General features: G+C 37.2%; 2 protein-coding genes and 3 pseudogenes across 2 annotated transcripts; 2 read left to right on the top strand and 3 right to left on the bottom strand.

Annotated features, from left to right (window-relative positions):
- Positions 1-19,419: 19,419 nt before the first annotated feature.
- On the bottom strand, positions 19,420-29,805 carry LOC113913662 (olfactory receptor 51A4-like). The gene is given in 4 exon segments (XM_035723128.1): positions 19,420-19,876; positions 19,878-20,351; positions 21,504-21,563; positions 29,750-29,805. Coding segments are annotated over 4 exon segments (1,047 nt in total).
- A 47-nt stretch (positions 29,806-29,852) lies between these two features.
- On the bottom strand, positions 29,853-30,745 carry LOC113913663 (annotated as a pseudogene).
- Positions 30,746-49,583: 18,838 nt separating this feature from the next.
- On the top strand, positions 49,584-50,540 carry LOC113913664 (olfactory receptor 52E1-like). Its single transcript, XM_027577911.1, is given in 1 exon segment — positions 49,584-50,540. A coding segment is annotated over 1 exon segment (951 nt). The 5' UTR covers positions 49,584-49,589.
- Positions 50,541-55,742: 5,202 nt separating this feature from the next.
- LOC113913665 lies at positions 55,743-56,737 on the bottom strand (annotated as a pseudogene).
- Positions 56,738-68,667: 11,930 nt separating this feature from the next.
- LOC113914921 lies at positions 68,668-69,601 on the top strand (annotated as a pseudogene).
- Positions 69,602-72,089: the final 2,488 nt, after the last annotated feature.

Below are 72,089 nucleotides of genomic sequence, written 5' to 3'. Positions count from 1 at the left end.
ATGTAAAAACCCTGACCCATGCCCAGCAGCCTCTCACAGACACCAAATCAGATAATAAGGGCTGGCCCTTTGGGATGCCTGGCCAGGACTAGAAACAGCCATTGTTTATGATTTACAGACAGCCCCAAGTATCAGCTGGGAAAGGGAAAACGAGGGTTGTCTAATGCCATTTCACACTTGTTCACTCACAGCATATCCAGTACTCTCAGAGCACCTATTAATCTTATCGGTGTTAATTTTACCACTGCTATGGAGCCAACACTTGCTTGGTTACTCCTCTGACCAGTTCAAGACACTGAAAATCTGGGTGGAAAGCCTCAGATGATTTTGGTACTAGAGAATTTATTTTTTGCAGCTCTATGGGACAGTCATGTCTCAATAGAGAAGAATCTACTTCTGCAGTGACCTGAAGGGTATGGAGAAAGATACTTAAGTAATATCTTCAAAATGCTGCAGAATGCATCAAACCACTCAGAATGAGGTAAAGGAATTTGCCCTGGAATGTATGGTTCATCAGTTGTAACCAAAAATAAAGCAGAGATAGGGGCATCTGGGTGGCTCAGTCAGTTAAGCCTCAGACGCTTGATTTCAGCTCAGGTCATGATCTCAGGGTCAAGAAATTGAGTGTCTTGTTGGGCTCTATGCTCAGCATGGAGTCTGCTTGAGATTCTCTCTCTCTCTCTGCCCCTGCCTCTTCCCCCACTCACACAGGCTCTCTCTCTCTCAATAAATAAATAAATAAAATTTTAAAAAATAAAGCAGAGATATCCATTTTTGCCCTTGTCATAGCTTCATTTTGTCATTTTTAAAATTTTTTTCAATATAGAAAACATATCAAGGTAAAAAAAAAAACAATCATTTGTGAGTTCAGTCCAATGAAGAAAGAACAAGGGCCACAAAGTGCACAGACTCTTAACTGTCTGTAAAAGTGTAAACACCTTGGCCAAGTAAGAAACCATTGCCTAGAAAGGTGATGGCCAAGGCCAAGGTGGAGAGTCCCTGTTGCTTATTGTGGAGAAACACTAGGAACCCATTCTCAACAGCAGCTCTCTATTGGCCTCATCCCTTCCTCCCAACATGGAAATTTATTTCATCCAATGCAACTGACAGGATGATATTAAAGGCATTGGATCTTCCTGAGACTTTTAAAGATAATCTCATTCCCACTTAAAGATATAATTTCGGATTCTTCCTACCTGGTGCAGTTGGCCTCTTGGTCCAGTTCTCAGGCTGCTCTGCCCATGTATCTCTGCATTTCCTGCCACACCTGTTCACCAGACACCAGCAGCTGATTCACCTTTTCCTTCCATAGGAATCAAGGCTTGCACACAGCATTGAGCAGCACAGCCCTTATACCCCTCTCTGAGGACTGCATGGAGAGTACCTTTATGTTAGACTTCTAGCACCTAAGGGATATTTCTAAGAAAACATCCCATTTTAATCCCAGCTTTACACTGAGCTCTGGGATTGAGTCCTTGGAGACTGCACACAAACCTCTAGATTCTATTTCCCAAATCAAAAATCCCAAGGAACATAGAAGCAAACTGAAGTGTATGTAAACAAAAGTTGAAGAGTGGGGATAAAGTACATAGATTTTGTCATCTCTACTTGACAGATGTGAAAATAGATATACTATATCTCCATGTGAATGTGACTCTGTGGTCCAAGTCTATGGCTTACTGACCTACATATAGAAGAAACTAGCTTATATATTTATTTATTTATTTGTCCATTTCTTCATTTATTTATTTGAACTAGCTAATTTAAATTCAAATATTTTAACTAGTATAGAAGGCTTTTTTCAATTTTACTATTTCTTTTCACTAAACTTTTTCCAAACCCTCTCATAAAGCAGCTTTGAGTTTCCCCAAATAGCACTAAGGACATAGATCCATGATCCTTTTTCCATTCTGTTTTCTGTACATGAATTCCCTACCATGACCACGATTTCGCCTGTACAAATTTCAAAAGTCCTATTGATAAGTGCCTAAATTTCAATCCTGGTGCCTGAGTGCTGGTGTTCAAGTTCTGGCTCTGATATACATTAGCTGTGTCACTTTGGGTGACTTAGGTATCATTTCTGTGCCTGTTCCCTTACCTATAAAATGGGAATCAAAATAGTGCCTTCCTCATTGGGTACATTTGAGATACAAATTAAATGTCTCTGAGGCATTTAGAACAGTGTCCTGGGCGCCTGGGTGGCTCAGTTGGTTAAGCGACTGCCTTCGGCTCAGGTCATGATCCTGGAGTCCCGGGATCGAGTCCTGCATCGGGCTCCCCGCTCAGCGGGGAGTCTGCTTCTCCCTCTGACCCTCTTCCCTCTCGTGCTCTCTATCTCTCATTCTCTCTCAAATAAATAAATAAAATCTTTAAAAAAAAAAAAGAACAGTGTCCTATACATAGTAAGTGGTCAATCATAACTTGTTTTTCTTTTTCTTTTTATCATTATTATTATTATTTATTATTATTATAGATTTCAACTCACAAGAATAGCTGCATAGATATTATTCATGCAGAGCAAGTTTAGGAATCACTAATCACTACTAATTCTGTAGCCATTTTTCTTCTGAAATCTCTAATAACATTAAATATTTTCTTTGCAGGAGCACCTGGGTGGCTCAGTCAGTTAAGCATCTGCTTTAGGCTCAGGTCATGATCCTAGAGTCCTGGGATCAAGCAGTCATACACCTTGCTTCTCCCTCTCCTTTGGCTGCTTCCCCCGACCTGCTCATGCTCTCTCTCTCTCTCTCTCTCTCTCAAATAAATAAATAAAGTCTTTAAAAAAATATTTATCTGGGGCGCCTGGGTGGCTCAGTAAGTTAAGCAGCTGCCTTCAGCTGAGGTCATGATCCCAGGATCTTGAGATCAAGCCCCTCACTGGGCTCCCTGCTCAGAGGGGAAGTCGGCTTCTCCCTCTCCCTCTGCCCCTCTCCCCTGCTCATGCTCTCTCCACTGCTCTGTCTCTCAAATAAAATCTTTTAAGAAATAAAAATTAAAAAAAATTTTTTTTCAAATTTTAGAGTCAATCAAGCATATATCATGTAGATTCTGTTAGAATGTGATTTTTTGGATTGAAAAAATTATATCCCTTTACCACACAACTGAAGTTTCTGGGAACCTCCCTAAAACAGCATTTAGGCTTATGAAATAAAACACTGACTACAAAGTATGAGAAGTAATATCTTTCACTTGTCCATGCCAATCTTTTCTATCATTCTCCTCAAACATTCAAGCTATTTCCTGCAAATTTACAGTTTTTGATCACCTGTACATATACAATGAAATATTCTCTTGGGTCCAATAAGGTCTTTATACATGATCAAAATCAATTTTAAGATATTAGCTAAAAGGCACATTTCTTCTTCTCTGAGTGTGAAGTAGGACACATCAATTCTTGGGAGCGGCTAAAAGATATCTTGGATCCATAAAGGCAGTTAACTTTAGGATCAAGATGAGACACAGAATCTCAACAGCAAATATTAAAACAAACTTGGTCCCCAGTGACACAGTTTACTTATTCAAATAGCTGTTATATAAAACCAGACCAACATCTTTATTGTTGTAAAAGCCAATAAATTATTTTTAATGACTAAGACAGTTTGGATTATCTTTTCAGAAACTTATAATGTAAAATATCTCAACAGATACAGATTTAATTAATTATTATTATTAGTATTATTTTTCTGAAAAAGCTCCCTCCCAGTGGCCTCAATTCTGTAGCTCCATGCTGAACTGGTCCTTGTCATGTGCCTAGCTGGGAATGCCCTATTCTACTCTTTTATTTGGTATCCACTTTTTTTCATACCTCATGTTCTTCCCATTTCACAAACAGCTCCCTACTTTTTCTGGAACACATCCTTATATTAAGTTCCAAAGACAGAATGAATGGCAGGTAGAGTTTCAACATCTCTGTATGACTGAAATATCATTTTGCCCTCAACTACGATTGACATTTTGGGTTTAGTCATTATTGGTTGAACTGTGTCCCTCCCTGCCATAAATTTATATGTTAAAGTCCTAATACCCAGTACCTTAGAATGTGACCATATTTGGGAATAGGGTCATTACAGATGCAATAATTTAAGTCAAATTTAGGTCATACTAGAGTAGGGTGGGCTCCTAATTCAATCTGACTGGTATTCTTATTTAAAAAAAAAAAGCTCTGTGAGGAAACACATGTGCATGGGGAAGGCACCATGTAATCTAGGCGGGAGGCAAGGAACAGACACTTTCTCACAGTTCTGAGAAGGAAGCAGCACAGCAGACTTCCAGACTCTGGAACTGTGAGATAAGACATTTCTGTTGTTTAAGCCACCCAATCTGTGGTACTTTGTTACCACAACCCTAGATAACTAATACAGTTCAGACTGGTGAGCAAATTCTACCATATTCATGTAAAATCAATCTTTAGTGTTCTTCAAATGACTTACACAAATACAAGTAGGAAGAAAGACATCCCAGGCAGCTGAATCATCAGTTCAGGAACAGTTTATTAAATAAGCAATCTGGTCACAACTGTATACAGGGACGTGTGTGATCTTTGCTAGGATGGTATCCGGTGTACATCACAGCCTTGAAAAATTTAATGTACATGCAAAATAGAGAAAGATGAACCTTTAGATAAATTGTGTACATTAATACAACAAAATCTAAGTGAAAATAAGGAAGCCGCATTGATCTCCTTCAAATTAGCCTGTGCATCATTTTTCAATCTTATTTTCATTCTTCAAGGGTACACTTATATTTTTAATCACATTGTTTTAATATATTTTTCTGTTTTTCTAAAAATTAACATACACATTCTATGAAAATGCAACACGATGAGAAAGGAAAAAGTCATTATGTATAATTTTAACATTTTTGATACCTTTTAGCTTTTCAAAATTCTGCAAAGTATGGAAGCTCTAGTTGCAGCAGAAGCCGTGACTGACTGATTTGTTAAGTCATCAAGAGGAAAGAAAATTAGGGGAATGGTCACAAATGAACCTTTGAAGTCTCTTTAAACATATGTTTGCATTCGTTAAAACCTAACGGTAAAGGACAAAATATTAGTGGCATATTTATCTACCAATAAGAATAATGATATATAACACTTTTATTTCTTTACCATTCTTTACTTCATAATGCTTTTCAGTTTAAAAAAAGTTGTTCATATATATGAACACATGTCTCAGTTAAATCAAATGATTTAATTGATCAGTTCTTTTATCTACATATCAAATGATCTCTAATTTCTAATTCATTTATTTATTTTTACAGGAACTTGAGTAGCCCTGAATATGTGGTTCCAAAGCACACAACAATAGACCTTCTTATACACTTGTCTTTTATTTAATATTAATAATTGTGGGATTAAATTTTAAGTCAAAACTTTTGCCTCTCAATTTTATTTATCTTTCTCAATATTTGGTGATGAAAATTTGTTACACTTTTCTGTTTGTTGTCCAACTGACTTAGACAAATATATGCCAATCCCCAAATGAATTTTTTATTACTCTCAGATAAATTTGAATTGTGTATACAAAATATAAATTATTTGATATTCCAAGACTTTACCCAATTGAAATGGATAATCAGGATATGCTGCTTTACGTTCATTATTTTGACTTCTATATTATTTACCAATGTATGTTTATTTGTCTATGTAGTTGTTGAACTCATTGTACAAATATTATTGTATTCTTTTTTCATTTTATATAATGTAGTATCTCTATATTCTTTACTAATTTTCCAGGCCACTATTTTCGCACCGAGCATTATGTGAATATCTTCATGTAAATCAATTTTTTATCATATCTTAAGGTTTTCCTCAGCATGGATTTTCAGAAAGAGGTTCATTGAATCAAATAACATAACATTTAATATATACTGATATATAACACATACTGATATATATTGCTCAATACAAATTTAAAAATATTTAAAGTTATTACTATCATTTCTTGAATAATATGGCACTGGTCCCTCTGTTAAGTATATATACCTTATCTTATGTAGTTACTGTAGTAACCATATAAAAATATAGTAACTAAAATACAGGGGTGTCTAGTTATTTGTCCAAGGTCATACAACTGATAAGTAGAATAGCCAGAAATTCATGAGTCTTTCTACTATCAGCTCATGTCTAAATTATGTATGAAATTGTCTCTGGCTTCTACTAAATGTTATTTTTAGCCCCTTTCCCTCAAAAAAAAAAAAAACTATTCTCATTTGTTTACCAGTTAGATCATTCTTTCACATAAATGATTATTTATTTGCATTCTTTTGTGAATTGTCTTCTTAGGTTTTGTATATGTCAGTTATATTTGTTTACTAAATTATAAAAATTTAGTGATTTATTCAAAACAATTAATCCACTTTGATAGTCTCTTAGAATTTTCTTACTCTGTGGTCATTTTGCTTTAGAATTCAATTTTAGGCAGTAAATTAAACAAACCTTTTCTTTTTTAAAATTGTTTTTTTAGATTATTTATTTGTCAGAGAGAGAGAGAGAAAGCACAAGCAGGGGGAGCAGCAGACAGTGGGAGAAGCAGGCTCCCCGCTGAACAAGAAGTCCAATGCGGGACTCGATCCCAGGACCCTGGGATCATGACCCGAGCCGAAGGCAGGACTTCAACCAACTGAACCACTCAGGCATCCCTAAACAAAACTTTTCTTTTGCTTATCTGTTCCTTCCAAACATGGAAAAGCATTCTGTTTTCCAGCAATAAAAAGTATTAAATAATATCTTCTTTGATGCTTTTTTTGGTTTGATCTATAAACTTTTTCTTTTCATCTGTCAAGATGTATGTGTATGCAAGGAAGAATATAGTATAAAGAACAATATTATTAGGTGTTTATAATTACTAAATTCTAACATTACTTATCATTTCTCAAATTATCTCTTCTTCAAAGATCTGCAGAAAATACCAAGATCTTACCCTTCTCCTTCTCAACAATGCCTAAATCTCCAGCCTCTTAAAATCTATCCTTGGTGTTTGACCAGACCAGGATGAGAACTTCCCTGCAAAGATTTTGACTTTTCTTTTAAGTTTTCAGCTGCCTGCACTGATGTGTGTGGATCTCTTTCCTGGTACAGAAACCTGAGTATTTAATTCAGGGTTTGGAACCTGAGGATTCAAGTTTAACATCCTTCTGTTACAAAGTGTGCCTTTTCTCACGTAATAACTGAGAGGTTCAGAAGGAACATGGAACCCAGGCCTCCAGGAAAAAGTATAAATACATTTCTCTAGTTCCGAAGTCCAGCAATTCCTGATCCATATGTTCTCATCCTGTTCCCTAAGGGACTGACATGTAGTTAGTTGACTCTTCTGGATCTTCTACTCACCAGTCTAATCTGAAATCTTTTCCTGGGACCCCGTGTCACAGAGAAAGCTGCTCATCTGTTAACGTCCTATGTTCTATCCTGACCGAGCATAAACAACCCCCAACCCCCACCCAGGGGGGTTTCTGTCATAATTGCCAAATAATTCTCTATTTCTTGGGGTCTGCTGATATCAACTTTCAACCTTCTTTTCTCCTTCTTCACCAGGAAAACCTAGTCCTATCTACATTGCCCTACTGCTTCATCGATGCACCTCTGTCGTGCATCACAGAAAATCTAAGGTTACTCTGTGTCCTACAGAGAAAGAGCAGTTATTGCTACTCACTATGAGGAGTCTCTTTATGACTTTTTGTGTCACTTTTTGACCTCATGTTTCACTCACTCCTGGACGACATAAGTTCCATTAAGTAGTCTGTCTTCTCCCATGCTCGATTCTAGGAATACCTACCAGTGTTCTAGGAATACCTGCCTACCTCAGTAGGAATACCTACCAGAAGTCCCTACCTCTAGCACCATCCTTTCTCACTACTCTCGGGCCACGTCCGTCAGTCCCCATCATGTTCTCTTTCTCAAACTCTCTGTCCTTGTCTCTCTGATTGTGTTTCTGTGACTCTTCTAAGTGACTGAGTCTGTGTCTCTTTATGTCTCCCTGTCTCTATGGTGTCTCTCAACTGATTTCCGGTTCCATCTCTCACTGATACTCACTTTCTCAATCTTGGGGATTCTGTGCAATGTAATAAGCAATTATATACCACCCATGACCTGAAACAGAACCTTACCAGATTTTTTAGTAAAAACATCGAAAGATGACCTTTAAATTTCTCCCTCCATCTGTAAACCGAATCTTGTGATTTTCAACACATTGGAGGAGTATGCAGAGCTGAGCTAATGTTTTCAATATTGTTGCAAGGTATAATGCACTCCAGTTTCCTTCCTCATGATCAAAAACAACCCTTCCTTTTTTTTTTTCCTTCTGAAGCTTACAAAGAACTTGTTATATTCTGGGTGCTGCTTTGTCACCTTGCAAATACTTATTTGTCAACCATATAAGGAAGTACTGTTATTATACTCATTTAACATATAAGGAAATTGATTCATAGAGCAATACAGCGTTTTGCCCGAAGTCATAGAAATAGGATGTAGTGAAGCAGGGTTTCAGGACTTGATAATAGGACTCCAGACTCTGGGCTCTTAATCACTATGATATGCTGTCTCTCCAGTGTGGACAGACGAGGGTAGTCAGATATGCCTTGCCAGCAGATGAGAGTAAAGAAAGTAAAGTCAGTGTTCCTGTTAAATATAAGGTTTTACAAAAGCGGTTTCTCTCCAAGGGTGTGAAAGTCATTCTGCCCTTTTCTTTCTACCTCCCTTTCTGCTTATTTTCATCTCCCTTTTCCATATCCATATCTCCTTTGTATCTCTGTGTATAAAACCCCTTTGTATATGTGTATGTGTTGACTACTTTGATTCCCCGACTCCCATTTCACGGTCTTTATCCTTTATTGCTCTCCTGTTGAGCCCTCACTATATTTTCACTTCCTTTATCCATTTGTTTTACTCCTGTCTGCTTCCATGTCTTTGCAGGCCTTACCCCTTTCCCCGCCGATTTCACTGTCTTGGGTATGTCCATTGCTTTCCCATGACTTTCTCTCTTTGCTTTGTCCCTTAATCATGCTCTTTTCTACCTTTCTTCTGTTTTACTGTCTTTCTTTTTGTCTCTTGGTTTGCTTCTGTATATTTCTCTACCTCGAGGGAGAGATATCTCTATATATTTCTTCATATATTTCCCTGTATATCTCTATATATTTCTCTGTCTCAAGGGAGAGATCAATACTCTACTCACAACAGATGCTGCCACTGAGTTTTCTTCCAGAAGCCTAGCTTTTGAGAAATGTTGGATCTTTAAGTGGATTAAACACTCAAAAAAATGAATAATCCAAGTAGTAATCTTAATGTAATCTTAATGTAATCCTGGCCAGAGAGGGAAGTTAATTGTCCACCTTCTCTCTCTTCGTGGCCAGCTAACCTCTTTCTGTTCTGGCCATTTTCTTTTTTAATTTTCAGATTATAATGTTGTTTCAAATCTCTTGCCTTTGCAAATGCTACAGATGCTCTGTAGTATACATTTTTTTTCATGTCTGTCTTTGCTTATATCCTAAGTTAGGCATCATTTTGAGAAAAACTTCTCTAGAACTCTCCTCTGCCTTCCACTGCAAGATGACAGATGGTTTGGTCTATAACCTCTTCGGTAACTTTGCATGTTTATCTTACTAATTATGGTTCATTTGTTTGGCATCTGTTCCTCCAACTTCACCTCTTTCTTTGAAAACAGTGCACATTTTATATTTATCTCATTGTCACTTGATCCTGTGATACATTTGATTCTCATTAAACATTCGTTGGACAATCTATCTTTGTCACAAAGAGGCTAAAGAAATATAGAACAGAAATAAAACAAATAAGAATAATCACTGGCACAAATTCTGTGCTCCAAACATTGGCTTTCTATCAGGTTTGTATTCTTGAAGGAATAATCAATATCCAGACAATCGATGTCAGTTTACAAGTGGAAAACATGAGGAACATATTTAGAGATGTATATTTTATCATAACCAGTGTCCGGCTATTGTTTTCTTCTGACAACAAAAAAGCAATTATATTGAAGAAAATTATTCACATTATTTAAACAAATCATCTATATTCCAAATTGTTAAAGGATAAATATAAAATTAAAATATGTTTTGCATTCACAACAATACACAATCATTAGAGAATTGATATTCTTACACCAAGAGGCATTTAGTTAGCAATGTCACATTATGCTGCCTTGTTCTTTTTTCTTGCCTTCTCTTTCCTTCATACATGTTGCAAGAGGCTTAGAGATGCTTTTCATATATAATCAGTGCCAAGCTTTTCTATTGTTGCCACTCTTTCCCAAACATAGACTCTCAACAATCCCTTTCTCCATTTTTCTCTTCCTTGCACCTAACTTTTTGTCTGTACATTTCCCTCTCTTGTATATTTTCTCTTACTTATAGACTCACAATTGACAAACTGCAATGTAATCATGGTGTGTTTCTGAGCTGCTACTTCTGTGATCACATTTCTTGAGCTCCTGAGTTGCTTTCCTTGAGTTGAAGTTCTTGCTCAGTTTGGTGTGTCTCTTTAGATTGCTTATAGCAGTTTAATGATAATTGAATACACAGCAACAAAGCTTTGAAATAAAACAGGGAATAACAGGATGCTTAGCAGAGGATACAGGGGAATTTCTGGATGCAATTAACAATGAGGAAAAAATTTAAAAACCTATAAGTTGATTGAATAGTTATTACAAGAAACTTGGAAGGCACTCACCACTAATGTCAAACTGATGAGTAGAAAAGAAGATGTGATATATATACATATATATATATATTAGCCATAAAAAAGAATGAAATCTTGCCACTTGCAACAATGTGGATGGAGCTAGAGAGTATTATGCTAAGTGAAATAAGTCAGTCAGAAAAAGACAAATACCGAATGATTTCACTTACTTGTGGAATTTAAGAAAACAAAGAAGCATAGGGGGGCAAAAAGAGAGAGAGGCAAACCAGAAAACAGACTCTTAGTATAGAGAACAATCTGATGGCTACCAGAGGGGAGATGAGTGGAGGGATGGGTGAAACAGGTGATGGGGTCTAAGGAGGGCACTTGCTGTGATGAGCACCAGGGATTGTATAGAATTGCCAAATCACTAAATTTTACAGCTGAAACTAATATTACACTGTATGTTAACTAGATTTTAAATAACAACTTTCAAAAGGGGGGACCATATGTGTACACAATTGTTAGAAAATGCTTTTGTGCCAGGTGTCAGAGTTGCCTTCCTCTATCATTAATTTGATCAGTCCATCTTCCCTTAAGAAAACTCAGAAGTGCACTCCAGTGTCCAATTCCTTGCCTGATCTTGCCCTCTCCCTAGTCAGGCTACACATATTTCCAGCCTCTTTCCCACCTTACTCCCCTACTTACGTCCTCTGTTCTACCAGGTGGGGCTTATTAGCCTCTAACTGTGTCATGTGTTTAGAGCGCCATGCTTCATACTATTCGTTCACAAGATGATCTGAAATGCAGGATTGTAGTGATCAATGGGCATCAGTCACTTGTTTAAAGGATACATATTTCCCAATGAGAGTGCAGATTCTCTTCTTTGAGTTAGGTGAACTTAGGACAGGATTTGACAATTTTAGTATTATAAAATTGGAGCAACATCTCTAATTCCTACAGTCTGGAATGACATTTTGTGGTTTGGTTTTGTTTTAATCCTTCCTACCTAGGAAACACAAATTAATCCTCATATTCTTGGTCAAGGATTAACAGTACCTCAGGGCACAGTGGGCTCCCACTGAGGAGAGGGCTACCTGGCCTCCTCTCCCTAGCTGCATAGGATCCCATGTCAGCAGATAACATTTTGATATGTACTGACAAGCACTGAATGAATGAAAAATTATAACCAGCAGAGTCCAGCTTAGCAGGATGTACTCAGGAGAAAAAAGAAAATTCCCCATAGGTGAACCCTCAGAGGGGACGGGAGACCAGGAGAGCGTAAGAATTAGCCATTTGTGGAGAACACTCTGCAGTCCCCTCTGCTCCCTCTGGGTACAATTATGCTCACCCTACCCATGATCCCAGAGCACCATGTGACTAACAGAGCAGTTTCAGATTGTGTAACTATGCCTTTCTGTGTCTGCCTCCTCCACTAGATTTACTTCCTGAAAGTTACAGGGTTTTTCTTCTACAAGTCGAGAGGGTTTTGAAATTTTAATTTTCATTGAGCATCTTCAAGGTCAAGGGTTTTTAAATGGAGATACAGATAGACTTAACCATGGAGTCTTATAAAAATACAGATGTCTAGGTCCTATTCTAGACTCATTGAATCTCTTTACTTGATATTCTTGGTGTAGTCTTGATTTTTGCTTGTTATATTGTATATACTGTTTCTCATGACTAATGTGAGTCAAGGTACTTTCCTCAGAAAAATTTCTACTTAATTTTTATACACAAATGCAACATCCACTGTCCTTGAAAATAAACTTTATCATTATTCTTGAGATGGTTATCAAGAACTTCATTTCTTGTAATGACTTCATTATCTTGTTTTGCATATCAGAGAATCAAACAGATTTTCTCTTCAGTTGCATTATTCTTGTTATCAACTCTCCTTGGAATTTTGACAGATGAAAATTATTATCAGAAAGAAATTAATTATAGCCATTTTAAGATAATTTTTAAAATTTTTATTTACCTTTTTAAATTTTATTTTATTATGTTATGTTAATCACCATACATTACATCATTAGTTTTTGATGTAGTGTTCCGTGATTCATTGTTTGTGTATAGCACCCAGTGTTCCATTCAATACATGCCCTCTTTAATACCTATCACCAGGCTAACCCATCCATTTTAAGATAATTTTAACTATCTTAACTATCTTAAAACTGTAGGGTTTTTTTATTTTTTTATTTTTTTTAAAGATTTTATTTATTTGACAGAGAGAGACTCAGCGAGAGAGGGAACACAAGCAGGGGGGAATGGGAGAGGGAGAAACAGGCTTCCCACAGAGCAGGGAGCCTGATGCGGGGCTCTATCCCGGGAGCCTAGGATCATGACCTAAGCCAAAGGCAGACGCTTAATGACTGAGCCACCCAGGCGCCCCTATTTTTTTTTTATTCTGATGCTTATCTGAAAACTCTGCAATCTTCAGCAGGCCAGGGTTTTGGGTCTTCAACAAGGACGGATGGTCTCAGAGCCCAGGGAAAACAACCATAGTCGTACTCCACATTTCAAAAGTAGATTCTTAGGTAACTATCAGTCCGTTCCAGCAGAGTGAGTCATGATAGCCAGGACTGTTCATAGTTGAGAGATGGATAGCTTCTGGAAACTACTAATCCCGGATCTAGAAGAGGAATTAAACAACTCTGATTGCACTGATGAGGTACATTATATTGTGTTTGTTTTGAATATTGTTTGATTTTTTTTTTAATGTTCTATTTTGGAACATATAAAGCCTTCTTAAGCTATCTGGAACCCATAATAATCTAGCAGACTCTGGTTTTGTAAGCTGAAGTGAAACATTTTGAAATGTTACCTATGTTTTTTCTAAGATTTATTTTATTTATTGGGGGGGTGGCTGGGGCAGAAGGAGAGCGAAAGGGAGAAGCAGACTACCTGCTGAGCAGGAAGCCTGAAACAGGGCTTGACCCCAGGACCCTGAGATCATGACCTGAGCCGAAAGCAGACACTTAACCAATTGAGCCATCTAGGTGCCCCAAAATAGTACCTATTTCTTTTTTTTTCAGCAGTGATGACATGTGGTTATTTTTTTTTATTATGTTCAATTAGCCAACATATAGTACATCACTAGTTTTTGATGTAGTGTTCAACGATCTATTAGTTGCACATAACACCCAGTGCTCATCACATGTGCCTTCCTTAATACCCATCGCCCGGTTACGTGATCCCCCATCTCCCTCCCCTCTGCAACCTTCAGTTTGGTTCCCAGAGTCTAGAGTCTCTCATGGTTTGTCTCCCTCTCTGATCTCTTCCCATTCAGTTTTCCCTCCCTTTCCCTGTGGTCCTCTGAGCTATTTCTTATGTTCCACATATGAGTGAAACCATGTGGTAATTGTCTTTCTCTGCTTGACTCACTTCACTTAGCATAATCCCCTACTGGAGGATTTCTACAGGTGCAATAAAAGCTTGTTCACATTTTTAGCAAGAAATAATTGGAAAAATTGATTATGCAACCAGGGCATGGCCTGGGATGGCATACGTGAGAACACTGTTCATGTAATCCAGTATTACCAACCACTGTTAAGGAAGTAAAGTTGACCTTATAGAGCCAGTGCTGACAAAGCCCTTTGAGAAAAACTGGCCTGGCAATTGGTTATACAGTTCAAACTTCAAAGAATTAAGAGAGGTCACTTCCGTGGAAGGCCAGGAGCCTAGATATATTCTGATGACTTCAAGAAGAGAAGAATTTGTTCAAAGTGTACAGGAACTGTAGGGGAAATCTGATGGAGAAAATTTCTTGGACTAGCTTCCTAGTCTCAGTATAGCAAATATCAGTGGCTTTTCAACCTGAGACTTTTTTTAAAGATTTTATTTATTTATTTGAGAGAGAGAGAGAATGAGCACAAGCAGGCAGAGGGGCAAAAGGAGAGGGAGAAACAGAGTCCCTGCTGAGCAGGGAGTCTGACCCAGGGCTGGATCCCAGAACTCTGACATCATGACCTGAGCAGAAGGCAGATGCTTAACTGATACCACCCAGGTGCCCCTCAACCTGAGATTTCTTATGAAAATCTCTAGCATTGCAAATTTAAGAAGACCTTTATGGTAATTTAATATCCTTCCTGACTTTATATAAATATTCAGGCCAAAGCTAATGAATTAGCCTCATTTTGCACTCAAGGATAATTATTCTTTAAGATTATATTTTACGTAAATGGGGGAGAATATAGGGGGAAATGTGTGCTTCAGTGGAAAATTATGCATTGTTTAGAGCATGGCCTTCTGAGTTATCTGATTCTAATTATGTGGGGGCTTTGTGCCTTTCTATGTCTTTGCACTATTTTACAGTTCTGTAAATTATAGATACTAATTAGTAAAAACAATTCATGTTTGGTAAACATACAAATATATATATATATACACATATACATATATATATGTATATATTTAAGATTTTATTTATTTGCGAGAGACAGAGCACCATCGGGGGAGGGGCAGAGGGAGAAGCAAACTCCCCATTGAGCAGGCAGTCTCACACAGTGTTTGGTCCCAGGACCCTAAGATCATGACCCGAGCCAAAGTCAGACACTTAACAGACTGAACAACCCAGGTGCCCTAATGTAGACATGCAAATATATTTTGTCTGATTAGAGTTCAATTGACTTCCCTTCCCACTGTGGATGAATCCATCTTTGTACTCGTTTGCAAATTCATGTCAACATTTCTGTCTATAAACATATCTTTTCTGTGGATTCTACTTTGAACAGATTGTTACATTAGCCTATTTCCCTCATTAAAAAATAAGTTAAATGATATCTTTAATGGCTGTTCATTATTTATATATGTGTTGGCGTAATGATTTTACCTTATTGGAAAATGATACATTAACATGGCTTAAATTATTGAATGGAAGAGAGACAAATTATGGAATAACGAAATATGGCATTAAATAGAACTTCCATAGAAAGTGAAAGGCTAGGAAGTTGACTTATCCTGTAGAGATCAGTAGATGGTATTCAAATATTCCAATAGGAAACATAGAAAGAAATGAATGGATGAAATTCTTCTAAATTTTATATTTGTTGTTTGTTTTTTAGTGATTACATGTAAGGATCATTCCCTCATCTCAAATTTAGTATCTGAGAGCAGAAGTATATTTCATACAGATCACAATTATGTGTTGAAGACAGATATTTTAAATGAAGAGGCCATTTTGAGTCCCTTCTGATCACCATTAAACCAAACCATTTGTCAGATAATATTTTAATTGTCAAATGAACACAACAAATAGTTCTTTAATAATGGAGAACATGGAAAGCATATTGTTATGGGCTTAATTGTGTCATCCCCGCCCCCTCAAATTCATATATTGAAGTCCTGACTTTCAGCACCTCAGCGAGTGACTATATTTGGAAATAGGGCCTTTAGAGAGGTAATTAAGATAAAACAAGGTCTTGGGCTCTAATCCAGTATGACTGATGTCCTTATAAGAAGAAATTTGACACAGAGACACATAAAGGGAAAACAACGTATCAAGAGACACTGAGATATCCCAACAGAGGGAGGACTTTCTCCTTGACCAAACACTAGCAGGACTTCTATCAGTTCAAGGCCATGTCCCTGGATAATGACCTCTATTCTTCAAACGCCTGCCTGAGAAAGATGAGCCCTGCCAAAAGAATTTACTGGTTGTTCCAACTAAAACCTGAGATAGACCCCTCATCTGCCTTTTCTTAGAACATTTACTTTAGAAAATTTGCAATTGTAAATTCTTTCTCATCTCTTTGAGCAGTATCTTCTATAATCAAGAATGTCTTTCTCAAGGACATAGGAACCATCCCTTTGAAATTAAATCATCAAGAAAGATAGGACCCCTATCTCCTAGTCCCTGTGAGAGTTTAGAAGCCTAATTTGAATAAACACCATTAATCAAACACAAGTGGCCTAATTACAGTGGCCAAACTCTCCCTCCCCACATCCTTCAATACTTTTCCTTTAGCACACTTCAGCATTTCAAAAGCCTCCCACCTTTTGTTTCAGAGGAGATGAACTCAGCTCTATACTGAAGTCTCTGTCCCTATGATAGCAGTCTGAATAAAATCTGTGATGACCTTGCAAATTGTATGGGAAGCCAAAAAGGTTTTACAGCATTATACACCAGCAGAAATGTTGGCAATTTACACTGACGGGGACATAAATGAAATGAAATGAAGGAAAAGCATCAGACTTTTGAGAGGCTACAGGACTGGCCGATACAGCTTTTAAGCTACACACATGCATTAACCTTCAAGAAAAGGGAGGAATGACCCCAAAGGTGGTTCAGAGGTTAACAGGGCTGCCAAGACTACCATGGGCCCAGAGAGCCAAAGGCTTGGGGGACACAGCTGTTTCCTCTTTGGTTTCAAAGGACAGGGCCACTGCTTTGATTCCAGTGGAACAGACTGCCAATACCCAGGGTTGAAGGGACAAGGCCAATACTCAGATGGTCTACAAAGGCAAGGATGCCATCCTGGCAGACCTGGGGGACAGAACATAAAGCAAAAGAGAATTATTCTCAAAACTTTTAAGTGTAATGGGATTTGCCCTGCTACATTCTGGACTTGCTTGAGATCTGTGATCCCTTACTTTTTTTTTTTTTTTCTAATTTAAATTCAATTAGCCAACACATACTACATCATTAGTTTCAGATGTAGTGTTCAATAATTTATCAGTTCTATATAACACCCACAGCTTATCACATCACATGCCCTCCTTAATGCCCATCACCCAATTACTTTTCAATTTATCTTACTTGGAATAGGGCTGTCTATCCTATAGCTGCCCCACTATTGTATTTTTGAAGCAGATAACATATTGGCTGCTTTCATAGATGCACTGTGAAACTTTTGGGTGGATTAAGACACCCAAGAAATGGAAAAACTTCTTGCTCTGATCTGATGTTCGGATTTCCTATTCTAGGACACATTGTGGAAACAGGTGCAATCCTGAATGTACATGAAAGCTAATATGTAGCCAAGATAGTGCTATCCTGGCATATAAATGATAAGGTTTGAATTAAAGCTTTTAATTTCCTGTCTATGTGAATTTCATGAAATCAATTTCTCAGAGCCTCGGTATCTTCTTTATGTAAGGCAAAAGTTATGTCTTTAAAATGGAAATTAGGTAATGTGATGATGACTCTTAAATATGAAGTTTCTTATTTCTTTGAGAATAGAATTAAAGCAATGACTGGATCTTTTTGTCAACAAGACAGAGCCCTACATACATTGACTGGGTCTTCTTTACTTTTCCAACATCATCAGACAGTCATTAAACTCCAACCCTTTTGGCTTTCTGCATATTTGTAGAATTTACAGAGCTCTCTGCTTCTTGTGAGTTATCACATCTGACCCTCAATGTGAGAATGTTCTTGATCCCAATTTCATATAATTCATTTCTACTCACTTTTTTGTTATATTTTGACTTAATTTCACTCTAGAATACTTCCCTAAACCCTCAGTCCAAAACATGATCCTCTTTCTGAAATTTCTTTTGTAGCTAGTTTATCCTCTATTCTGTTTATTATTATTTGCAATCACAGATATAATTTCTTTCTTTTCTTTTTACTTTCTGAATGAAGCATGCTTTCAAAGAAAGGCAAATCATATCCATTTTATTTGTTTCTGTGTACCTAATGTGTAGCATATTTTTTGATGTGGAATAAATCTCCAATAAATAATTGTTGAATGAATGTGTAAGTGAGACCATATTTGGAGAAAGGGGAATTACTTGTTGAAGAGTTCAGTAACACTCCACACAGATGTGATATAATTGTCTTCAGTTGTGTATTACAAAGGCAGGCATATCACAGATGCTCAAAAATGTTAAAGAAAAAAATAATATAGGGTTAAAGAGGAATTTACTGTTTTGGTTGTGATAAGTGACAAACAGTCCAACTTACCTTCCTAACATAACTCAAAACTCAGATCATAGAACAGAGTTTTCATCTTTTCTCATGCCCACTCATTAACTCAAGTCTTATCCACAAATCACAATTCTTGTCTCCTACATTTTTATCCTCAAGTGAATCAAGAAACAAACTCCATAAGTGTCAAATGCTTAATGAATAATAATGAACCCATACTTGGAAGTTACCTCAGAAATAATGAAAATTTTTCACAGCCATAAACATTGTTTTTGAACCTCTAATATGTGCACATGTGCTTTCAGGCATTTTCAGGCATATATTTTATTTGATTCTCATAATACCCTGGCTTTATATAAAACAATCCTGCCTATTTTTTCAGTTGAAGAATCAATTAGAAAGAAGCAAGAGTAGATGTTTAGAAACTTGTGAGGTTATTGCAATATTTCATTAAAGAGATACTGGTGATTTATCATGGGATGACGAAAATGAAAATAGTGAGAGGAATACAGACTAAGTTATAATTTGAGTCTAGACCCAGAAGAAATTAATACGGATAGATTGCATTTGAAGGATGAGGAATCCACTTCTGTATATCCCTTTGAAGGATATACATGATCATTTTTCTCTATTAGCATTTTTTGGTTTTATCATAGATGACATCATAAGACATCTATTTTCATCGTGATAATAGATTTCCCAATATCCCTTAAGGGAGGGACCTCAAGATATGTACTTTCTGTTACCAATTCTATTTATATCCATGTCCAGTATCACTTATGAATGAAATAAATCTTACATGATAACAAAAAGTGATACTGATGCATCTTCGTGCCAGATACTAGGTTCTCTGAAACTTATCTTGGAAATCTTTCCCAAAACAACTGGCTGCTATGTTTCCTATTACACATCACTGTTGTATCTACTTCTGACATAATTTTCCTAGAACTCTCACTCTAATTTGCCTGGTTTTCACACAGTACACGATGGGATTCATCATTGGAGGCACAAGTAAAAGAACATTTGCCTTGAAAACATTGAAGAGAGGTGAGACATGTCTGACAAAGTGATAGACAGTGGCATGGTTGATGATGGGCAGATAGAAGATGATCACTGCGCAGATGTGTGAAACACAAGTATTGAGGGCCTTGAGCTGCCCTTTTGGGATGCAATTACCAGCAGTCTTGAGGATCAGAATGTAAGACACAGCAATGAGCATAAAGTCTACCAAAATGCAAAGCGCTCCAAAAAAGCCATAGATGACATCAATTCGGTTGTCAGAGAAGGCCAATTTCATGACATCCTGGTGAAGACGGTAGGAATGGGATAATTGGCTTTTATTACAATATTTCAAACTTCTCAAAGTGAAGAGGAAGGGAACTCCTGAAAAAGAATGCCATTCCTATTTTGGCAACTCAGACAGGAGTCAGAAAGGAGTTGTATCGCAGAGGGCTGTGGATGGCTAGAGAGCAGTCAAATGACATGATCAGGAGCACTGAGGACTCAAATACTGTGAATCCATGGATGAAGAATTCCTGGGCAAAGCAGGCATTGGCAGAAATTTCAGGGGCATCAAATAAGAAGATCCTCCCCACGGTGGGTAGAGAAGAGAAGGACAAGCCCATGTCAGACACGGCCAACATGGAAAGGAAGTAGTACATGGGCTCATGCAAGGAGGGCTCTGTCTTGATGACAAAAACGATGGTGCAGTTTCCCAGAATAGCAAAAAGATACATGCTGCAGATGGGGATAGAGATCCAGATGTGTGCATATTCCAGCCCTGGCATCCCAACCAAAAAAGTGGTGATTTCAACATTTGATTTATTAATAATAGACTTGATCCATTTAAAGGCTCTATAATGAGAGAGAGAGAGAGATGCTGAGTTAGTAAAATATGAATATCTGGAAATATCACAGAAAAATAGCAGTTTTTGAAGAGCTTTCTTTCAGCTCTCTTGACAGAACAAAGCATTTATGTGGCTGTCATATAGTAACAAATACATGCCACTTTGAACTAGAATCTTCAGATATCCTAGCTTGGAAAAATTACTGCTGGCCATATTTTCCCTATAGAGAAATTGGGTCTTTATTTTGCATTCAGATACAGGTCTGAATTCATTTTTTTTCTGTAAAGTTTTAGTAACTAGCTGTCAATTCCCTCCCCTTTTTTATAATGTGTCAAATTTTTATTTAAATTCTAGTTAGTTACCATATAGTGTGATACTAGGTTCAGCGGCAAAATTGAGTGATTCATTGCTTAGATAAAACACCTGGCACTCATCACAACCAGTGCCCTCGAGTAGTCTGCTGTTTTGCTTTCATGTCCTAGATCTAATATTGGGTAGAATACCCACAATGACACTTAGTAAAGGCAAAGGAATTTCAGACTCTTTTTCTTCCTAACCCTTGGAAATCCCACAAATGTATGGTCTTCTCAAAATTAAATTGTCCTTAATTCTATTTCTTGCCATCTGAAAATTGGTTATTTAAACATTGTTTAAAAATTACTCCTATCTCAAATCATGTATATATTTGTCAGAGCAGTCCCTGCAGAGATTACCGACAAATTATACCTCATTTCTTTTGGCCTGGAATTTGTGAAGTGTTGCCAAGAGAATAATAAATTGACATGGTCAGTATTGCAATTTAGGAGAATTTGAGTACTATTGAAGGCTGATCCTCCAAAAGGTATACAGTTTTTTTATCTAGTCTCTGAAAGGAACATTTTTCCTAGAGGTATGACTTTTGGAGGCTTCTTCCTGCTCTTTATGAAGTTCTATGTGGTTGATTGCCAAAAAATTAAAAATTAAATAAAAATTTTAAAAAATTAAAAAGTAAATGAAAGCTAAATAGAGGTATATCTGGGTACTCACCAAAGGGTGGATATTTTGGAGAACACTTTTGAGAGTAGCTGAAGGCTTCTAGTATAAAATCCCAGCAGTCATCGAATTTGACTGCCACAAAGTCTCCTCCTTCATATATGAGGGCTTGCTTCTTTTTATTTACCCAGTCACCTGCTCAAGAGTCACTGAATTCTCTGCGGATTGCAGCCAGGCTGCCTCTGTTCTGAGAATAAGCATATAAACACATACAGATACAGGAAATCCAGAGAGAGTTAATACCAAGGACATGAGATAAGTATCTAGACCATGAATTAGGAACTGTTTTCATTAGAAAGAGGTGCTTAGTAACCAGGCATGGGAGAAACATGGTAGAGGTAAATGCTGAGCAAAATCTCTAACACTTCTGTTGGGTATTTGGCTCAGATATTCCTCTGCCACAGAGTCAAAGCAGAGATGTTGGGAGTTGAGTTTGTGTAAAGAAGTGATGCAAGACAAACACCCTATGACATCTATTTTTAGCCTAGACTTTACTCCTCAAGTTGGATTCATCCTTCCGGATACTCCTGGACATCACTAACTAAATATCTCTGTAAACCAACATATCCAAATTAGACTTCATTTTCTCCTTTCTTAAATCTGCCTCTTCTTAGGGACTCATCATAAGAATGCACTTTTATGCTCAATATTCTACAGGCCAAAAATCTGAGCCCTTTAATCTCTCCTTTCCCATACTTCGTACATAGTAGTAACTAACATTAGTAAGCATTCAAATTGTTCCACATATTGAGATTCACTTATTACTAGATGATGATTGTGAATCCTTTAATATCTTGAATAATAGTTAAGTGCACTTATCATCTTCATTTAGCTGATGAAGAAAATCTTTCTCAAGGAGGTCATGTGGTCTGTCCAAGATCAGACAGGGGTTGTATGGTAGAGGTAAGGTAGGAACTCAGGTCTGTCAGATTCCTGATAACTAAACATGTAGCGTGCAATCAGGAATGTCAATCAATATTTGGGGAGTTACAGACGGAATGGTTGGCTGGAATTCTGTATTATTTTCAACACTCTAAATTGTCTACTAGTTTATTCGCAGAGATTAACAGGGTTAATCTTACCTTTGGAACAAAGAGAATTATTCTAGTATAAGAATACTAAAGAAAGGTTTCTGAAGGAGAAAACAAGTATATACTCACCCCCATTAATGTATAATCTCTGTAAGGGAGCTAATATTAAGTAGACGAAGGAGAGGAAGCATAACAAAATCTTACTATAACCCCCAACATAAAATCTTTTAAACTTCATTATGATTATTTTTCAATTACTAATTGGCTGTTGTGTGTCATCCCCCTTGCTTATATAATCAATAATTCTTTCCCTTCCACTCTTACTTTGTCTCTGGCCTTTCTATAGGTTCTTCTCATTAAAAAAGAAAAAAAAAAGCAGGATGCACCTTGGTTCATTTCAGTGTTTATTGCTATAGTGGTGTTATGCGTCCTGTGGCTCAATGGCCAACTTTGGGGACTGAGTTAACTTGTTCCATAGTGATATAAAGTAAGCAAAGTAAGCTACAATAGGGCAGGTAGAACATCTGTTTTTGTAATCTTGATATGTTCAGTCACTAGCACAGTAAATGGTATATGGCAGCTTAGTAAATGCTTTTTAAATGAAAAAATGAATTGCATTTTTAAAACTGGCATATAAAATGTGTGCTATTTTTACATTCATCATTCCAACTTAGCTATCTTTGCTAGAATAAAAGGCCAGATTTTGGTAACTGTAAGATCCATTCATATATGTTTTTACATATTAAAATAGCATTGTATCTATTTTTGTGTAAGTTACATAATACTGTATTTTGAAAATTTATTTGTATATAGATAATGCATAAAAGTTTTATTTGTATATAGAGAATATTTAAAACAGAATCATATACATATTGCGATAAAGATGAATTATGCATAAATATAATAATTCTTAATATTTAGTCACATTTGAAGTTTTTTTCCTATGAAAGAAAAAATTGTAAAGGTCTGCTGATGTTTCCCTTGGCTCCCATAACCTGAATGACGACGGAAACAATGGCATATAAAATGAATGGGATAGAGCTAGAACAGTGCCGCTACAGACAATTTAAGTTCATTTATTAGGAAAAAAAGAATAGGTGAAAATCTAAAGATATAATTTCTATTTCAGGATGATAACAAAGAACAAATTAAGCCCAAAGTACAAAGGGAGGAATAATAATGGCACAATCAGAAATCAATAAAACATATATCTGACATAAATAAAATCAAAACAGAAGTCTGGTTCTGTGAAAAGTTTAAGAACATCCATAGAAACCTTAGCAACTCTAAACAAGAATGAAGGAGAAAACACAGAATGTGTATTAATAATAAAAACAATAAATATCACCATATGTTTTACTAATATAAAAAATATTAAGTGGGTACAATGAATATGATTTAAAAAACACTTTTTTTACAGTAAAGTAGATAACTTAGATGAAATGGACAAATTCTTTGAAAAACACTAGTCTCCAGAATTTAAACAAGAAAACAAAAAGGTGGATAGTTCTTTATCTGTTAACAGCAGTTAGTTCATAATTTTTTGGAGCACTGGGTGTTATACACAAACAATGGATCATGGAACACTACATCGACAACTAATGATGTAATGTATGGTGACTAACATAACATCATAAAATAAAAGCCCTCAAGTAAACTCCAGGCCAAGAGGCCACACTTATTATTTATATTAGGCATTTAACAAAAAAATAATACCAATATTATACATACTGTGTTAGAGAATAAAACACTTCTCCATTAGTTTCATGTGTGATACCTAGCTAGACAATTACAGGATGAGAAACAGTAATTGATGGCTAATATATTTTGTGAATGTAGATATCTACAAACATGTTAAAAATAGCAAGTATAGTGATATATAAAAAAATAATAATACATCGTGACCAAGTGGAGTTGATCACAAAAATACACACTTTTCAATAATCATGAATAAATTTCACACCAACATAGAGGAAAAACTGCATTCCACTTCAATAGATAAAATCCTAATATATTTTCATCACAAAACCTCTGAGCAAACCAGAAATAAAGGGTACTACCTTGAATTGATAGACATATAAAAATCCTATAGCTAACATTACAATCATGATATGATGTTGGACATTTTCTCTCAATGACATGTAAAGTTCAGGATGTCCCTATCGGTATTCTGTTCAAAATTCTACTGGATGTCCAGGGCTGTGTAACATGGAAAGAAGAAAGAAAAGAATAAAAATTTGAAAGGATAAAGTAAAAATGTCTGTACTCACAAATGATATGATTATTTAGAAATCTATAAATATTAAGAATAAGTTAATTTTAATTTTTTAATTTTATAACTTTATTACCTTTTTAAGTTTTTATTTATTTAGTTAACATACAGTGTAATATTAGTTTCAGGTGGACAATATAGTGACTGAACACTTCCACACATTACCCGGTGCTCATCTCAGCAAGTGCCCTCCTTAATCCCCATCACCTCTTTCACCCATGCCCCCACCCACCTCCCCTCTGGTAACCATTAGATTGTTCTCTATAGTTAGGAGTCTATTTCTTGGTTTGTCTTTCTCTTTTTTCCCCTTTACTTGTTTGTTTTGTTTCTTAATTTCCACATATAAGTGAAATCATATGGTATTTGTCTTTCTCTGACTTATTTTGCTTAGCATTATACTCTCTAGATCCACTCATGTCATTGCAAATGGCAAGATTTCATTCCTTTTTATGGCTGAGTAATATTCCATTGTATGAATATATCACATCTTCCTTATTCACTCACCAATGAACAAGAATAAGTTAGTTTTATTTTTTTAAAGAATTTTTTTTTGAGAGCGAGAGAGAAAGAGAGCACAAGCTGGTGGGGAGGGGGCAGAAGGAGAAGCAGTTTCCAGGCTGAGCAGGGAGCCTGATATCCCAGGACCCTGGGATCATGACCTGAGCCAAAGGCAGACCCTTAACCGACTGAGCTGCCCAGGCACCCAAGAATAAGTTAGTTTTTTTTTTTACTTTAAATTTTTTATTGTTATGTTAATCACCATACATTACATCATTAGTTTTTGATGTAGTGTTCCATGATTCATTGTTTGTGCATAACACTCAGTGCTCCACGCAGAATGTGCCCTCTTTAATACCCATCACCAGGCTAACCCATCCCCCCACCCCGCCTCCCCTCTAGAACCCTCAGTTTGTTTTTCAGAGTCCATCGTCTCTCATGGTTCGTCTCCATCTCCAATTTACTCCCCTTCATTCTTCCCCTCCTGCTATCTTCTTCTTCTTTTTTTTTTCTTAACATATATTGCATTATTTGTTTCAGAGGTACAGATCTGTGCTTCAACAGTCTTGCACAATTGACAGCGCTCACCATAGCACATACCCTCCCCAATGTCTATCACCCAGCCACCCCGTCCCTCCCACCCCCCCCACCACTCCAGCAACCCTCAGTTTGTTTCCTGAGATTAAGAAGGAATAAGTTAGTTTTAAAAAGCCAACCAGCAATATACAAAACTGAGTTCCGACACACTTGAAAAAACAATTTGTATAAATATAAAATACCATTTATGTCAGTTAAGCTGTTTAATCAGTAAAATCAAATATGTAAAAATAAATATAATAAATACTTTTAAGATACCTACACCGATAAATTCAAAACATTGCAGAAAATTTCAAGGAGATCTATACAAGTAGAGATATCAAGCTTATTAATTAGAAAACTGTGTTGCTAACAATTCTTCACAAAGTAACATTGACTCAGCACAATTCTAATCAAATCCTAGTAGGTTTTATTGTGGAAATTAACAAGCTGATTGTAAACTTTATGTGGAAATGCAAAAGAAAAGACCTAGAATAGGCAAAACAAGAAAAACATTGAATGAACTGCACCATTAGAACTCATGACTAACTCTAAAGTTACATTTATTCAGCAGTGTGGTATTGACAAAATGTTGGAGGAATTCATCAAGAAGATGTGACTGTCAACTGACCCATGAGCTGGACCTGGATAATTGGAGCCTCCTCACCCCCAACCCGATCCTCAGAATGTACATTCTGTGCACCAATCTCACAGTGGGAGCCCTGAAATATTCAAGGACATAACCTTGAGAAAGCAGTGTGTTATTGAGGCCATCTGGATGGTATACATGACTGAACCCCGTTAAAGCCTTTATATAAAATTTTAAGATTCTGGCAAGCAGGTGTGGAGATTTACTCGTCTTATGACTACCCAAGACAAGCCTCATATAGGTTTCCATGCTTATTAAACCTGCCACCTACCAATGTGGAGAGGTCTGCCTCTTTCTTTGTTCTCTGCTTGCCCTCCACGTATGGAGGCCAGTTTCGATTTTACCTGGTAAATTCCTGAGGTTGCAAACCAACACACAAGAAGAGACAAAATGACAGTGACAAAATTCAATAGGGAAAGATCTTTTCAATAAATTGGAGCAATTTATATACAAAAATAAATGAATAAATATTGAGCTTTATCATAAATTAATTTCAGCTAGATCAAAGACCTAAGCGTTAAACATAAAAAGAAAAGAAACATGTAGAGGAAAAATTATAAAAAAATATTCATGACCTTGGGATAATCAAGGATGTAAAAACATTAGCCCTGAGGGAATAATAATCACTTATAATTAACAAAAGGGAAGAACGTGTCTGTTCACTGAATGACACTTTTAAGAAGAGCAAAAGACAAACAATCCACAAGGAATAAATATCTTTACTACACATATCTGACAAAGGATAAAGAACTCCTAGAAATTAGTAAGTAATGTAAAAAAGTATACTTGAACTCTCACAGGTCAATTTGCATTTAAGAAAATAAAAATTAATATCATAATCAAATACCATAACATAAATACTACAGCTGTCACAATCAAACACTTCTCTAAGATTATCTATAGGTATTTTATTTATAACAGTCAAAATTTGGAAACAACTCCAATATCCATCAATAGGATAATAGGTTAAAAATTTTGTATTCTGATTTAATTGGCCTGTGATGTTACATTACTATCCAGACTTTAAAAAGCTCCCAAGCGATTCTAATGCCTTTGCCAAGATTGAAAGGAGGGCTTCCACTGGCTCTTATATAGGTGCTATCAGCTAAGATGATATATGTCAGTGTACTTATCTGTCTTCCTAAATGTAGCATTCTAAAGATGACTTACCATTTCCGTGGTGAATTGCATTCTCTAAGTACACTAATTCCTAATTATTGGTGTAAAAGTATAATGGATGTCAAACTCCCAAAAAAATTCCTTTATAAAGGCCACTATTTCAGTTCATTTCTTATGTACCCTTAAATAATTTTTTCTTAAATCATGTTTTTTAAATTTTTTCTCAGTAATGTCATTCTGCTCTTTGGTAGGTCTAGTAGACCTAGCTACTGGTTTTATTTGGTTTTCCCTTACTTTATTTAATTTGTTTTGTTCTATTTTTTCCAAATACCATTTCTTCAACCCTCCTAGGAAAAGAAACACCTTCCTTCAGGTATAGTGCCATGACCCAGTTTTGCCAATCACATTGAGTTCATATCCAAGGGTATTATGACCAGTTCTGGTTTAAGAATATCAAGTACTTCGTATTTTTCAGCCCTTTCCTTAAGTCTCTAAGTGAAGCTCATAGTGAAAGTCCACTCTCTTCTCTGTTAGTGGAGATGTAAGAAGTGTCCCCACTACTTATCCCTCCAGCTTGTGACCATTCACTCATCATGTAAGAGGCTTCATTCAGAACAGTGACTGAAGCAAAGGAGAAAGGTGAAGAGAGCAAGAGCTGGTGATGCTAACAATGACTTCTAGAATTTAAGGATGATGAAGCTCCCCAGGTTCCTGCAACTTCTATTTCCTATCTGTGAACCATTGCAATGTCTCACCTAAGAATGTTGTGTTGCTTAAGATACTGCAATTTAGTACTGTCTCTAGCATGGAGTGTTTATCTTACTAATACAGACCTTCTAATTTTCAGGACTTATGTGGATTAAATAGTAGTGCTTATTAGAAGTGAGACTAAATTCAGTTAGATAACTTTTAGTGAGGACCCAACTAGATCTTATCTACATTCATGAGGTTACGCCACTTATTTTAAGATTGCTAAATATATTTGTGCTTGCTTTTATTTTCTTTTCTTTTTAAGATTTTTTATTTATGTATTTGACAGAGAGAGACACAGCGAGAGAGGGAACACAAGCAGGGGGAGTGGGAGAGGGAGAGGCAGGCTTCCCGCGCAGCAGGGAGCCCGATGCGGGGCTCGATCCCAGGACCCCGGGATCATGACCTGAGCGGAAGGCAGACGCTTAACGACTGAGCGTCCCAGGTGCCCCATCTTTTATTTTAATTTCTATCCAAGTAATTAATTTGTAGAAGTGAACTTTATATTAACAGGGATTTTCAGACATACTCTAATGGATTCTTTGGCTTTCTTATCATGCATTATATTCGTGTCTTCAAAATGTGCTAGGATTGCTAGGCTCTTAACAAACAATAAACAATTCATATGTTCCAGGTACTTAGCTAGACACTGATGAAGATAGAAATTAAAATATTCTACTTCAATCACATACACACACATTGATGTAGGATGTAAACAGTTAAGAAATAATACTGCTGCTTAGGTATGTGACTGACAAAAAGAGAGTACTATAGAAACTTGTAAGGAGCAGCTCACCCAATATGCATACTAAAGAAGGAGGTTTATTAAATATATTGCAGAGAACTTAAAATATAAATTGATGACATATTTGCTCATCTACTATGGTATTTACATTAATACATGTTTCACGGTACTTACAGATAGGAGCATTTTTATGATTTATTTGAATTGCTGATGAAACATACACACAAACATACATATATCATCCCCAACACACAAACTATACACACACGCACACAAAATAGATGTTTAGGGGATGCTGATGTTTGTGTGTGCATGTGCGTGTGCGTGTGTGTGTGTGTGCATGTGCGTGTGTGTGTGTGTGTGTGTGTGTGTGAGATTAATCTTTCAGTTCACTTTAGACAGAGCTGATTATGGCTGAGTTAGAGTTATGTTGTTTTTTCCCATATGAACATACTAATTTTTTAGAATAATAAATTTAAAAAATTATTTAATCAAATAAAGATGGTACTTCTGTGTCTGTTGTTGAAATAGTCATATAGCTGGTTGTGTGAGGAGGTAAAAGAGAAAAAGGAGGTAGAAAATGTAGTGGTCAACATATTGTAACCCCAAGCCATGTAGGATGTTGTTGCTGCTAAATGAAATCCATAATGTGAAATTTGATGAGCCTGCTGAGATTATGAAATATATATTTTTGTCAACCTCTATTACTTCCCTGTCCTTCTTGGACCCCTACATTTGTTCAAACATTGCCAAGCGAGGTGGGCACTCATCGCAGCTGAAGTTTCCCATCAACCTTTTCTCTCACATAATTTCATGAGAATCAGATTTCTAATCTGCTAACTCTTCACAGAGTACATAAAAGGATTCATCAGAGGGGGAACCAGAAGGAAGGTATCAGCTATGATGACCCTAACAACTGGAGAAACATTTTCTCAAAGCGGTGAATAATAGCCAAGGTGACGATTGGCGCATAGAAGATCAGCACAGCACAGATATGGGAGATGCAAGTGTTGAGGACCTTGAGGCGGCCCTTGTGTGAGGCAATGCACAGAACAATTTTCAGGATCCGCACGTAAGACACAGAAATACACACCAAGTACAATACAGATGTAAGAGCCACAAACAGTCCACAGATGACTTTGACCCTATTGTCAGAACAGGCCAGCTTCATGACATCCTGGTAGAGGCAGTAGGAGTGGGATAGAAGGTTTTTCTTACAGAATTTCAGCCTCTGTAGAATAAAAGGGACAGGGAAGACCAATAAGATACTTTTTATAGCAGATACAAGGCCAATCTTAATGACTCTGGCACTGGTCAGGATGGAGGTGTATCTGAGAGGACTGTAGATGGCTATCAAGCGATCGATGGACATGCTGAAAAGTACCGATGACTCCATAGCTGAGAATCCATGCACGAAGAACTCTTGGGCAAAACAGGCATCAGGGGAAATTCCAGTGGCATTGAACAAGAAGATTCTCAGCATGGTTGGAAGGGAAGAGATGGACAGTCCCAGGTCAGAAAAGGGCAGCATGGAGAGGAAATAATACATAGGCTCATGCAGAGAGGTCTCTGTTTTTATGAAAAAGAGGATGGTGCAGTTCCCCAAGATGGCAAGGAGGTACCTGAGGCAGATGGGGAGGGAGACCCAAATGTGAGCATGCTCCATCCCTGGGATCCCAATGAGGAAGAAGGTAGAGGTTTCCACTTCTGAGGTGTTACAGACTGACATTGTAGGAAAGTGAGATCAGCATGTGGGTCTCAGAAGAGCCTTCCTGCAATGACAAAAACGAGTTCGCTTAAATGTGTACTTGTATTGCCATTTGTCCAGTCAATTGGGTCAGTGGAAATCCTGTGATTCCACCTATTCTGCAATAATTCTTAGGATGAAAATAAAACATTTTGTGAAGTATGGACAGGAAAAATATCATAATATATGTAAGTAGGATACAGGAACGTGAAAATATACCCATTCCTCATATACTCGTCAGTAGATGGATATAAATATTCAAAATGTTTTTCCTAGACTCAGCACATAAGAAGGAAGCAGAAAATTTATCAACCTCTATCTCCTACAGCATATTTTGTTAGGATAGTGCCACTCTATGAATTTGGAAATTATATGCATTAACATAGGTTCAAATCAAGAACATCACACTCAGATACATGTGCAGTTATTTAATATTTAACCTTTAAGAAATTGTATTGTTTTCAAAAATGATGGTAGGACAATTGCATATTGACATGCAAAAGAATGAATTTAGATCCCTACCTCATACTGTATACAAATTATTTCAAAATATCAGACTTATATACAAGAGCTATAACAGTAAAACCATTTGAAGAAAACAAAGGAGTAAATCTTTGTGAACTTGGGTTAGAAACGTTTTTGTATGGCACAAAAAGTATAAACAAAAAAATACATAAATTGGACTTAATCAAACTTTTTTTAAAGTTTGTGATTCAAAGTACACCATCAAGAAAGTCAACAAACAACCCACAGAATAAGAGAATATATTAGTTAATCCTATATCTGGACATGCATCCAGAATTTAGGAAGAATCTTTATAACTCAATAATGCAGATGTAAATGATCTTCCACATCATTCATTATTGGGAAAATGCAGGTCAAAACCACAACAAGATATCATTTCACACCTACAGGCTGACTAAAATTTAAAAACTAATGTGCGTTGGCGAAGATTTGGAGAAATTTTACCTTTGTACATTGCTGATGGGATTGTAAAATTGTATGCCAACTTTATAAAAGGGATTGGAAAGTTATAGTAAAACCACAGTTAATATTTTAGATCTGTTGATTATTTTTACCATCCAGGAGCTGAACGTAATGCTTTCCATAATAATACTTAATGAGGCCACAAATTGGAAGTTTAAAATCTACACTGATTACAAAATTCACCCTGTGATATGATAAGGGTGTAAGAGTTTTAGATCAAGAGAAATGTTGCTAGGAAAGTAATGTATTTTTTTTTCTATGTAGCGAATAAAAAAGAGAAAATGTAGGACTAAACATTTCTAATAGTGATCACAGTATAATCCTGGCTAGAGAGGGATGTTAATTACTAGTCTCCTAACTTTCTATGACTAACTCTTCTCCTTGTGTCCCAGTCAACTTCTTTCAATTTCCAGCATACTGTGCCGTTTCAAGTATTTTGCTTTTATGTATCATAAAAACACTCTTCTTTTCCTTGCCTGCCTTCGTCCCAATCCTAAATTAGGTATCATGTCCTTTAGAATCCTTTCCTGGAACATTTCTTCACCTTACATCCAAGATAGAATGTGTTTTTCTTTATGACCTTTCGCAAGTTTATCATATGAGCATTTATTTGACATTTATATTTCACATCTGTTCCACTTAACTGATCTCTTTGTGGTAAGGGTATATTTCATGTTTATCTTGATGCTCCTTGATGCTTTCACCCATTTGAATCTCAATAAATATTTGTTGGATAAATATAAATGACCATTCTTAACTAGAGGCTAAAGGAATGAAGGACTGAAACGGAATATGTGAGGATAACTGCTACCCACGGGTGACTGCCTTATGCTGGCACTGATCCCATACTACAAACCTCCGCGGGCTATCTCATCTGTATGCCTGAGGGAATCCTGGAGAGTCACTGTCAGTTACAAGTGGAAAAACATGAGGACTAAAAGGAAACATTTAAGTAAGAGAGATATATTTTAATATAACGGGTGCCTGGCTACCACTTTGTGCTGGCATGAAAGCAATATTATTGAAGGTAACTTGTTGACATTATTTAAAGAAGCTGTAAATATTGAAAGTGTTAAAAGGTACAATGCAAATAAACATAAATTTAACACATAGGATTTGCTTTTATACTAATTCCTGATCCCTAGGGAACTGATGCTAGCCCATAAAGTGGTACATAGGTCAATTGTTTATTATGCTGCCTTGTTCTTTTCTTGCCCTCTCCTGTTCTCACATATGTTGCCAGAGTCTTGTAGATTTCTTTTGTATATAATCAGTGTCAACGTTTGAAATGTTGCCTCTCTTTTCTACACATGCTTGTTCCCTCACTCTTGCTTTTATCTTTTCTCCATTCCTCTTTTTCTTTTTTTAAAAGGGTCTTATTTATTTCTTTGAGAGAGAGTGTGTGAGCAGGGGTAGGAGCAGAGGGGAGGGGAGGAAGAATCTCAAGCAGCGCAGAGCCCCACACAGGGCTCAATCCCAGGACCCTGAAATCATGATCTGAGCCGAACCGAACCAAGAGACAGATGCTCAACAACTGAGCCACCCTGGCGCCCATGCCTTCCTCTTTCTCTTGAACATATTGTTTTGTGTGTGTGTATGTCCTCATCTATCTCCTGTACCCTTTCCTTACCTCCACCTCACAATCCATAATGCCTGTTGTGTTTCTGAACTGCTACTTCTGTGACCACTTTTGTTGAGCTCTTGAGTTCTTTTTTCTCTGGGTTTAATTCCATCTTTTTATATTGAATTCCTTGCTTAGTTTAACTTCTGTCACTATGACACCTATTAGCAATTTAATGATAAATGTATCCACAGAAAAATATAGTTTTGAAGTAAATGCATGTGGAATCATACGCTAAATAGTGGAGAAGACAGAGGAAGTTCTAAATGCAATTAGCACACAAAAATAAAATAAAAACCTTATAAGCAATTGACTGAGTGGTCAGCACATTCACGTTTGGAAGGTACTCACCACCAGTACCACTTAGGTCATGTGTGTGCCCAGGTCGGCTGCCAGATTTGTCTTTCTATAATGTCAGTCATTCTGTTTCTCTTGAGAAAATCTGAATAACCCCCACTTCCCCAAGTCAAATACCCTGACTGGAAAGCAAAGCCCTGTCTGTCTTCTCCCCTATTAGGTATATACACTTCCACCCTTTTGGACTGCCCTACACCCCCACTCCAGCCCTCTGTTGCTGTGGGTGGGTTGGTTAGCCCCAAACACACACATCATAATGCACCCTGCTTCCGAGTTACTGCTGCAGAAGATGATCTGAAGGGAAAGAGTGCCGTGATCTGTGCAAAGCAGTCATTTCTTTAAAGGATACATATTTTCATATAATAGTATAACATTTTTTTTTTTTACATAGAGGAACCTAGGGCAGAACTTGACGTTTTCAATATTACAAAACTTGAGCAACACTTGTTTTTCTCCTGCTTGGAATACTAGTCCTTGTTTTGTTGCTGTTTGTTTTAACCCTGCCTACCTTGTGAACACAAATTAATCCAAACTTCAGGGCAAGGGCTAACTCAGTAATGAGAGAAATGGTAACTCAGAGCATGGTGTGCTCTTGCTGATAAGATTTCTGTTTCTCCTCCTTCCTCTAGCTTACGGTATCCCATATAATCATATTTCATTTCCCATGACATCCAATGAATGAATGAAAAATCATATCCTCAACTTGGAGGCCATATCTATGTTAAAATGAAGTGATTAAATGGAATTTGTACAAAACCTAGCCATATGTAATTTATTAAAATCTGTGAACTCATAGATAAAGCAGTTTGCCCTTCCCAGTATGGGATGGCATGATCCAATCAGTTTAGGGCCTGAATAGAGCAAAAGCGGGGGGAGAGAAGAATTCAGTCCTTCCTGCCTGATTGCTTGACTTAGAACATCAATCCATCTTTTCCTCTCTTAGCACCCTGGTGCTCAGGTCTTCAGACTCAGAGCGCAGAATTACACCACTAACTTTCTAGGACCTCCAGTTTCTAAGTGGCAGACTGTGGGACTTCTCAACCTCCACATATAATATTTAGTGTCCAAGACATATCCTATTGCTTCTGTTTCTCTGGAGAACTCTAACTAATACAGTGGTATTGCCAAGGTCTTAAGTATATCCTGAGATTTAAGCTGGTATTAAACAGTAAAATACTAACAGTTCATCAAGGACACAATTTGTCCCTCTTAATGTTCTTGATTGATGATATCTAATTGGAACATTAGGGTTTTCAGGTACTTACCGAGGTGTGGGCCATTAGGTCTACACTTCAGGCTCAGATATATGAACAAGAATGAAGCCACTCCAATCCCAGCCTCAGGTACACAGGATTATCATGACTTCCTGATATTAGTCCTTCCTCCATGATGTTTTGTTAGTGGCCTTTTGGGATGATAATGCTACCCGCAGAGGGAATGAAAAGCCCCACTGGATACTTTAATGAATCCTTAACTGGATTCTAGGAGAGTCAGGTGAATTCCCCTAATGCAAATGATTTAGCCAAAAAGAGAATATGAGAGTGTCCCAGTCCCATTATGTAGAATTAATTACTCCCTTGCCTGCAGTTTCAGAACATTCTGTTCCTGGCTTTTTCCCAGCAGTTGTCACTTTGTATTATTTGTGATTATGTTAGTGATACTACAGTTGGGTTATTGGGTTTTTTAATTCTTTTTTTTAAGATTTTATTTATTTATTTGAGAAAGAGAGCATGAGTGGGGGGAGGGGCACAGGGAGAGGAAGAAGCAGACTCCCCATTGAGCAGGGAGCCCCACGTGGGGCTAGATCCTGAGACTCCAGGATCATGACCTGAGCTGAAGACAGAAGACAGACACTCAACCAACTGAGCCACCCAGTTGCCCCTGGGTGTTTTAATTCTTACAGGAACAAATTATTACTTTTAAAAGATAAGAGAATAGTATTTACTTTTAAAATGCTGCCTGATATTGAAAATAAATAATACTGGCATGTTTAATACAAAGGTGAATGTTGACCTCTCTCTTCTCCCCACACCCATAATCAAGGATAATCTCCACTGACCATTTGAAATGATTGAGTCCATGAATCTCTCCCTCAACATACACACACACTCACCACATACACCACACACACACATTTTGTTTGAATTTTTTTTTTAGAATTGAAATAATTCTACATGCACTGTTACTCAACTATCTCTTTCAATAAATCATATATAAGAAATATATCACTACATATGCAACCACATTATTCCCTTCGGTTCCATGACATATACCCCGCTAACAGATTTTGCTTTTAATTTAAATAGTCCCCTATACTGAGGCTTAGGTGATGCACCTAGTGATGACTTTGTGTAGAAAAGGAAGTACCGGGGCACCTGGGTGGCTCAGATGGTTAAGCGTCTGCCTTCGGCTCAGGTCATGATCCCAGGGTCCTGGGATCAAGTCCCGCATCGGGCTCCCTGCTCCTTGGGAGCCTGCTTCTCCCTCTGCCTCTCTCTCTCTCTCTCTGTCTCTGTCTCTCATGAATAAATAAATAAAATCTTAAAAAAAAAAAAGAAAAGGAAGTACCATGAGGCTGGAACATATACAGAATCATTGGCAGTGGTGAATTAGGGCTAGTCAGGAGAATGACAGGAAAAGACTGAAAGACCAGTCAGGAGGTCTGGAGAAGCAGAATGATATGGGCATATGTTGTGAAGATCTTTGTACCACATGTTACTGCTACCAGAGACTATCCACCATGGAAGATGCTGCCAAGCTGAAGGAAGAGCATAATCAGTTATCAATCATCCTGTTTTCAGCCACCATGGTGCTTGCACAAGGGCACATGAACTTGGAGGCCATAGAGGGTGTGATATAGCTGCCCAAGGGTTGAACACTTTGGAATCCCACATAATTAAGACTGATCTAACTACTGCCACCGCTGAATGTCAGACCTTCTAGCAACAGAGACTAATGTCGAGAATTCCATATGGTACCATTCCTTATGGTTACCAACTAACCACTTCATGACAAATTGACTACATTTGTTATTTTAATCCTGCCACAGGGGGCAGCTTGATCTCACAGAATTAGACATGCATTCTAGGTATGGGATTGTCTTTCTGTCCTCAGAGCCTCAGCAGCACTACTCTCTGGAAGCTTATGGAGTGTTTTATCCACTGCACAGGATTTCACTAAACATTGTATCAGATCAGGGGACACAGGTTATAACCAAAGAAGTGAGAGAGTGGGCTCATGACTATTCAAACCATTGGTTATATCATATGCTGCAAGTTATCTGCTTAACAGAGCATTCACACAGCTTGCAAAAGGCATGTCTGAAGTGTCAGCTCAAGCAGTATTCTATGGGATGGCATCCTTTTGGAGTCAATGTACACACTGAATCAAAGACCTTCATATGTGCTGGGACCACAATGGAAAGAATGCATGGGTCATGGGAGATATTGTGCCTTCTGTCCTAACAATGACTCTGTGCTTATAGGTCCTCGGGGTGTAAAGAGTGTGTACTTTTTCCAGCAAGATTTACATTTAAGGGGCGCCTGGGTGGCTCAGTTGGTTAAGCGTCTGCTCTCGGATCAGGTCATGATCACAAGGTCCTGGGATGGAGCCCCAAGTTAGGCTCCCTGCTCAGCAGGGAACCTGCTTCCCCCTCTTCCTCTGCCCCTCCCCCTGCTTGTGTTCTCTCCCTCTCTCTCTCTCTCTTTCTCTCTAATAAATAAATAAATAAATCTTAAAAAAAGAGATTTACATTTAATTATAAGCTATGAGTGCCATCTGGGGACTTTGGGCTCTTGGGCACAAGAACCAGGAGGCAAGAAGAAGGCATACCATAATAGCAGGTATAATTAACCCTAATCCTCAGGAAAAGTTAGGGCTGCAGTTACACAAATAAAAATGCCAGTTCATTGAGGTCTATCTGAAGATCGCTATTAATAGACAATACTCACTCCAGAGCTCTCTCCAGTGTTGGACACAGGTTTTCAGGGCTATATTGCAATTCTATCTCTCTCTGTCCAACCCTACTGCCTTTCCTTTCCTTTCACTAGCATTAAAGCTCTCATAAATACGTTATGCCCCAAACGCTGTCTCAGGGTCTATTTGTAGAGAATGCATATTGCCAAATCTGTTTCCTAACTGTTGTACTATTTTATACACTCAGCAATGTATGAAACTTCAGAAAATCACATCCACATCCTTGCTTATTGTTTCAGCCTCTTTAATTTTAGCCTGCCTGAGTAGCCTTATATATTTCTTTGTGATTTTAATTTGCATTCTTCTAATTTGAAAGACATTTTTGTATGTTTATTGGCTATTCATAGATCTTTGGTGAAATGGCTGTTCAAGTTTGTCCATTTTATATAAGGATGTTTGTCTTTTAATTTTTAAGTTGTAGGAAAACTTCATTCTACAAAAATCATTTGTCATGTGTTTTACAGTTATTTTCTCCCAGCTCTTGCTTTGTTCATTTTTTTAAAAAGATTTATTTATTTATTTGAGAGAGAGAGAGATCGAGCATAACAGGAGGGGGAGAGAGAAGAGGGAGAATATCAAGCAAACTCGATGCTGAGCACGGAGCCCGACTCGGGGCTTGGTCCCAGGACCCTGAGTTCATGACCTGAGCTGGAATTAAGAGTCTGTCACTCAACCGATTGCACCACCCAGGTATTCCTGGCTTATCTATTTTCCAACACTATGTTTGATGCACAGAATATTTTAATTTCATTAAGTCTAACTTAACAATTGCTTCTTAGACAATGGTTAAGATTGTAGTCAAATGCAGGCTAAAAGTAAATGCTCTAAGACTTTACTTTGAATCTACACACACACACACACACACACACACACACACACACACAACCACACACAATTAAAGGTAATTTTATAATTATAAGAGACAGTTTAAATGTATATTTTATCTCCTTTCTTCACTTAGCTGCCTTAAAAAGCAGTTTTATAAATGGTATGTATGCAATATAATGCTGGACCTATAACATGTAGAAATATAATGTATGTACAATATATTTAACAATACGGCACAGAGGAGGTAGGCAGGTGCGATGCTATATTCTTAGAAAAGTCTACAGATGGTAAACTAATAATTAAAACAATATATTTTGGGGTTGTGACATTAATAGATGTATTATACATGTAGCAATACCACCAATAAAGGAAAAGAGCTATATAGGAGTAACAATTTAAATGTTCCTATATATCACTGAAATTAACCTAGTATACATCAGAAACTGATTTTGCTAAGATGATTGTGGTAAGCTGTATTATAGTCACTAAGGAAAACCATCAAACATATCTGTGAAAAAGTCAGTAAAGAAATTAAAATGCTACATAAGACAATATTAATTTAAAACAAAAGAAAGTTGCAAAGAAAGAACTGAGAAATTTAAAAATAAAACGAGATATAAAAAACAAAAAATCAAACGGCAGATGTAAATCCAACTTATCATCAATATTACCATTGAGGGTAATGGACTGAACAATCCAATCAAAAAGCAGAGTTTGTCAGACTAGATAATAAAACATGGCCCAACTATCGTGCTTTCTGCAGGTGACATATACAAACGGACTGAAAGTAAAAGAATGGAAAACAAAAATAGAAAACAAAAAGCAACTATGAAAAAACCGGCTATACTACCTCAGAAAAAAAATAGACTTTGAAACCAAAACCAACAGGGTGCCAGGGTGGCTCAGTCAGTTAAGTGTGTGCCTTCGGCTCAGGTCATGATCCCAGGGTCCTGGGATCGAGCCCCGCATTGGGCTCCCTGCTCAGCAGGAAGCCTGCTTCTCCCTCTCCCACCTCCTGCTTGTGTTGCCTCTCTCTCTGTGTCTCTCTCTGTCAAATAAATAAATAAAAATCTTAAAAAAAAAAAGAAACCAAACCTAAAAGGATACTATACATTAAGAGGCCCATTTTATAATGATAAAAGGGATCAATCTATCAGGAAATTACGCCAATGATAGGCATAAGCTCACATAATAACAGAGCAGCAGAATGTATGAAGCAAAAACTGACAGTAATGAAGGGAGGAATAAACAGTTCAAAAATAAAAGCTAAAGACTTTAATACCTCAATTTCTCACTATCAATAGTGGATAGAACAACTGGACAGAAGATCAACAAGGAGATGGGAAACTTAAATAATACTATGAACCACTCCACTCAACAATAGGATATACATTTTTCTCAAGTGCTCATGGAACATTCTCCAGTATAGTCTATATGCTAGATCACAAATAAACATATATATTTATATTATATATGTTTATATTATATATAAATTTATATATATATTTAAAATAATAGAAATAACATAAACAGTGTCTCTGACCCCACAAAAATATGTATAAGAATATACATATTGGCATTATTCATAATAGACAGAAGGTGGCAACAAACCAAATGTTCATCAATCGTCTGAATGAGAAACAAAATATAGGCTACACATTCTAGTGAGTTTGAGGATTGATCTGGGGAGTGACTAAGGAAAAGGCTTGGCCTGAGATGGCAGTAGCACAGTGAGGTAGGAGAAGTGGGGGAAGTCCCACACAGTAGGAGACCTTCCACCAGTGGTGGTAAGGGCCACCACCCCGAGGGGAAAAGGGCGAAGGAACTCCAGAGATAGAGGGCTATTGGAGAGAGGGCATGTTTCTTGACAATATCTTTCAGAAGCATGGAAGGTAGTGTCTGAGTCAGAGAGCCCTGAAGGGGAGCAGTGGTTTGGAGTCTTTTTTATAGCCCTAGAGTTTGTCTTATCTATAGCTAGCAGAAGTTGAATATAGTTTTGTGAAATATGCAAATTGGGGAGTCTCTGTACGGTTATAGTTGTATTTGGGATTTACTTAAAGTATTTGGATGTGTAAGTATTTCAATCTGATGCTAGTGGGCTTGAGCTCAAAGTCCTACCTGCAGTGAAGAAATAAACAATATACAGGTCAACACACAGCCACTATCCTGAACCTATTTATATAACACCATAAAACGAAGTATCATTCTGCCATAAAAATGACTAAAGTACTGATATATGCTACATCACTATGCTAAGTGAAAGAAATCAGCCACAAAATACCATATATTGTATTATTACATTTATAGGACAGTGAAGAATAGGGAAATCTATTGAGCCAGAAAGTAGATTAGTGGTTCCTCCATGCTTAGGTGGAGGGTATGGGATGGAAGTGATAGCTAGAGAGTATGAAATTATTTTTGAGATGATAAAAAATGACTGCTTTGATGATTGCACATATCTGTAAATATATATCTATTTTTATTTAAATTCAGTTTTAACATATAGTGGATTATTAATTTCAGAGGGAGAGTTCAGTGATTCATCAGTTGTATGTAACACCCAGTGCTCATTACATCACATGCCCTCCTTAATGTCCATAACCCAGTTACTCCATTCCCCACTTCCCTCCCCTCCATGAACCCTCAGTTTCTTTCCTATGATTAAGAGTCTCGTCTGGGGGCGCCTGGGTGGCTCAGTCGTTAAGCGTCTGCCTTCAGCCCAGGTCATGATCCCAGGGTCCTGGGATCGAGCCCCTCATCGGACTCCCTGCTCTCCCTGGAGGCAGGAGAAGCAGGAAGCCTGCTTCTCCCTCTCCCACTCCCCCTGCTTGTGTTCCTGCTCTCGCTGTGTCTCTGTCAAATAAATAAACAAAATCTTAAAAAAGAGTCTCTTCTGGTTTGTCTCCCTCTCTGATTTCATTTTATTTTTTCCTCCCTTCCCTTATGATCCTCCATTTTGTTTCTTAAATTCCACATATGAGTGAGATCATATAATTGTCTTAACTTATTTCACTTAGCATAATACCCTCTAGTTCCATCATTGTCATTGCAAATAGCAAAATTTCATTTTTGTGATGGCTGAGTAGTATTCCATTGTGTGTGTGTGTGTGTATGTGTGTGTATATATATATATATATATATATATATATATATATATATATATATATCACATCTTCTTTATTCATTTACCTGTCAATGGATATCTGGGATCATTCCATAGTTTGTCTACTGTGGACATTGTTACTATAAACATTGGGGTGCAGGTGTCCCTTTGAATGAATACATTTATATCTTTGGGGTAAATATCCAGTAGTGCAATTGCTGGATTGAAGAATAGCTCTATTTTCAAATTTTTGAGGAACCTCCATAGTCTTTTCCAGAGTGGCTGTACCAGCTTGCATTCCCACCAACAATGTAGGAGGGTCTCCCTTTCTCTGCATCCTCACCAACATCTGAAGTTTCCTGACTTGTTCATTTTAGCCATTCTGACTGGTGTGAGGTGGTGTCTCATTGTGGTTTTGATTTCTATTTCCCTGATGCCTAGTGATGTTGAACATTTTCTCATGTGTCTATTGACCATCTGTACATCTTCTTGGGAGAAATGTCTGTTCATGTCTTCTATCCATTTCTTGATTGGATTATTCTTTGGGTGTTGAGTTTGATATATTTATAGATTTTGGATACTAGCCCTTTATCTGATATGTCATTTGCAAATATCTTTTCCCATTCTGTCAGTTGTCTATTGATTTTGTTGACAATTTCCTTTGCATGCAAAAGCTTTTTATCTTTTTTAAAGATTTTATTTATTTATTTGTCAGAGAGAGAGAGCTTGCGCAAGCAGGGGGAGCAGCAGACAGAGGGAGAAGCAGGCTCCCCGCTGAGCTAGGAGCCCAATGCGGGACTCGATCCTAGGACCCTGGGATCATGACCTGATGATGCTTAGATGATTATCTCAAGCATCCCAAAAGGTTTTTATCCTGATGAAGTCCCAATAGTTCATTTTTGCCTTTATTTCCCTTGCCTCTGGAGACATACCTAGCCGGAAGTTGCTGCAGCCCAAGTCAAAGAGGTTGATGCCTGTGTTCTCTTCCAGGATTTCGAAGGATTCCTGTCTCACATTTAGGTCTTTCACCCATTTTGAGTTTATTTTTGTGTATGGTGTAAGAAAATGGTCCAGTTTCATTCTTCTGCAACAGGCTGTCCAATTTTCCCAACACCATTTGTTGAAGAGACTTTTTTCCATTCAATACTATTTCCTGCTCTGTCAAAGACTAGTTGACCATAGAGTTGAGGGTCCATTTCTGGTTTCTCTATTCTGTTCCCTTGATCTATGTGTCTGTTTTTGTGCCAGTACCATACCGTCTTCATGATTACAGCTTTGTAATAGAGCTTGAAGTCAGGCATTGTGATGCCGCCAGCTTTAGTTTTCTTTTTCAACATTCTTTTGGCTACTAGGGGTCTTTTGTTTTTCCATACAACTTTTAAGATTATTTGTTCCAGTTCTGTGAAAAAAGTTGATGGTATTTTCATGCGGATTTCATTGAATGTGTGGATTGCTCTGGGAAGCATTTTAACAATATTTTTCTTCCAATCCATGCACATGGAACGTTTTTCCATTTCTTTGTGTCTTCCTCAATTTCTTTCATGAGTGTTCTATAGTTTTCTGAGTACAGATCCTTTGCCTTTTTGATTCGGTTTATTCCTATGTATCTTATGGTTTTTGATGCAATTGTAAATGGGATTGATTCCATAATTTCTCTTTCTTCTGTCTAATTGTTAGTGTATAGAAATGCAACTGAGGGGCACCTGGGTGGCTCAGTCAGTTAAGCATCTGCCCTTGACTCAGGTCATGATCCCTGGGTACTGGGATCAAGCCCCACATCTGCCTCCCTGCTCATTGGGGAGCCTGCTTCTCCCTCTCCTTCTGCCATTCCCCCTGCTTGTGCTCTCTCTCTCTCAAATAAATAAATAAAATATTCAAAAAAAAAAAAGAAATGCAACTGATTTCTAGCAATTTTGGGGTGGACTCTTTTGGGTTTTCCAAATAAAGTATCATTTCACCTCACAAAGAGTGAGAGTTTGACCTCTTCTTTGCTGACTCGGATGCATTTTAGTTCTTTTTGTTGTCTGATTGCTGAAACTGGGACTTCTACTACTATGTTGAACAACCATGGTGAGAGTGGACATCCCTGTTGTGTTACTGACCTTAGGGAAAAAAACTCTAGTTTTTCCTCATTGAGAATGATATTCACTGTGGGCTTTTCATAGATAGCTTTTATGATATCAAGGTATGTTCCCTCTCTCCCTATACTTTGAAGAGTTTTAATCAAGAAAGGATGCTGTATTTGTCAAATGCTTTTTCTACATCTATTGAGAGAATCATATGGTTCTTTTCCTTTCTTTTATTTATGTAGTGTATCACATTGATTGATTGGCAGATGTTGAAGCACGCTTGCAGCCCAGGAATAAATCCACTTGGTTATGGTGACTAATCCTTTTAATGTTCTGTTGGATTCTATTGGCTAGTATTTTGGTGAGAATTTTTGCATCCATGTTCATCACAGATATTGGTCTGTAATTCTCCTTTTTGGTGGGGTCTTTGGTAATGCTGGCCTCATAGAAAGAGTTTGGAAGTTTTCCTTCCATTTCTATTTTTTGAAACAGCTTCAGAAGAATAGATATTAATTGTTTTTAAATGTTTGGTAGAATTCCCCTGGGAATCCACCTGGCCCTGGGTTCTTGTTTGTTGGGAGATTTGTGATGACTACTACTTCAATTTCCTTGCTGGTTATGGGTCTGTTCAGTCTTTCTATTTCTTCCTGGTTCAGTTTTAGTAGTTTATATGTTTCTAGGAATGCATCCATTTCTTCCAGATTGCTTAATTTGTTGGCATATTTTTGCCCATACTATACTCTTATAATTGTTTGTATTTCTTTGGTGTTGATTGTGATCTCTCTTCTTTCATTCATGATTTTGTTAATTTGGGTCCTTTCTCTTTTTGATAAGTCTGGCCAGGGTTTATCAATCTTATTAAATCTTTCAAAGAACCAGCTTCTAGTTTCATTTATCTGTTCTACTGTTCTTCTGGTTTCCATTTCATTGATTTCTGCTCTAATCTTTATTATTTCTCTTCTCCTGTTGGGTTTAGGCTTTATTTGATGTTCTTTCTCCAGATTCTTTAGATGTAAGCTCAGGTTGTGTATTTGAGGCCTTTCTTGTTTATTGAGAAAACTTGTATTGTTATATACTTCCCTCTTGGGACTGCCTTTACTGCATCCCAAAGATTTTGAACAGTCGTGTTTTCATTTTCATTTGTTTCCATGAATTTTTTTTAATTCTTCTTTAATTTCCTGGTCGACGCATTCATTCTTTAGTAAGATGCTCTTTAGCTTCCATGTATTTGAGTTCTTTCCAACTTTCTCCTTGTGATTGAGTTCCAGTTTCAAGGCACTGTGGTCTGAAAATATGCAGGGAATAATTCCAATCTTTTGGTACCGGTTGAGACCTGATTTGTGACCCAGGATGTGACCTATTCTGGAGAATGTTTCATGTGTACTAGAGAAGAATATGTATTCTCTTGACTTAGGATGGAATGTTCTGAATTTATCTGTGAAGTCCGTCTGCTCCAGTGTGTCATGTAAAGCCCTTGTTTCCTTGTTGATCTTCTGCTTAAATGATCTGTCCATTGCAGAAAGTGTGATGTTAAAGTCCCCTACTATTATTGTATTATTATCAATCTGTTTCTTTAATTTTGTTATTATTTGGCTTATATAATTTGGCTGCTCCCATGTTAAGGGCATAAATATTTACAATTGTTAGATTTTCTTGTGGGATTGACCCTTTAATTCTAATATAGTGTCATTCCTTATCTCTTATTACAGTCGTTGATTTAAAATCTAATTTGGCTTATAAGAGGATTGTCACCTGAGCTTTCTTTTGATGTCCATTGACATGATAAATGTTTTTCTACCCTCTCACTTTCAATATGGAGGTGTCTTTGGGTCTAAAATGAGTCTCTTGCAGACAGTATATCTCATCTATGTAATTCTTTATTCTGTTTCTTGTCTTCTTTTACTGACTGTCCTGTTTACTACTATACAGGCAGTGCCTAAAATGGTGCCTGACACGTAGTTGATCATCAGTGCATAGTTGTTTGAATTCATCAGTGAATGAATGATGAAACTGATGTATCCATCTGAATGTCCAAGATCAGTTCCCATTACTCATGGAAGGCCCTCTAGAATGGAAGCTTGAATACTCAGCTCTACCTCTCCCTGTGAACTTCTTTTGCCTTCTCTGTGTCTGTCTCTTCATCCATAAAACAGGATGATATCCTCATATGATGTTAGGACTATAGGACACTGAAACGCCTTTGACAAATGTCCTCATTTTACAGGTTTCAAAATTGAGATTTAGAGGATTAGGCAATTCCTATATGGCTTTAAATAAATAGTCGGTAGGGGAGTGATAAAATGACTAGCCTCTGACTTCCAGATTTTTATCTCTGCTTTCCACTACTGATGGGAAACCCCACTGGAATGATATGATAGGTTTCAGTATGATGCAAAACTGTATGCCTTCCTTCACTTCAGGATCAGGCGATTATGCTAAATATTGAGTCATGATGCAATTTTAGTGTACTTGTTTGCTTTTTAGCACTTCAATTATAATAAATATTGAGTCAATGTGGTAGTTGCACAGTACTAAGAAGATATACCCTGATTTAATGCAATCTTTAGCTTATATATATTTGGGGCGTGGACAAGCCACCCCCTCCCTTTGAGGAATTCAGAATTAATAGCCTAAAACCAATTCCAGGAACCCTGTTAGAAAAAAAGTGTTAAACAATTGTATAAGACCAAAATAATAATAATAATTATCCCCCTGGAAATACGCTAATCCTAGATTTGGGAGTCAGGGTCCAGAATCAGGACATGGTCTATCAGTGTCTGGTGTATTCTATTCCAATAGGAAAGGGTTCATCCAGATCTCAAAGCTTTCTAGCCCCCATTATCCCCAGGGAGTCCCAAGAGAGACAAAGTTCTCACTCTAGAGGCTGTGGTCACAGTATAAAAAATGTTCCCACCAAAGCAAAAGGAGCTCAGAAGGATGCTGGGGGAGAATGGCTAACTTATTTAGGAGTCCTTGTTGGTAAGCAATGCTTTTAGAAGTATGGATTCTTATCTGTGGCCAGCTGAGCACAAGGAAAAGAGTGGTGGATGATAGGATAGGGGGCAGTAGGAAAACGCTGACTGAAGGGAGAGGGTAAGGGAACTGACTGTAAGAATGTGTTGGCATAATCTCTCATGTGCACATGAGCAACTGCTGCTTTTATTTCTCATACATCCTTATACCATCTCTGTGTGCAGCTCTTATATCTTTTGACACCTCTGCCATTTTTTCTGTGCAGAGCTCTTCACTGACCTGGAGCCTATCTAATTACTGATCTATCAAGGTTCTTTATTTTCCTGTGTTCAGTCTCTTGCTTACTGTTACCTCTCCTTCAATCCCTTCTAATCTAATTTAAAGGTCGGATGATGTCTCCATCCTGAGTGCATTTTTGACACAGAGGGAGAACAATAATTGAACTTACCTTAAGCTATTCAGCAAATATCTCTCACCAATACAAACCACTTGCTCACCAAACCACTTGCTACTTTCTTCCAACTAAAGGTAGTACTAATCATTTTGGAATGGCTTGGTCTCTGAGTTCATAATGCTACTGTCTGAAAATGTCTAAGGATAGGTTTAATCAGATATACTCTATTATAAATGTTAGAAACCCTATAAAATATTTATATGCAAGTAAAGTGAGAATCAGGATTTAGTCTGCTGACCCCTAATGTAAGGATTATCTGAAGACCTGAGATAAATTGGAACCACTTCCATTATAGCTCTCTACTTTATCCTGTTCTTATCAGTAGGTTTTTACCAGGAATTGTAACTATACTTTTTGATGACCCATCTTGACTCATGCAAACCTTGCAAGAATTCTGCTATGTAGGCATTTTAGCCTCATTTCATAGGTGAAGAATCATAAACCCCCAAAAATGGAAATAATTTAACCAAATTCATGTGGCAGGAAGACTCTGGCTTCAATTTCTAGTGTCTGTATCAAACATTATGCCATTTCTCATATGCTAAACTCTAAATTACCTCAACCACAATCACAGAAAAAGAAATCTGATTATAGTATTCTACTTCATCTCCTTCCCAAATCACCTGGGTTTAAATGCCTTACCTTGCATATATAGTCAGCACTGTTCAAATTAGGGACTGTTTTCTATATACTTCTTATTTCTTTCTTGAAATCCTTCTTCTATTTTCTCTATCTAGTAATTTGCTTGACTTGAGTAATTATCTTAACTGTCTCCTTCCTATACCTGTGACCAAACTCTTCTTTCCAGGATTTCTTAAGCAATTTGCCCAAAACCCACACAGCAATGCATCCTTTCAACACACAGACTCACACACACAGACTCACACACACACACACACACACACACACACACACACACACACACACACACACACACACACACACACATGCTTCCATCCCCAGACACACTGTTCTAATACAGTTCATCTGGCTAATGTAGTTTGTAGCTTGTTCCTGCTTTGCACCAGACTTAGAAGTCTCACAGAATATTGAGCAGAGAAACAATGGAAAGGCCTAATTCCATCTATAAGGGCATGGAATACATTGAAGTTGAACTATAACAATAAAACATCTTACCTCAGCCCTCCATGTTCTTTCAAACTTCTCATGTCAATAAGGAGACAACCTCCTACTGGTATGAATTAGATCTACTTTCCTGCTGGTGGTAATTTTCTTAAAATTGGTAATTCTTATTTCTACTGAGTACTTTTAAGTGCCAGACATTCTCTCTGTGTGTGCATCTATCTATCTATCTATCTATCTATCTATCTATCTATCTATCTATCTATCTATATCATCTATCTATCTATCTATATCAAGAGTATATAAAAGAGGAAGCAAGAGCTCTTGATCACAATGTGCTTAGAGTTATTAAGGTATATATATTGTAATAAATTATATAGTCAGAGAAATGATGAATTTAGTTTCCAGGATTGGTGTATATAAATTAATTCACCTTACCTAACAATTTTGTGATATTTTATAAACCTGAACATTGTTTCTGTGTCCAAACGTAAATCTGTGTTTCTTTCTGGACAGACATCAACAGGAGGGCACTTAAAGGGCAAGGCGCTCTTTACTTATCACCAGAACAGAAATGAAGAGGAATATGTATGTTCCTTTCTAAGCAGACCCAGATTAAGAGGATTATCCTGAAATGAAGTTTGATGTGGCTTCACTAATAAAACCTCAAGGCAGATTTATTCTCTGATACTGGCAACAGCAAGAAAGGAGAGATCAGAAGATGACTATGGCATGAGAAATGTTTTTGGGACTTAACAGGGAGAAGCCTACATAGATACAAAATTATCTTAGAAAGTTCTGGTTTGTTGCACTTGCAGTTCCTATGGAGACTGCATTATATATGTTCAGCTCAGAATGTGGTACACAGAGAATCATAATGTCTGTCATTATGTTTATGTTTATGTTCCTATCTTGTATATAATGTATATAGTCATAAATCAAATAATTTTTCTATAAAATATTAAATGATTTTCAGGAAAATATTTTGTATACCTAAGTATCAAGGGAATAACTTGATCTTAACCATTATTTTATTAATTTAAATGGTTGATTTCCGTAACTGTTTCAACCACTAAAACTTTAAGTTCCATCAAAAAAGGAACCTTCTCTAGCTCAGATACTTGCCAATTTTTGTTGAATAAAAATATTCAATTTAAATGAATGGATATGATGAAGTACACTGAAATCAAGTGGCTTCATTTTGTCATTCAATTCTTCACATTTTCAGGTCTCTATGGTGCAGTGATACGGGTAGATACAATAAATGTTTCACTAATTCCTTCATTTTCTCTGTGCATTAAGCAAGGATGAGGCTTATTCAGTGAATGAGAGGTACTTGATCTATAATATATTTTACTGTAAAAATATCCCTGAAGATGGCCTCACTTAATACCACCCTATTTCATCCCTACTCTTTCTTCCTTCTGGGGATCCCTGGGCTGGAACGTATACATATCTGGATTGGTTTCCCTTTCTTTGCTGTGTACCTGACAGCTGTTCTTGGGAACATCAGCATCCTCTCCGTGATTGAGACTGAGAGCAGCCTCCAGCAGCCCATGTTCTACTTCCTGGCCATTCTGTCATCTATCGACCTGGGCCTGTCCACATCCACCATCCCCAAGATGCTTGGCATATTTTGGTTCAACCTTAGAGAAATCTCCTTTGAGGGTTGTCTCATCCAGATGTTCTTCATCCGCCTGTGCACTGGCATGGAGTCAGGGGTGCTCATGGCCATGGCCTATGATCGCTATGTGGCCATCTGTAACCCTCTTCGATACACACTGGTGTTGACAAACGAGGTGGTAGTCATCATTGCTTTGATAATCCTCCTGAGACCTTTGTCTTTTGCCAAAACCTTTGTTCTACTCATTCTACGGTTATCATTTTGTTGAAACCAAATTATTCCTCACACTTACTGTGAGCACATGGGCGTTGCCCGCCTGTCCTGTGTCAGCATCAGGGTCAACATCATCTATGGCTTATGTGCCATCTCTGTCCTGACATCGGACATCATAGCTATTGTCATTTCCTATGTCCAGATCCTTCGTGCTGTCTTTCAACTGCCTTCCCACGATGCCCGGCTCAAAGCACTCAGCACCTGTGGCTCTCACGTGTGTGTCATGTTGGCTTTCTACACCCCTGCGTTTTTTTCATTTATGACCCACAGGTTTGGCCAGAATATACCACGTTATATCCACATCCTTTTGGCTAATTTCTACATAGTCATTCCACCTGCTCTCAACCCTGTAATCTATGGCGTCAGAACTAAACAGATTAGAGAACAGGTGCTGAAAGTCTTTTCCAAGAAAAAAACATCACTCTTGTAAAGAATTAAATTAAAGAAGGAAGCAGCACCAATTCTCTTTGTTTAGAATGGAAAGAGAATATTTGGAAGTTATGCTGGCCCATCTCAGCAGAGGCCTGCCAGCCTCCTTCTCAAACCCAGAAATGGAAAGTGAGGATCAAATGCATGAATAAAAGGGTCTTATAATTTTCCATTGTTTGAAGATAATTCAATTTCCCCACTTGGAAGAAAACGAACACTTTGTTCTGCTTTCATTAGGACTGAACACATCACATTCCACAATCAATATCATTTTAAAGCAAAACCAATCCTCTAAAAAGAAAATAACACACAAATAGTTAAAAAACACATAAATTCCTTTATATCCTAATTCAAACAAAGATAGTGCATCACCCTTACTATGCTGGCTCCCAAAAAATTATAGATGCTGAAAAACTTCCCATATGCCTGGACTCCCTCTCAGAAAGAATGTTATTCTTGACTCTACCATGTTAATGTTGTTAGACATGAAATTGATCCTGTGAATATGATAATCATGTGAAAAAAGTAGAGATTTTATACCATGAACAGAATTGTACAAACTCGGCAATCTTGACAAATTCATAGTTTTTTTGTTTTAAAGCTGCATTGTTGCTTATTTGATGGATGAGTAGATATAAAGTCTGGCTTATTGATACTTCTTTTCAAACAGTTACTTTTCAAACAGTTCTGTCTCTGTGTCTTGTGACACTTCAAAGACAAGTTCCCCTCTTATGGAAAGCAGGAAGTCTTAGTGATGTTCCGCATCCAGTATTAGCCAAGCGCGTACACATGTACTCTAGTGCCATATGATACCACTCAGTGTTCTCTAGTTCTAGGTGGTATTATTGACATTATTTGTAGAAAGAATTCAGGGAAAATATGGTTGTAAATCCCGGCCAACAAAACTAAATTTTTAGCTATATTTTTATGGCAGGATTTCTCAGATCTTTCAATTCACAAATATTCATTTGAAATTTGAGAAGATATTGGCTTCAGATTGCTCCTTTGACCAACCTACGACACTAATATTCCATAGCATGCACTTTGGAAAATAAATCCTACTTATTTTTATTATAATAGAAAGATGATGTCATAAATTCTTAGAGGGAGTTTGTATTAATTAACATCACATCCTGAATTGGAAGCAGTCAGTTAGGCTGAATAATTGTAGGCCTTTTTCGTGCCTTTTCACAAGTGCCCCTGTTGTGACACTGAACTCATCCCCTATCTATCTATCTATTGTACTTATGAGATGGACTTTAATGATATGGCTTGATTTATATCTTGAATGATTTGGTTAGAGTTCAATCTGTTTATATGTGTTTTGGCTAATTTGTGGAGAATTGGTACTTAGCCTTTAAATGGCTAATTTCACCAATGCAGTCACCTGGGCCTGGAGTCTTCTGTGTTAGAAGGTTGCTAACTATAGATTCAACTTATTTCATAGGTAAAGGACTATTCAGGTCCTTGATTTCTTCACGCCTTTCCTTCGAATGTCCTCAGTGAATGCATCACGTTACTCTAACTTTATCTTGTGTTCAGGGTGTGGCTGATGAGTTAGGTTTTACTTGTTATCTATACCACTATCAGCATTAGATTTTCACTTTGTTGCTGTGCTACAAATAAGGCCACTCTCCATGGTCTCCACACTCCCTCAAGGGTAGAGAACTGTTTCTTGCTACTCCAACCCAGCTTGTCCAGTGGTAAGAGCCAGAGAACATTACAATACCAACTGGGTTGTTTCAGCCTGTCATAGGCAGGTACTATGTTCCTGAGTCTTGAAAGTGAAGGCTCCTCAGTGATTCTGCCCCTCCCCTAGCACTGTAGGACACTTCTAAGGAGCCTGCCTCATCCTGGGTTATGGAGTTTGTTTCTGCCTCTTTGGCTCAGCAGCAATGGGTCTCCACAAGTGCTCTTCCTCCAGGGTGAAGGCTTTTGTCCCTTAGGGGAGAGAACCTGGGTGAGGGGTCATTCCCATCTTACAGTGGCTGCTATTCCCCTCCACTGGGCCTGGTTCATGATGAAGGTCTAGTCCTGCACTGAGACTTTCTCAGGAGTACCTGGTTTAGGTCTAGGGAGGAAAACCTGAGTGGGTGGGATTCCCCTTTGCATCATATATACATGACTCCCAGACATTCTGTATTCTCATATAGGTTCATACTCATCTGTGAATAATTTGGTTTAAACGTTAGCAAATTCTTTATACTGGCTTGTACAGTATCTGACATATGACCCTATTAAGCACAGGATCATGTTCCATCTCTTTTTGTAGTTACCTATCTTTCCTTAAATTTTGGATTAGTTACTTGCACTATGATTTGAACTTTCTGACAGGTCCAAGAAAATTGTGTTTTTGATTATACAGCATATACTTTTATTTTCATAAGATTTTGAGTGACATTCTTTCCAACTTTTTATATTCTAAGTAAAAACTATAAATCTTAGTTGTAATTTCAAATCATGCTGCATTCTCTGAGTAGAAGGACATCCGTGTGTTTCTTCTCAGCATCCTACAACTGTGGTATGGAGTGTGGATCACTGAATTATAAATATACAGAATGATTGATGAAAAGTAAATGGGATTTCTTTTGTGAGATACACCACAGACATTTTGAATCTAATACTTTTAGAGAGGGCTTAAGCAATATGTATTTTTAAGAGGCTTCAAGCCTAAATTTTGAAAACCATCATTCTAGAAAATTGAAAATCGGATAATAATCAAATTGGTTGATTGCTAGAAGGAGAAAATGGGATAATCTTTAGGAAGTGAAATGATTGAATGCAGAATTGGCTAATTCAATACTGGACACAACTCTTAACCCCCTACAGACACACACACACACACACACACACACACACACACACACACACACACCCCACACACACACTCCACACATTACCTACCTAACTTGACCTAATCCACAGGTAACTTTGCCTACCCGTCCTATCTTCTGGAACTATTCTATACTCCCTAGCCTTGCCTGATTATGTACCTACTTTTTACTTCTATCATAGCACTTGTCACATTGATTATTCAGAGTGTAAATATCAATATATAATTAAATATAGAGTAGTGGTTGAGAATATAAACCTGGTGTCAAACTTCCTAGGTTCAAATTCTGTCTCCATTTTTAACCATCTGTGACTATGAGAAAGTCAATTAATTTCTCTATTTCTCAGTTTCTGTATTTGTAAAATGAGGAGATTAATCCTACAAATCGTTTTTAGTTTGCATGAGAATTTAATGGGTTAATGTATATAAGAACTCAGGGGTGATTATGAGAATGTAAACATTATATAAGTGTTACACGTTATTATACTGAAAGTAAATGTTTGTATGTTTGAATCAACCTTATCAAACTATTGGAACAAAATGTTGCCAGCCGATTTTTCATGTTCATGTGTTGTAAAGCCCATCCCTTTTTCACCCTTATTCACTCTGTGCTGGGGGGAAGCTGTAGATGTGAAAATTTGGTAGGAATAAATTGAGTAAGTGTAATTAAGACCCTGCTCCCCATGCCCCACCCCCTGCAAAACACACTTCCTGGTAGTGAGACTTTCTAAGGTAGTCCTGTGTTCTCTGGTGCTCCTCCATGTAGTAAGTTTTCATGTTATGATTAGGACTATATGCCTAACTCTGGGGTTTAGTTAGAGTGTTCGCTGACTCTTGAACCAAACTAGGTTCTCCAGAATAAACTTCATCCCCAGAAAAGTTGATATTTTTGAACCTCATATCTGTCCTGTCTTTCCTCAATCTCAGTCTTTTCAGGAATCATATGGGAAAGAAAGGATACATTGATTCTGTGCACCTCTGAGCCTCTGAAACTGTTTACAAACCTTGTCTTATTCATTTCTATATCCCCAGTGAATTCTGGTCAACAAGTAAACATTAGCTAAATGGATCTAAACCGAGTGGTTATGGAGAATGCAATGATAATTAGGAACAATTTTGACACCTCAGCCTGTGAGAAGCTGTGTTCCTAGGAGTCCCATTGAGTGATTAAGCTGTATGTGGAACCATTGAGAGATTATAAGAATATTATGGCTTTAGGGCTAGACAGACTTCTAACCCTAGCTCCTATAAAGTAGCCCATTGAGTTTGAGTTGTTGAGTTATGTGGGTATTTATGATAATTATTTCTAAAAAATATCATGAAGGTAAAGTGATTATGTATTTTTTAGTGATTATGTATTAAAACCCACAATAAAGAGATTAGAATCTAGTAAATGCTTAACAAATGTTGATTCTCTTCACAATTTAGCTTGAAGGGTGAAGTACTTGACTGAAATATTTCCCCTGTGGTCAACTAATGTCTCTGTTCCTCAACTTACACAGTTGCAGCTAAGTTTTAACCGCCTTTAAGAATCACCTACAAGACCTTAAAACACAGATGCCTGAACACTATCCCCACACTACTTTTCCTTCTCTGGAGTTTCATTTAAACAGAATCATAGAGTATGTAATCTTTTTTCACTTCGCATAATACCTGTGAAATTTACCCATGTGAAACTACAGAACACCAAATAAATCAATAGAATTTAATGACAGTCAGACAGAAAAGATAATTACCTACAAATTAATGACAATTTGGCCAGCAACAGTTTTCTTCTAAGTAATAATAGATTCTAGAAGACTGTAAGATAATGTCTTCAAGAGGCTAAGGAAATGTAATAACTAGAGAATGAAAGTGTGTAGCTAGAAAAGTATCATTAAAGAAGAAATAAAGAAAACATTAGATGAACACAGAACACAGATGTTAGCATCAAGAAACTCTCACTAAGAAAGTGGTGAGGTACGTACTTGAGAAAGAAGGACATTTAGTTAAGAAGAAATGACTGGGGCAAAAAAAGAAAAAAGGAAATTTGTAAATCTGGTAGTAAGTCTTAACTGGTAAACCAAAGATATGTGATTATATATCATGTTAATTTTAAATAAATATCTCTTGTTTTTAGCCACAGATGATTCTACATTTCATGTTTGTGTGTGTATGTTTTTTAGGAAATAATATTTTAACATTTTGGTAAAGAGTCATACTCAATAATACATTTGCCTCTACATAATTATTGTTACAACATAAAATACATCTTTGGATGAGTTACTTCCCACAGAAAAACCCATGCCCTCTGACCGTTAAAAGAGGAGCTTCATGAAGAAATCACTCATTTTAAGATGGATAATATAACATTTGTTCATATATTACTCATCAACACAAATGACTTAGCTCATAGGCTTTGAAAAACTGAAAAAATTTAGGGAATCTGTCCCATATCTTCTTGTTTCTTACCCCATAGATAGTAGGGTTCACCATGGGTGAGACCAGAAGATAGATGTTGGCCACAAATATGTGGACATGGGGAGCCACATGGTGCCCAAACCTGTGGGTGAGAAAAGAGTAGAAGGCTGGGGTATAAGACACTAAGATGACACAGATATGACACAGGTGCCCAAGGTCTTGAGTCAGGCTTCCTTGGATGGGAGGTGGAAGACTGTGTGGAGTATGAGAACATAAGAACAGATTATCAATATGAAGTCCACTCACCAGTAAGGAAGGCAACAATGAGGCTATAGGCTTTACGGATTCTTGTCTCAGCACAGGCAATCCTTGATGAAGGCCATGAATTCACAGTACGTGTGGGAAATGATATTGGTTCTGCAGTAGGGAAGCCAACATAACAGAAAGGGGTGAGAACTGAGAAGTATTGTGCCCCAGAGTACTATACCTAGACCCATCCTTCCAATTACAGCATGTGTCAGAATAGTTGAATGTTTTAATGGATTACAAATAGCTACATAACGGTCAAAAGCCATGGCCAGGAAGAAGCCAGATTCCATGGTGGAGCAAGAGTGAATCAGGAACACTTGAGTGAGGCAGGTTTCAAAACGAATCTCTCCATCATGGAACTAGAAAAGGCTAAGAAGTTTCGGTACAGCTGTAGTACACACAATAAGATCAGCCACAACCAACATGCAGAGGAAGAGGTACATTGGTTCGTGGAGGCTGGAGTCTGTCTTGATGATAAACAGAAGAGAACAGTTTCCCAGGAGGGCCAAAACATAGACCACGCAAAAGAGGATGGAGATCCAGATGTGGGCAGCCTCCAACCCAAGAATGCCAATGAGAAGGAAGTTTGATGGATGGATATCAGTCTTATTGTATGCTGACACAAAAGGTTTCAGAAGGTCTAGCTTTCTCTTCATGAATTTTTCTACACCAAACAAAAATAATAGCTTAAAATTTTCAAACCTTCAATGAGTTAAGTCAGCCAAAATGCAGGGATTTGCAGGTCATGGAGTAATTACAATGTCTCTAAATATTTATAAATTATTTCATCATCATATCTGACTGTCAGAACTCGTTTCACAGTTGTAATTTGCAATGTGCCTGATCTGTAGATGCCAAATGAGGGAAAATATGAAGGTATCAAAAATCACGAGAAGAAAGTAATACTAACTGAAAGCTAAACAATGTGTAAGAGTCACAGGGGTATGCTATAGTGATTCAGTACTTACATACAACACCCATATTACATTGTATGTTAACTAACAGGAATTTAAATAAAAACATTAAAAAAAAAATAAACACAAGTGTAGATGCACAGTGGAATAGCTGTATGCTTAATTCATCGAAACTACACTGTTTGTAATGGCTTCTTCTACTAACTTATTTCATTAAGATATGTGTGTTTGTAAACATATATGTTGAATCATATGGGAAAAATGTGTAAGAGTTATGGGTTTGGAGGACTTAGAAACAGTTGTAAAGCACAAATTTGAATAGGCAGGAAGGATGACAGGAAGTTCAGAATAGAAAATATGCCCTTTTTTTTCTTTCTTTTTTTTTTAGATTTTAGTCATCTTGGTTCTGAGACATGCCAAGAAGTTCAGTTATGGGGTATAGCTTTGCGAATTTGGGCAGGATGTGTTGCTTCCTTTGGAAAGACCAGAAGGAGGTTATTCACACTAACATGGAGCCCATTCAGCATGATGACAAGAGTGGGGCTGATAGTGCATCAGGAAGTGTACAGCTCGTTGCATTGCTTGTGACTCTCCATTGGTGACACATTTTTGTTTACTCTTGACCTCACAGGCAAGAATTGCAGCAATGTGATTATAATCACTAACATGCGTTTCCTTCATTTCCTTTCATGTATCCAGTTAGTCAAACTACTCTATGACTGGCTCTCTATTGAGTTCCCCCCCTAGGCAAATTCATCCAAACATCCCCTCATGATATTTTCTTTGCTCTGCACACTTCTCCTTCATTGGCTGACCCCTCCCGCACCCCATACTGTGATTTGCTGATTATACTTCTTCCAATTTTTGAGACTAGTAGAACATTTTTGAAAGTCATACTGGTCCCATAATAAACAGATCTTTTCCCCCTTTTCTTCTTAGAAGCACAATTGACACTGTTCCACAGACACTGCTTTTACCACTATTACAGACCGTTGAAGATTATGGAGTGTTGTGACCAGGAAAAATAATCCTTAAGTCAGTGTCCACTGAAGTCAGGATTGGAATATGTATAGCAGACTGGGCATCAATATGGAGTGACAATGATGACATGTGTTTTGTTCTTACTCTTTTGAAGTTTCATACCCAGAGTTTCTGCTTGCTGTGGTTATTTGGCCTTCAAGATCCTTAGAGATGGATATTCTCTTTTGCACATGAAAGCTGGATAGGTGGGTCAAGGTTCTATGGAAAGTTTACATAATGACATTTCTTTCTGAAACATGCTATGAATTGACACAGAAGAGAAATCCAGGGAAACCAGTTCATTGGGGATTTATGTAATAATGCAATAGTTAAACTTTTAAAGTGCTTGATATGAGTTAGTTGTTTTCCTGAGAACATTTCATGTATTATCTCATAAATTTCATCTCCATTTTAAGATGAGAAGAATTTAGGTAACTTCTACAAGTTTAAATAGCTGGTAAGTGATAGATCTGTTTCTAGACCACACACTGATTCTAAACTCTTATTCTTAACTGTAGTAATAAAAATTGCGCTAATGATGTGACAGTCTATTTGCATTTGTGCATATAAGAAGAAGACAAGGATTGTTCTGTATCTAATAAAAAAAAGTGATCATTATTAATTTGATTATGAATACTGGTTGAAAGCACCCAACTATTATATTCCATAGAGGAACTTATCCAAATTTAAGCCTTTCTGTTCTTAATTAACCCTCCTGCACTTTCAACAGATGACCTGTTAGAGAGAAAATTAACCTCTCAACCTCAGAGAGAAAATTAACATTTGCCACAGACAGCTCTGTCAAACTTTCCCTGTCCTACCTTTATGTTTATGTACATGTATATACATTGAGCTAGTGCATTTTCACATATTTCCTTCCTTTGTCCTAAAATGAAACTTCATATCCTTTTATCTATATTTGTGATTCCATCAACATTCTCATATTTCTCATGCACTTTTGCCTTCATTCCTTCTACTTGCTCTATGCCATTACACAATTTAAATATATTTTACCAACAGAATATATGTGGACAGGGGCACCTGGGCAGCTCAGTTGGTTAAGCATTCGACTCTTGATTTTGGCTCAGGTCATGATCTCATGGTCGTGAGATCAAGTCCCGGGTCTGGCTCCATGCTCAACAGGGAGTCTGCTCCAGATTCTCTCCTTAACCCTCTGTCCCTTTACCTCCTCTCTCTCACTCTCTCAAAATAAACAAATAAATCTTAAAAAAAAAAGAAAATATGTGGACAGTTTATGTAGAGCAAACATTTACACTGAAGTAAATGCAAATGTTCAATGACATAAAATGGACTTATTCTTACTGGCAATCAGGAAATTAAAAATTAAATGAATATGATACAAATCATTCAGTATTATATTTTTAACCAACACAATTTCAAGATTGATGATAACAAGGATTAGTGAGCTTTGGGTTAAAGAGTGATTCTTATGCCCAATCGACTGGAGAAAATTGACCCTACTCTTAGAGGAAAATTGCATAGTATTATTCTTATTAAAAACAAAGTTCTGGGCAGAGCAATTTAACTACTTGCCATCTTAGGGAATAATGTTCACATATACCTATGGAAGTATATACAGTAATTCTCATTATAAAAGTGCCTGTAATAGAATTAATAGTGAAACATTCAAAATGTCCATCAATAAAGTAATACTGAACTTACAAATCTGTGTTATCTTTATATTACAGAACACTCAGAAGTGCTTAGAATAAGTAAAGTATATTTTTGTAAGCTGACATAGAAAAACATTCAAATGAAAAAAATGAAGCAGAAGTGTGATTTTTCCATTAACATTGACACCCATGCAAAAATTAAGAGCATGTATGTGCATATACACACACATTTATAATGAGGATTTTATACACATAATAAATAACCAAAAAAGGATATACAGTCAATGAAGGAGAGATCTAAAATGTGGAATAGATGGAAAGAGGTATAGACAGTATAATTTAGCTGTATCTGTATGGCTTGATTTTGCCAGTATATTCTATATATATTCATGTATTATTACATGTATAGTTTAAGGCAAGTAAATAAATAAATGCAGTTACAAATGTTATTTACCAGGAAATAATACAAACCAAGAAATTATAAAGAAAGTGTGGCCTTCCTTGTCTTATGAAATATTAGCAAGTTTTCTAACCTTTTGAAATACCTTTTCTATATCTTTCTGCATATAGAGAACTGGTCATCTACTCAATTCATGAAGGTGGTAACCTTATGTCTTTTTTTGTCATGGCATTTTTTCACGCATACATAACCTAGGTAACTTGGTTAGAACTGGAGACTCTGCTCACATATCAGCTCCTGTGGGAATATTTTTCTAGGAACTTTAAATGATCATGGATATCCATCCTCAAGTGTTCCAGTGATGTGTGTACTTGCATGTCTTCTATCTCTTGTCATATTGTATTTTATATTTCTGCATGTTTTTCTCCTTTATTATATTGTAATTTATGACTTGGCAGAGGCCCTGTATTTTCATAAATTTGCTTGTTCCGATGAATGAAGAAAAGAGAACAGGAGAAGGTAAGGGAATGTTATTATTTTTCTGGTATATAATTTCAATATAAATTTAAGACAACCAGTGAAATCACTATAAATTTATTATAGTCCACACTATCCCCAAACACTACAGTGCATTAATAGTTTTCCTGATTCTAATATAAAATCTTTAAGACATACCCAGGGATTAGCTTCCAACAAAATCGAATTCTGTCAGCATTTGATTCCTTGTCTGACTACACAGCATGGAATAAAAGAGGGATTGGAGGGAAAGAAACTCACATCTGCTTTTGGGGAGGAATAAAATGAAGAAACAAAACAAAACAACCCTATAATGTTTGGGGGCTAAATTCTACTTCCCTATCAATCTCTTTACAAAAATAAAATAAATCAACACGAACTGGCATGTATTAGGTACATACAGTATTTATATTGTGGGCATTATCCCATTTAATCCTTAAGGGGGTTTTTAGGTAGATAACCATTCTTACAACACAGATTTTAAAAAAAACACCTAAGAATGTTAACTTAAGTTTCCCAAAATTATTCTACTATGAATTCAAGGATCTGGAATTTGAACCTAAGTATAATTACAAAGTTTGTCATCTTTACATTAATCTTTAGGAGATGAGCACTCCATAAGGTTTTGTCAATGTAAAATGGCGTAATGCGTTGAGACTCCTTGAGCAGCATGCAACATTGCTCAAATACCATAGACTTGCTCAGGGTTTAGGACTGATACATCTGTATTCCTATCCTTTCCTTCACCAGCCTTCCTCTGATGTGCTGAACTAAATGCATGGGCAGAGAAGCCCATGCATAAATTTATTCTCAATAAAAGTTGTAGCCTAATCTCCACCCATACAGAGTAAAACAGCAGTAGTCTACTCAGGGGCCACACAATGGGTCCAGGTGTCCTGAGAAGTCTTACACAAGATGTCTTTCCTAGAGCCTGTTTGCTCTGATTAGATGATACAAATGAATGTGACTAAAAACTGCTTTACATACACCAGGGGTTCTGTAAGGATAACGATGAGCACCCTGGTCTCAGGAAGATTTTACTTCTCTCAAGACCTTTAGTGTTTCTGAATGAGCTCAGTTGTAGACGTGTCTCCTGATTTCTAAGGCTCTCATGGGCATAGAGTGGGGATGGCCTCCCTACCTGTCAAGAAAACAAACCACTGGGAGTTGAACTTGAGTTCAGAACTCAGGTTCTAAGTCGTTAGAGCTAACAGCTTAATAATAAGGGGAGAATCCAAGAAAGGTGGGGGAGAGGGCAGGGGAGTTTTTCTGGACTGTCTCTGGAGCCTGCCTCTCAGCAGGATTTATTTCTCACTTATTTCGAGTCTCAGCATTGTTTGTTCTTAAATACATCATGTGTATATGTGAAGAAAGGATAGATAAGTGTCTAGTCCCTCACTTTTTATTTTTAATATAGGAAAATATGAACATCAACCATAATGTCACTTTGATATTTGGTTTAATTTTATTCCATGATTTTCATATTTATATGACTTAGAATATTCAAATCATATTTGACTTCAACATTTTATCTCATAACCTAAATTTCATGTTGTGACATGTACCTTATTCTTTTCATAATTCATCAGAATAAATTTCACAGAAAATTTAATTATATGAAATTAATCAAAATGGGATTTAGATGAAAGTTGAATTGCATCTAAACATTAATGAGGAAAATTTGACAGCTTTAAACATGCAATCCTTTCAGCTATCTACATTTTCTTTATTATGTTCAGTTAGCCAGCATATAGTACATCATTAGTTTTTGATGTAGTGTTCAATGACTCATTAGTTGTAGTGTTCATCACAACACGTGCCCCCCTTAATACCCATCACCCAGCTACCCCAGCCCTTCACCCCCTACCCTTTGTAACTCTCAGTTTGTTTCCCGGAGTCCAGAGTCTCGCACGGTTTGCCTCCCTCTTCCTGTTCAGTTTTCCCTCCCTTCCCCTGTGGTTCTCCGCTCTATTCCTTATGTTCCACATCTGAGTGAAACCATATGATAATTGTCCGTCTCTGTTTGACTTATTTTTTTATTATGTTATGTTAATCACCATACATTACATCATTAGTTTTTGATGTAGTGTTCCATGATTCATTGTTTGCGTATAACACCCAGTGCTCTTTGCAGAATATTCCCCCTTTAATACCCATCACCAGGCTAACACATCCCCCCACCCCCCTCCCCTCTAGAATCCTCAGTTTGTTTTTCAGAGTCCATCGTCTCTCATGGTTCGTCTCCCCCTCCGATTTCCCCCCCTTCATTCTTCCCCTCCTGCTATCTTCTTCTTCTTCTTCTTTTTTAAACATATAATGTATTACTTGTTTCAGAGGTACAGGTCTATGACTCAACAGTCTTACACAATTCACAGCGTTCACCATAGCACATACCCTCCCCAATGTCTATCACCCAGCCACCCCATCCCTCCCACCCCCCACCACTCCAGCAACCCTCAGTTTGTTTCCTGAGATTAAGAATTCCTCAAATCAGTGAGGTCATATGATACATGTCTTTCTCTGATTGATTTATTTCACTCAGCATAACACTCTCCAGTTCCATCCATGACATTGCAAATGGCAAGATTTTATTCCTTTTGATGGCTGCATAATATTCCATTGTGTGTGTGTGTGTGTGTATATATATATATCACATCTTCTTTATCCATTCATCTGTCGATGGACATCTTGGCTCTTTCCACAGTTTGGCTATTGTGGACATTGCTGCTATAAACATCGGGTGCACATACCCCTTCGGATCCCTACATTTGTATCTCTGTGGTTAATACCCAGTAGTGCAATTGCTGGATCGTATGGTAGCTCTATTTTCAACTGTTTGAGGAACCCCCATACTGTTTTCCAGAGGGGTTGCACCAGCTTACATTCCCACCAACAGTGTAGGAGGGTTCTCTTTTCTCCGCATCCCCGCCAACATCTGTCATTTTCTGACTTGCTAATTTTAGCCATTCTGACGGGTGTGAGGTGGTATCTTATTGAGGTTTTGATTTGGATTTCTCTGATGCCGAGTGATATTGAGCAATTTTCATGTGTCTGTGGGCCATTTGGATGTCTTCTTTGGAAAAATTCTGTTGACTTATTTCACTCAACATCACCCTCTCCAGTTCCACCATGTCAAAGCAAATGGTGGGTATTCATCCGTTCTGATGGCTGAGTAATATTCCATTGTATATTTATTGTGCTTTTACATGCATTCCAGCCTCCTTTGAGAGCTTTGAACAGTTTTCAAGCCATTTTGTGTCAATCTCACCAATATTTAAATTGTAGAAGTTGGAATTCTATCATACTATTTTTACATTTACTTATATTCTTTATGTATGTCTTGGGTTTGAGTCCTACAAATTACATATACACAGTGGGGCTCTATCATATGTGAATTCCATATTTACAAGTTTGCCTGCTCCGTAAGATTTATTTGTACCCCAAATAAATTTGCATGGCACTTTAGCAGTCACTTGCAGACATGCAAAGAGCTGGGAAAAATTTGAGTGGCCCGACAGTCACATTCCCAGCTGAGGCTGAACAAAGTGAGGTTCTGACTTCCCATTTCAGCTATAAATAAGTGTTTTTACATTCCATTTAATGCCAATTTTTTCTTATTTTTGTGCTTTTTTGTTGATTCCACTGTTTAAAATGACCCTCCACTATAGTCCTGAAGTGCACCAGAATAAGTAAATATCTTGTTATTTATTTATGGAGTGCACTGGAGTAAAATAATGCTTTTCTAATGTTCCTTAGTGCAAGACGGTTGTACTATACAATATTAAACTTAGAGTCAAGGCAGGTTCTGCTAATTAGGAGGTTGCAGAAGAGTTTTAAACTGCCTACTAAGTGTACAGGAAAAGGATTATGTAGAAAACAGGCTTTCAACACTGATGAGACTCACTTGTTGCACACAGATGTTGGTGAATGAAAGACAAGTGGCCTCCAAATCTCCTGGCTTTTGATCATTTGAAGACTGCACAATTAATCATAAGAGCTATGTTTAAACTATGATAAGAACTATGTATTAAAGGAGGTGTCTTTTTGCAGAAAAACACACATAAAAAAGGTATGTATTGATTGACAAAAATGTTGTGACAAAGGCTTATAGGAAACTTATTCTGCATTTCCCCTAAGAGCAACGGCACAAGATTTTCTAATTCAGTGTCCAAGGTGCATTTATAGAACACAGCTACTGAGGATGATAATGAGAACTGACTATGTTTGTGTGAATACATATATGTGTGTACACACACACACACACACACACACGTCTGGGGGCAGGCTTGCCCTTTCTTTCCCCCACGGGAGAACTCAGGGGCTGAGGGAATCTCTCTTGGGGCAGAACGGTGCCAGGCTGGGGGAGAGGAGATGTGGGTACAATGAAACTTTTCTTCTTATCCATTTCAATTTTCTTTTCTTGTATGCTCCACCAGGGTCCTGTTATCTCTCATCCAAATCCTGGAGCTCTCATAAAGGCCTTCCCACCCATCGGTGCTTGTTAAATCTGTGTTTTTGTACTGGGAGGAGCACTGAGTCCTCCTGTCATCCTGCTGACCTAAACCTCACTCTTCTGTCTTCATTGCCTTAGGAGCCAAGGACCCCTCATGGTTCTCTCTCTTTGAATCAGAATTAGACACCAGAATCCTCAAAGACTTTGTGTTTTTTACAAAACTGGCTCTAGGGAATTTTCTGTTGAAGGCTCCTCCCTGGCAAAGAGCAGCACCCTCCTAAAGACGGAGCGAGTGAGACAAACCAGAGACAGGATTCCATCCTGGTGCTCAGTCTGGTGAGTCCTCCCTGCCTCCCAGCTCACAGAGCATCCTTACTTCACAGTGAGGGGTGAAGAGGAAGGAGGGGGATAAGAGGGGAAGAGAAGAGACACAGGATAAGTGTGGGGGAAAGAAGGCTAAGACCGGCGCTTAGAGAAGGAGTAGGGTCATGTTAGGAGAAACCGTCTAGTCCCAGGGAAAGCGTTTAGATTTTAGCCTGAATCTATCCAACGTGCATTTTAGGAAAATCAGTCTGCTTGATGATATCTAGGGAATGATGGACAACTAATGTCTTTGGAACATGCTTCAAAGTATTTTAAAAATTATCTTTTTAAAACTAACAACATACTTAGGGTTTTTATTTTTATTACCTCTCCTTTACAGATGAAATGTGCTTGTTATTTATTTTCCTTTGATTACAGAGTGAATAAGTCATGAAGCTGGGTTTCAGCACAGTTGGTCAGACTGTAGAGCTCTTGCTTTTAAGCACCATAAAGTACTGTGTTGTAATAAACCCCCAAATGATCCCATTAGGATGGAGATAAGTGTATACAGATTTTAAAGATATTGGAAAAGTAGAATCACCTATTTTTTTAGTTTTTTGCCTTTTTAATGTGTGAAGGGGAAGAGGGTGCTTTTCAGATTTTTTCTTCTTTCAAATCTTTTTTTTTTTAGATATAATTGACATAGAACATTATATTAGTTTCAGGTATACAACATGATGTATAATCGCTAAGTGATCACCACAGTAAGTCTGGATAATATCCATCACCACACAGCGTTAATCAGATTTTTGATCTAGTCAGTTCACTAAGTGGTAATGATGTAAGACAGACAACTACAGAATTTCATTGTTCTCTGTCTTCAGAGTGTTTCTACTTGGCTATTCATGTCACTACCTCTCTATTTACCCAGCTACTGAGGCCCCATTGTAGGATATAATTATCTGAGTTGAGAAACACACTAATTTATTTTTCCCCACTATTTTATTTTTAAACAAAGAACATAATATCATCTATCCCTATATCAACAATGAAACAGAAATGTAGCCTATTTTTCTCATTTAATAATGAACTCTATACCTATGAGCTAAAGTAATTTTCTTATTTACTGAGAATCTATTGCATATGAGTATGATGAAAAAAAGGAAAACATTGCTTTTATAGATTTTAAGACTACTGTGTACATTCCCAATCTTCAGAGATGTTATTGAGGAATACAAAAAAATTTTTTAATGAAAGATCTGCCATTGGCACTTTACTGATATTGATAAATCAGAAAATTAAGTCCCCATAATTAAATTCTATTTTTTAGCCTTGTGTTGTTCACATCATGCGTTTTTAAGAGTATTCACTATTCTATTACCAGGCCAGAACATTATAGAAGAAAGACTATTCTTATGGTCATTTCGCAGTGTCTCCTACATATAACATCTATTGCTTTTAGCTTCCTTTCTTTTCAAACGTCTACCATTTCTTCCTAAGACTTCCAGCTTTCCTAACCCATATTGTACTACTCCTTCTAGTACTTGTTTATCATGGAGATGACCCTCTTCTTGACTTTGATTCCATATAACAATGTCTGGTATATACCCTAATTGTCTTACTGAAACTGTAATCATCGTTAGTAGTGCTCCACTGGAATCCTCCAATGATACAAAATGATGAAAAGACACTTTTCACTACAAAACAATTACATGTAATGAATGATCAAATGCTTTGAAAATATTCTAACAAATGCAGTAAATAAGGTACATGAAAATATATAAGTTTGGGTAACGTTGAAAATGATAGATGGTCATTTGGGTGGCTCAGTAGGTCAAGCTTCTGCATTCAGCTCAGGTCATGATCCCGGGGTCCTGAGATCATGCCCCGCATTGGGCTCCCTGCTGAGCCTGCTTCTCCCTCTCCCTCTGCTGTTCCCTATGCTTGTGCTCTCCCTATATATCAAATAAGTAAATACAACCTTAAAACTAAAAAAGAAAGAAAATGATAGATTCAGCTCACTCAGAATTTGCCACCTAGTCTTTTCTTCAATATATTTGTCATGTATCTTAAACTCTTAAAATTATGACTGCTTCAGATTTATAATAAAGACACTGATAGTTTTTATTCCGATGAATGTCAGTTTAAAAAAGATTATGTGTTTATGTGACTGGTGTGGACGAAGGGAAACTGTGTCTGTCCAACATGACTGAGGCATGAATTAGCTTTTCCTTACTATCCATTCTCTTTCCATTTCAATTTAATGATTTCCTCTCTCATTTCTTTCTGTACTATTGTAACTATAAGCATTTGAAGCATTTGGCAAGTGTCTTAAACTATTTTAGGTTCAGATCCATATGTGAAAATATGGTATTATATTTCTCCCCATGTGTTTATAAAGATTAGAGCTGATACTTGTACAGGTTCTCACAACATGGAAATAGTACCTTAATGAATGTCAGTTCCTGCTGTTTTGACCACATTTACTTCTTCTTTTGTAATAATAATGAATGAATGAATGGACTGACTCCAATCCCATAGACTTATTTTTAATAGTTTAGACTACATTTAATGAATCTGTGTTCATTGGCATTTGTTACCCATCCTGTATTTTAAAACCTATGTGTTAGCATCTAACCAAATGGAACCAATAGAAATAACTATTTACAGAGGCTGGCATAGCCCTGTATACATATGCCAGAATGGAAAATAAATTATGTTGGTGATAGATAGATAGATAGATAGATAGATAGATAGATAGATAGATATGATAGATAGATATGATAGAAGGTAAATTTTTATTAAATATTTTATTTATTTATTTGACAGCAAGAGAGGGAACACAAGCAGGGGGAGTGGGAGAGGGAGAAGCAGACCTCCTGCCAAGCAGGGAATCCGATGTGGGGCTCAATCCCAGGACCCTCGGATCATGACCCGAGCCAAAGGCAGATGCTTAACGACTGAGCCACCCAGGCGCCCCATGATAGAAGGTAATTAATGAAGTAGGTATTAAGGCAAAATCCTAGCATGATACCACCAGCAAGACTATTGCAAATTAAAGAAAAGAAAGAGACTGACAAAGATGAATATATTATGTATAATGTTTTATTACAATCTACTGCATTACTTCTTCCAAAGCCTTCTTAATTCATTTCTTCATATTACTCTATATGGATTTCTACTTGTACATTTCTAATTGTGTGAATTAACTGAGGAGGAAAACGTACACAATTGTATGTTTTTTTAATTTTTCTTAGGTTTAAAACACTGCAGAGTTTAACCTGGGGTCTTGTAGATTATCGAACACACATCTGTAAGAACATGGACTTATGCATTATCTAGCAGGATGTCCCTTCCCAATGACACCCAGTTTCATCCCTCCTCCTTCTTATTGCTGGGGATCCCAGGACTGGAAACACTTCACATGTGGATTGGCTTTCCCTTTTGTGCTGTGTACATGATTGCACTCTTAAGAAACCTCATGATTCTGTTTGTGATCCAGGCTGAGAGCAGCCTGCACCAACCTATGTTCTACTTCCTGGCCATGGTGGCTACTATTGATTTGGGTCTGTCCACAGCTACCATCTCCTCCCCAAGATGCTCGGGATCTTCTGGTTTAGTCCAGGGAGATACTCTTTGATGCTTGTCTCAGATGTTTTTTTATCCACAACTTCACTGGTATGGGGTCAGCAGTCCTGTTGGCAATGGCTTATGACTGCTACGTGGCCATCTGCAACCCACTCCGATATAGCACCAGCCTCACCAATCAGGTTGTTTCTGTGATTGGTGTTGCTGTGTTAGTGAGGACATTTATTTCTGTGATTCCATTGGTATTTCTTATTTTGCAATTTCCTTTCTGTGGTAATCATGTCATTCCCCATACATATTGTGAACACATAGGTCTTGCTCGCTTCTCTTGTGCCAACATCAAGATCAATATCATCTATGGCTTGGGGGCTATTTAAATCCTAGACTTTGACATCATAGCCATTGCCCTGTCTTATGTTCAGATACTCCGTGCTGTTTTCCATCTTCCTTCCCATGGAGACCGACTTAAGTCCCTCAGCACATGTGGTTCTCAGGTTTGTGTCATCCTTGCCTTCTATACACCGGCCCTCTTTTCCTTTATGACACATCGATTTGGCCAAAATGTCCCCCGCTATACCCACATACTCCTGGCCAATCTTTATGTTGTCGTGCCACCAATGCTCAATCCTGTCATATACGGAGCCAGGACCAAGCAGATCTATGACCGGGTGAAGAAAATATTGCAAAAATAAAGAATTAAAAAGGAATAGCACCTAATGTATATGAGATGGAACTTCTGAGCAGAGAAATGCCTTGTTATATTAAGTAAATGTGCTTGACAGTAATGTTTATTTTTTTTTTTGGCTCCATTATGTAAATATTTTAATGAATTCAGAGAGTGAAAGCTTAAGTTTGCTGTCCAATTCATATGGTAAGTGATGGTCCATCAGAGTCTTTATATGGGATTTTTAATCTCTGGTGTCAGTAGATGTAAAGTAGAATTTACAGGGTGTGCTGTATTTTCTGTGTGCAAGCGACCCTACGTCATTCACGTGGCTTTTTTTGATGATTCTTATTCCTTTTTATCTCCAGGCCTCCCTGTGTCTGTTTCTCTCTCCTTATTCTGCAACTCCCTCTTATCTCTCCTTTTCTTTTTTTTTCTCTTCAGAAATTAGTCATTTTCATTCTATTACAAGACCTGTATTGGGATATCCTGTGATTTCATTGTAAATACCCTAAACATCCAACATCTTGTCGTAGATTAAGTCCAGATTTTGTACATGGAGAGAGAGAGAGGAAATGAATGGGGCTACAAAAAACTTCATCCTAAATTTTTGTGTAGAGTTTGTCAAAAATGTATTTAGGTTTTCATAGACCCAACTCTGATGTACACATAAAGGAAGAAACTGCCTGCGGCCTGGGGAGGCTGCTTACTGTCCCCTTTTAGGTTCTATTGGTTTTCTAACTTACTTTTAGACTCATTTTGTATTTGTTTCCTTTGTCCTGTCTTTGCATATATGATTTTCACAGTTAAACAGAACTTGAGTATATTCCCGGTTCTAACATTAATATATAAGTTTCAATGATCCTCGATTTCTTTACTTTCTAAATATAGTCATAGTTTTATTTCAAACATTAAGCACGAAGGCAATCATACAATGCTTCTAAAGTCATCAGCATAGGGGCGCCAAAGCGTCTGTCTTTGGCTCAGGTCATGATCCCAGCGTGCTGGGATCGAGTCCCGCATTGGGCTCTCTGCTCTGCGGGAAGCCTGCTTCTCCCTCTCCCACTCCCCCTGCTTGTGTTCCCTCTCTCACTGTGTCTCTTTGTCAAATAAATAAATAAAATCTTTAAAAAAATAAAAAATAAAAATAAAGTCATCAGCATAGTGCCCTACATGTGTACAGTAAATACAAAATAATTGTTAGCTGTATTACATTATTTATTTATTACATTATTTGTATTACTATGCTTGATTCATTATTCTTATCCTTGGCAACAGTGTTTTAATTAGAGATGTTAATGAGTTTTTATTTTAATACCACCCTCATAACAAATAGCCTGAATCTGAAGTGACACAAAGTACAATAAGTATCAAATATAATATATACATTATATATGTACATTATATATACACACACACAAGATGCTGATGCATAGCTAATTTGTGGACATTTATAAAAACTTGATTGTCTTGGGACCCATGGGTGGCTCACTTGGTTAAGCATCTGCCCTCAGGTCAGGTCGTGATCCCAAGGGTCTTGGGATCAAGTCCCACATTAGGCTCCTTGCTCAGCAGGGACCTACTTCTCCTTCTGCCTGCCAGTACCCCTGCTTGTGTGCTCTCTCTCTCATTCTGATAGATAAATAAATAAATAAATAATAAATAAATAATAAATAAAATCTTTAAAAAAAACTTGATTGTCTTGAAGTTCTTATCTAAGGGAAATTTTAAAATGTTCATTTTCCCTACATCCATCACAAATAACATTTATATTTTTCAAATATATATTTAACAATTACCTCTTAGTCTTTAAAACAGAAATTTTTAATTTGGAAATAATTATCTACATCATTTATTCTTCTATTCCTCCATGTGCAACATGAGGGAACTAATCACCATCTCATGTCATCTCAGTTCACATTTATTAATCTTACTCATATGTTCCTTTTCCTAACTGTCCATACCATGATCTCTTGCACCAACCACGTGATAACTCTTCTCTCTGAAGTACCTCTATCGCCAGCCAGCTCCTGTCTTCCAGACCAGCAGATTTTATTTCATAAATGTCTCTCAGATATTTTGTGTTCTGTCTCCTATGGTACCATCTTATTTAGCATTTCTAGTGACCAGCATGTGATGTTAGGACTTTTGCTAAGTTCCCCATGCTAAACATCCTCCTAACTTCAGGTTCCTTATCACAATCAACATCCTTGGTTTTTGCTTTGTAGAGATATGGCTATTCCTTGATAAACTCCTCTCCGAAGCAATTACACCTACTTTCTATGATTTACTACCTTTCTCTCCCCAATCACTAAATAGTAATGGCACATCAATTTTCTGGTATTTGAATTTGAATTTTTAAAATCTACTCTTCAAATAAAATCTTATTTCAGAAAAAAGGTAAACATTAGTTCACATTGGAGTGAATTTCTACGTGTCTGCAAATTCAAGGGTAACTTCCCCCACACTGTTGAAAGTGGAGCAATACTCACTTTTCTTGGTTTACTGTGCACTTA

Source organism: Zalophus californianus, chromosome 11 (genome assembly GCF_009762305.2).
Source record: "Zalophus californianus isolate mZalCal1 chromosome 11, mZalCal1.pri.v2, whole genome shotgun sequence".
In the NCBI taxonomy this organism is placed as follows: domain Eukaryota; kingdom Metazoa; phylum Chordata; class Mammalia; order Carnivora; family Otariidae; genus Zalophus; species Zalophus californianus.
Note: the sequence above shows the minus strand (reverse complement) of the source record. Positions and strands in the feature narration are given on the sequence as shown.